At 34.2% G+C, this 72,089-nt stretch overlaps 2 protein-coding genes across 2 annotated transcripts; one reads left to right on the top strand and one right to left on the bottom strand.

Moving 5' to 3' along the window:
• Positions 1 to 5,706: 5,706 nt before the first annotated feature.
• On the bottom strand, positions 5,707 to 6,639 carry LOC139841450 (protein ALP1-like). Its single transcript, XM_071831666.1, has one exon. The coding sequence runs from the start codon at positions 6,637 to 6,639 to the stop codon at positions 5,707 to 5,709; it is 933 nt and encodes a 310-aa protein (XP_071687767.1).
• A 6,047-nt stretch (positions 6,640 to 12,686) lies between these two features.
• LOC139841448 (uncharacterized) lies at positions 12,687 to 66,588 on the top strand. The gene is made up of 6 exons (XM_071831665.1): positions 12,687 to 12,774; positions 12,872 to 12,943; positions 63,987 to 64,128; positions 64,284 to 64,335; positions 64,451 to 65,977; positions 66,523 to 66,588. The coding sequence occupies exons 1-6, from the start codon at positions 12,687 to 12,689 to the stop codon at positions 66,586 to 66,588; spliced, it is 1,947 nt and encodes a 648-aa protein (XP_071687766.1).
• The last annotated feature ends 5,501 nt before the right edge of the window (positions 66,589 to 72,089 follow it).

Genomic DNA, 72,089 nt, shown 5'->3' with positions numbered 1-72,089 from the left:
TCACTGAAAAAGAGATTTGGGATGCGGTATCTAGTTGTGGTAGTTCAAAGGCACCGGGCCCCGACGGTTTTAACTTGGGTTTCTACAAGAGATTTTGGTATATAATCAAAGACGATCTTGTTGATGCTATCAAATGGTTCTGGAGTAAAGGTGAGTTCTCTCATGGTTGTAATGCTTCGTTTGTCTCGTTGATCCCAAAGAAGTCGAACCCACTTTGTTTCGGTGACTATCGTCCAATCAGTCTCATTGGGAGCTATTACAAAATTATCGCTAAGATGCTCTCAAATCGCCTTCGGAAAGTGGTTCCTAACATAATTGGTGAGCAAAGTGCTTTTATGAGTGGTAGATACATCCTTGACGGTGTGTTGGTTGCAAACGAGACGGTGGATTTTATCAAAAGGAATAAAAGGCACGGTCTCATTTTTAAGGTTGATTTCGAAAAAGCTTTTGACTCTCTAAATTGGTCCTTTCTCTTTGAAGTTATGGAATGTATGGGTTTTGGCGCACGATGGAGATCTTGGATCAAATCTTGTCTATGCTCGGCTTCAATTTCTATATTGATCAATGGATCGCCTACTAGCGAGTTCCACCTTGGGAGAGGAGTTAGGCAAGGAGACCCGTTATCACCATTTCTCTTTATTATTGCAGCGGAAGGTTTAAATATACTATCTAAGGTAGCGGTTAGTAAAGGTCTATATAAAGGAGTGGAGGTAGGTGCCGAGAAAGTGGTGATCTCGCACCTTCAATATGCTGATGATACCATCTTCTTCGGGGAGTGGAGTCGAAGAAATGCGCGTAATCTCATGTACCTTTTAGAATGTTTTGAAAAGGCATCCGGCTTGAAGGTGAATTACAACAAAAGTCAACTCTACGGTATAGGTGTGAACTGCTCGGAGGTAGAAAATTTGGCCTCCTGGTGCAATTGTCAAGCCGGGTCTCTTCCGTTTATTTACCTCGGGCTTCCGGTTGGATCCAATATGAAGAAACTGGAGAGTTGGAATCCGGTTATTGATAAGTTCACTAAACGTTTAGCGGATTGGAGAGCTAGATCGGTCTCATTCGGTGGTCGACTTACGCTTGTTAAATCGGTTCTCTCAAGCTTGCCTCTTTACTACTTCTCGCTTTTTCGTGCCCCGCCTTGCGTGTTAAAAAAACTAGAGTGTGTGCGACGTTCATTTTTTTGGGGCGGGTCGGGTTCTAATAAAAAATTGTCTTGGGTGAAATGGGAAAAACTCCTTCTTCCTCACGAAGAAGGTGGTTTAAATATTAAATCTCTTTTTTGTAAAAATTTGGCTCTTCTTTGCAAGTGGTGGTGGAGGTTCATATCCGAAACCAACACTTTGTGGATTAATGTTATTCGGAGTATTTATGGCCATTATGGTGGGCTATCGGTTGGTGAAGGGTCATCCCGGATCCTAACCGGTGGCATTTGGTCTAACATTCGTGATGCAGGTTTCAAAACGGACGAACTCGGTATTCCATTCTCCAAGTCTTTCAAGAAAATTTTAGGCGATGGTTGTGACACGAGGTTCTGGACAGAAAATTGGTTGGGTAATATGGCGCTGAAGAACAAATTTAAAAGGTTATTTCGACTTGAAGCATCTCAAAGTGCTGCTGTCTCTGATCGGTTGCAGATTCAAAACGGGTCTGTGATGGGTAAATGGGCCTGGGTTCGCGATCCAGTGGGCCGTACACATGGAGAACTAATCGAGCTCAACAGTTTACTTGGTAACGTAACTTTTTCCATTGGTTCTAAAGATAGGTGGGTTTGGATCCTAGACACATGTAATCGTTTCACTGTAAAAAAACTTTGTAACTTAATTGATCTCAAGTACATTACGGTAGATCGTTCCGACGTCACAACACTCAGAAATCAGTTTGTTCCAAAAAAAATCGAGCTGTTTATTTGGCGGGCTAGACTTGGGAGGATTCCGGTAAGGGTTGAACAAGACAAACGTGGCATCGATCTCGACAACGTTCGATGTCCCATTTGCAACGGGGATATCGAATCAGTGATGCATATTTTGAAGACTTGCAATTTCGCAAATGATCTATGGAATCGGGTTTTTTCGTGGTGGAAACTTGATTCATCTTCTTTGAATTTAGACGACTTATTCTCCGGTAGCAACTCGACACTCAATTCGGATTGGAAGATTCATGTTTGGCAAGCGGTTTGTTGGATAGTGCTCTATAGGATTTGGAAATATAGAAATCAAAAGGTATTCAACAACAAGTGTATCACTATCCCAAGTGTTTTCAATGAGATTCAAGTAATATCGTATGATTGGATTTCGAGAAGGTGTAAGAAGGCTAATCTTGAATGGTTAATTTGGATATCTAACCCAAAGGAGTGTGGTTAGCCTATTGTTGCTCTCTCTGCAACACGTTGGTGGATTCCCTGTTTGGTTTTGTTTCGGTCCTATATGTAATTGTAATTATCAGTTGGTCGTGTTCGGGATAATTGTTAGTATGTAATTTTGTTGATCAATGAAAGTTTGCTTTTCAAAAAAAAAAAAAAAAAAGAAGAAGGTAAAAAGACGAAAATACACCTGGTAATATTCATAATGTTAATTGGTTCATAATTTCACCGCGGGATCATCTTTGGACACGCGAGCGCAAAGAATCTCGCTAACATCTTCAGTTTTTCCAACGTTATCAAGCTTAATAAAATTAAATACTTAATAATGTGTATTGACAGTTTTATTTAGTGCACAGAATGGAAACAACAAACATAAAGTATACCCTGGCCATTCCGATCTAAAATAACTGGGTAATAATTTCCCAAATACAGCGGAATATTGCCATAAGGGCGGATGATAAGATTAACATTTTTGCAAAGATTTAACAATTCTTCGTCATGAGCGTCCAGTTTAGTTCGCTCATTTACGCTAGCATCAAATTATGAAACCCACTTCAAGGTTTCTGGGAACGCTTTGACAATTGATTTATCTACAATAATGAAGGATTTTTTCCAAGAAGTGATTGACGTCTTTGGGGTTTTAATAAAACCAAAGCGTGAATTAAATGTAAACCACCCAATATCGCTGGATTGAATTTAATTGATATGGTGATATACGCTAAGTAGAGGCCGCTTATTATGCGCATTGCAGAACAACTCGAAAAGAATTATTTTAGCAACTACGTAGGGGTGAAATTGACCTAAACCTATGGTGTAAGATTTAAGGACCCCGAGAAAAATTCAGGATCTCGAAGATTGCCTTGGAACATAGCACTCTCATAAATCGCTACTTTACATGGTGGCGGTTTGTTTGCACGATCTAATGGAGATAGTGCCGATGAGGCAAAATCTCTAAGTTGTGGGTATAACTCGAGTAATTGGCGAATCTTCGCATCTGTGGTGTTCGACGAAACGTTTTTTTACTGTTTTGTCGCTTATGATTGTAGAAGGAGATGATGCAGCAGATGTTGATATGATTTAAGAAAGTTAAGTAACACAATTTTGAAAAAACAGAGGCGAAAGGGAAATTGGCCTTGGTTACTTTTTTAAAATCAGAGAAGATCGGTGATGAATTACAGGAGCAGTAAAGTTGTTAAATTGCGATAATTGAAGGAGAAAGAAAGCGTAGTTAAAATGTATGTATTTGATCAATATTTATACTAATTGTAGATGGAAAGAGAATCGATGAAAACAAACGGCTAATTTAACTCGTTTATGCAACAGTAGTCGTTGCACGCGTTGATGGTACGTCCCTAGTCATTCATCCGTTTGCGGGAAATGGGCAGTCATCATTTGGCACAGGTTTCCATGTAATTAATCCAATTCAAAACGAACTACATTTTCTTTTTAAGTTCATTGCGTTACAATATCTAAAAAAAAAAAATCTTTTGATAACCCAATGAACTGGGGGACTTGATGATATGCGTAGTTACGCATATAAATTGCGATAACATGTAGTGATTGCACAATAATTAAAAGCTACGCACAAGTAAATTAACGCATTCCCCGCAATAATTAAGAATTATAATGCGTGAACCGCAAAGAGTATGAAAACTATATATAAGGGTTTTGACCTATCATTTGTGGTTGTTGTTTTCACACCCTAAAAATAGTACATGATTATAAAACTGCATTTGAAGGAAAAATACAAGGAATCTTCATTACAAATCAAGGTAACATTAAAGATCAAGGCCGGACATGGTGATTGACCATTCGAAGTAACATCTTTGAATGGAAGACGGTCATAAGGTCCCTTAAACTTCAAAGAAAACTTCAAATCCCTTTGCACTCGATCTTTATTCAATTAGAATAATTGAATGAATTTAATTTAGATCCGATCAAAACCATCTGAGTCAATAGTCGCCATCTGAGTATCTGACCATGTGCTGATGAAGACAAATGGCTACGATTAGTGTCACTCAAAAGATAAATGGTCCTGAGTTTCAACCTTAACTTTACTACACGGGCAAAGATTCGAGGGGATATTAAGGCAAGTAGATAAAGAATCTAACTTGAATCGCCATTATAAAAATTTATCTTTTTTGGAATAGATTTTATCCATTTTGTACAGTAATTCCTCAATGGAAGGACCTGCTCATCTATGTTGGATCAAATGGAAGTAACAGAGAAGTTCCCGTCTGCAGATAAGATCCATTTTCAACTATCAGAATGATTCGATAGCATTGAGGATTAGTGGAGTTTTTTTAATTAATCTTATTGGATGCTTTTATAAGACTATTTGTAGTGGTGGTGTGGGTGGGTTGGGAGCGTGTGTTGCTTTTTGTACTTTATTGATGACTAGGACGTGTGGGTTAGAAGTGTGGAGTAGTGGTGGTGTGGGTTGGTGGTGTGGGTGGGTTAGTGGAATGCTGATGTGGCATTTAATTTTTAATTTTTGTGTTTTATTTAATTATTTTATATTATTTTTTGTATTTAATTAATATTTTAAAATTATCTTTTAATTACAACGACTATATTTTGAACCGATTTTTTTTTCTCTAACACAACGGCTATATTTTGAACCGTTTTTTTTTTCTTCCTCTAAAGCTAGATTCCTCCACTTCCTCCCCTATATATACAACCCCATTTCTCAAATCATAACACACACACACTTCATATCTTCTAAAATTCTCAATTCATAAACACACACACTTCAAAATGAGTCCGTTGAATGTTGTTGTTAAAGTTCACTACGGAGGTGAATTTGATAGCGAAATGAGGAATTATACCGAGTATGAAACACGAAATTATTACATGGATGTTCATAAGTGTCCAAGTTATATGTGTTTGCTTGAGTTGCTACAACGAGACATTGACTACCCCACTAGACAAATCTGGTTTTTCAAAAAACCCAACTCTCGTGCCGCGTTACTAGAAGAAGATCACGATTGGTTTGGTGCGATTGGGCGAGCCATAATATGTAAGCAACCAATTGACCTTTACACTGAATGGATTGATGAAAGCTACGCCATTTCTGCAAGTGAAGATGAAGCTGCTCCTGAATCTCCAGGGTTTCAGCAACACGATCCACGTGAATTTGATAGCGATTGATGAATGTGTTCGCAGAAAATAGCCGTTAGGAAATTATGTTGATGTTGTTTTTTTTCTTTTTGAAATAATATAAACGTTTAAGTAATATTGAAATAAACGGCTATATCTTTAAAATAGAAAACAATTCATTACATAATTATAAATTCATTAATCATAACATACAATAACTGAACTTACTTAAACGAAACATTACATAATTATAAATTCACTAAACGAAAATACTCATCGTTAGCAGTACGAAAGTAAGGGGATAAGTTCCAAACGTGCTCGTTTAAATCTGCTTCTAACTGTCTGTGAACTTGCCTATCTCTTATTTCCTTAACCCTTGCATCTCGATCCCTCAAATCCCTTTGTAACCGTCGTGGTAGGTTCCTTTCTATCATTCTTTCTTCTCTCCTACCTATAAAAAATCCGTTATTTTCTTGAATCATGTTATGTAATACGAGACATGCATACATATGTCTTCTAATTTTGTTGAAGTCCAAAGATCTTGCCGGTGTTTTCAACATTGCAAATCTACCCTGTAATACTCCAAATGCACGCTCAATATCTTTTCTGGCACTTTCTTGAAACCGTTTAAATTTTTTTCGCGGTTTGTCAATAGGAGAATGGGGTGCTTTGACCAACATAGCCCAATCAGGGTATATACCATCACCTAGGTAATACCCTCTATCGTAGTGATGTCCATTTACATCAAATGGTGAAGGAGGAGCGGTGCCGTCCTTTATACTGTTGAACAACGGTGAGGCATTTAAAACGTTAATGTCGTTGTTTGCACCTGCCATACCAAAGAAACCATGCCATATCCACAAATCTTGAGATGCGACTGCTTCAAGCATAATGGATGGTCCCTTTTTATCCCCTCTAGTATATTGTCCTTGCCACGCAACAGGACAATTCTTCCACTCCCAGTGCATACAATCAATACTACCAAGAATACCGGGTAAACCATGTTTTTGTGCGTGAAAATTATAAAGCCGAGCAATATCTTCGGTTGTTGGCTTTCTCAAATACTCTCTCGCAAACAAATGAAATACGCATTTGCAAAAATAATCTAAACATAAAGCAGCAGTTTTCTCACCAATTTTTATGTATTCGTCAAACATATCAGGTGTAGTTCCATACGCCATTTGACGTATGGCCGCGGTACACTTTTATAATATTGTCAAACTTTGACGACCAGCGGCATCGGGACGTTCTCTAAAATACATAAAATATTCGGGAATATCACTACAATTAAAGTTAGATATACCTTCGACTATTCGGAGAAATAATTGACGACTCATTCGAAAACGTCTTTTGAATTTCTTTTCCGGATACACTGGTGAATCCGTAAAATAATCATTGAATAATCTGTCAGCCGCACTTTCACGATCCCTTGGAATATAAATTCGGGTTCGAGGGACTCGCGAACTACTAGCTTCTCCCTCCACTTCTTCTTCGCCCATACTACTAACAAGGTTAACCATTTTTTATCATCCGAATCGTCATCAATTAAAAATTGGAGCATCTTGAACGTTTTCTCCATAATGTATAATGTTTAGAGTGATTAATTTGAAAAGAAAAAATAAGATTGAAAGAAAGAATGGGTGTAAAATGAGTTAAAATTAGGTATATAAATAGGATAAAAAATATAGGAATTTTTTTTTTATTTATTTGCCAACGGATACTATGAAAGTATCCAACCAAACAGTGCCACGTGTCCCAGCCACCCCAACAATGCCGTTGCCTTCCCCGTTGGATACCGCCCCACGCCCCTTTTTTTCTCTTCGGCAACGCCTTGATACTGCAGTGGGGGGCGGCGCCGGGTGCCAGCTCACCCTCCCACGCCGTTGTTGTACCTCCGATACAAGGGGTCTAAGATAATGGCGATGGTATTAGTGGAGTTTAGACAAATTCTATATTTTGCATTTTTTTTTTTTTTTTTTATGATTTCTTTCACTTTAATTTCAATTCTAAGCCATAAAAACAAGAAATTACCATAGTACTCTGTATATGAACTACCTGTAATTTATCTCATTATTTTGGAAGTTTGTAATTATCCATAGACAAAATTGCACCGTTGACTCCTTAACTTTGTATCAAAAAGCATGTAAAACATTTTTCTACTTTTTTAGCGTGGTCGACCTTCATCTATCCAAATCTTGCACCAATCACCTTTTGCAAACTTCTGTTAGTTTAGAGTCCGTTAAGTTGGGTTAGGTGTGACTCACGTGAGGGTAAATCGTCCGGTCACTAATAAACGAAAAGGTTTTTCATGTTTTTAATACAAAGTCAAAGGGCTATTATTACCCAATTTTGTCTTTTTATTACCCAAAACAAACTCGTGACTCTTGTCTCCTATCCTTACTATTATTAAAGACAGATCGAGACGATGATGACTAATAAACAAATTGATTCATGACTCTTGACCAGTTTCTTCATTTTTTATCTAGCTAGCTGGCAAATTCACCTATGTCTTGTCAGTTTTTAACATCCCTAAAATCTTCCCCAATATTATTTTATCTAATTTATTTATGCATTTGATTGGGTCAAGTTTCTGGGATGTGATTGTCTCATTAATCTAATAAATTAATTCTCTTCGTCATCTACCCAAAAATCTCGATATTTACAGGTATTTTTTTTTTCTTTTTTAATTTACTATTGTCTTGATCTAATTTCCGATTGATGCTTAATTTGTATAGGTTATCTGGGTTTTTGATCGAAATTTAATTTTGCTATCTGGGTTTTGATTGAAATTTAATTTTTCTATCTGGGTTTTGATCAAGATATGAGTTTTTGATCAACATTGATTTTGTTATATGAGTTTTGATCAAAGTTTGATTTTGGTTCGTTGGCTTTGATCAGAATTTGATTTTGTTTATGGGTTCTAATTAAGTCTGATTTTGTTCATGGGTTTAGATTATTCTGACAAATAGTCTGTTTCCATAGCTCAATTCCGGGTAGCCACCACATGAACATGGCTAATCAAGCACAAAAAACACCAAAAAGAACACCAATTTCAACATGTGAAAAGTCTTCGTCAGCTTTAATTGATTTGATAATTTTAGCTGCTGTAATTGGTGCTTGTGGTTTCTTATTTATCCTTGTGCAAAACTATTATTCTCTGAATCACTTGAATTTATCCAAGCAAACTTTTTTATACTTGTAGATGACAATTTTGCCCTCACGTGAGTCACATGGCAATGGATCGGATATGGAGCGGGTGATGCCGTATCCATATCCATATCCATTTAGTTTGTGTCCATCCATATCCATATCCGTTTAGTTTCAGGTCATCCATCAATATTCATATCCAGTGGATTAAGCGGGTTAATGGATATCCAATGGATATTAAAAAAATGTTATGATATTTTCTAATATGCGATTAAAATACAAACGTAGTATAGTAGAAATAAATATAACATGATATAATTAAATTATATCCATAAAAATGTGTAATCTTTGTCGAAGATATAACAAAATTTGTTAAATTTTACTATAAAACATGGATTATGAAAAATTAAATATAAAATTTGTAAGTTTATTTTATTAGATATGCATGTTTTATTGTAATATATTATAGTTATAGTTATTTCATTATAAGGTTGAAAGAAAAATATAAATCTGACGATAAATGAACTTGTAATAGTAAATATGTAAGCATATATCTATATTTATGTATTTGTATATGTATTTCGGGTGGTATTGGATATATCCATGGATGAAAATTTTCATCCATGTCCATGTCCATATCCATATCCATTTAGGTTCATCCATATCCTTATCCATATCCATTTAGGTTCATCCATATCCATCACGAAGCGGGTGGATCGGGTGGATATCCACCGGATCGGGTGGCCATTGCCATCCCTAGTCACACCTGACCCAACTTAACGGACTCTAAACTAACAGAAGTTAGCAGAAGGTCATCAGTGCAAGATTTGGATAGATGAAGGTCAACCACGCTAAAAAAATAGAAAAAGGTTTTACATGCTTTCTGATACAAAGTTAAGGCGCCAACGGTGCAATTTTGTATTATCCATATATAATAATCGACACCGAGTTTTTGGTCGTTTTTGCCCACCCCCACCCAATTTCTGGTCAAAACGATAAGAGGAGAAAAAGGGGAAAAAAACCAAATCGCCCCTTAAAAAATGTGCCAACTTACACCACAACCCTCAAATCAGGGGTATAAAGTGTAAAATTAATATTTTAATTAAAAATCTTAACCAAACTTCACCCATATTTTCAACGGGACATATCTTTCCGCTCGTCTCACGCTAAATTTTTGCGAACCCACCGTTCAACTCAAAAAAATCTAACGAACATAACGGGACTAACTATATGCGAAACGGACAATTCTAAAAAAAAACGCTAAATACATCGGACTATATTCAATACTCAACGGGACATATCTTCCCGCTCGCCTCGCGCTAATTTTTTTCGAACCCACCGTTCAACTCAAAAAATCTAACAAACTCAACGGGACTAACTATACGCGAAACGGACACTTCTAAAAAAACGCTAAATATCTCGAATTATATTCAATACATACACACATCTATAATAAACTCCACAAACTAACTACATCATATTGATAATTCTGTTTCCCTTTTTTTACACAATCTTCCTGCCGTTAAAAACGCATAGGCCATTAGTTTGCGGGCCCGTTTTACTAGTTATATCTAATGCTAAAATCTTCTTTATTTATAAATGACAAGTAAGAAATTTGTTTTTTTTCCCTCATTTTTTAATTATGTTTCTCTACATATATAGTCTATAGTGAAGACAAAAGAGGCTTCGACCCATCAAACATCAAATAGTTTTTTTTAATAACTAGAGTATAATGTTTAGACTATGTCTATCAGTGACCGCCCTCCACCCACCCTCTTATGGGCCCTCGAAGGCGCCGATATCGATATCATTCCCCGCGCCTCCCTCGCCCTCGAGCCCGTTTCACCTTCTCGCCTTGAATTGTGTCATGTGTGCGCGTAAATGAGGACGGAGAAAAAGCAAGTAAACGGCTATATAGCCTTTGCAAAGTATTTAACATTTGTTATTTTTATTATTAACTTGTTTTTCCCTATATATACTTTCATACCATACCATTTCATTTTACATCAAATGCATATCTATACTATAGATACTCGCACCAATTTATTTACATCAACTATACTAAAAAATGCCTAGAAAGGTTATTGAAAATCTTACTCAAGATGCAATAGCAATTGCGAGTTCCGATTTTAGCAATGTCACACTCGATATGTTTGATATTCTAAGTGATGAAAGTAATGAAGAAGTTGTCGAACCGATTCCAAGGGCGCCAAGAAGACTTATACCAAGAGATCGAGAGGGAACCGCTATGCATTTGTGGAATGATTATTTTTTCGATGATCCGACTTTCCCCGCAACCCTTAGAAGTGACACCCACCAACCAAATAATTACACGGTGGAGCAGTGTTTTGAAGTAAATCGTTAAATAAATCGGATTGATTAAGCACGTTGATGTCATTGTTTGAACTAGCGGGTCTAAAGTAAGTGTGTCAAATCCATAAATCATATGACGCGACTGCTTCTAACATGATTGTCGGGTATCCATGATCGTCAATTGTATAATGGACTTTTTAGCTGTATGGACAATATTTCCATGCCCAATGCATACAATCTAGACCACCTAACATTCCCGGGAAACCATGTATTTTCTGCATGCTTGGCCATTAAAAGTTGTACGTCGTTTGGAGTCGGTTTTTTCAAATACTTAAACGCAAACAAATGAAACACACTTTAAGAAAAATTATTTAAACAATAGTAAGATGTTTGTTGGCGCATATGTAAATACTCATCAAAAGCATCTGGGGTAGTACCCTATGCTAATTGTCGTATCGCCGATGTTCATTTTTGAAAACATTAAAACCCAATAACCCGATAGCATCTCGCCGTGGATGAAAATATAAAAAATAATCAGGAATTGGTTCATGAGAGTAAGACATTATACGTTGGCATATGCTAGGTCCTTGAGTGCATTACAGGATTGTTGGTGATGGTAATGACAATAGAATTATCACAATAGATTGAAGTCTTTGTGAGATGAATACCATAATTATTTTGCTGGCTTTGCGTCCACAATACTTGAGCAGTACAACTACCACCAGACATATTCTCCCTCAGCAGTAGATATTGAGATAGTATTCTACTTCTTCCTGGTCCAACTGACTAGCCTTTCACCCAGCAACTGGCAACCACCAGTTGTACTCTTCCTATCTATTTTACAACCTGCAAAGTCTGCATCTGAATAACCTATTAGAGTAAAATCTTGGTCTTTGGGATACCAGAGACCACGTTTGGGATTACCCTTTAGATACCTAAATATCCTTTTTACAGCTAACATGCGTGACTCCTTAAGACTAGCTTGATATCTAGCACAGTGACATGTGATAAAAGCTGGCCTGCTGGCTGTAAGATAAAGTAGGGATCAAATCATACTTCTATACTCGGTGATATTGGGCCAAATTTCTTTAACATATCATTGATATATTTATCTTGACTTATAAAAATGTCATCATCAAATTGTTTAATTTGTAATCCAAAAAAATATTGCAAATATCTTTGTAAACTCATTTCATATGTCTGTGACCTAAGGTTTGCAAATTCTTGACAATGTTTTTCATTCATTAAACCATAAATGATATTATTCACATAAATATGTACTAGAAAGAGCTCACCAACAATCTCTTTTGAGAAAAGAGCGGTGTCAATTTTTCTAACTTTGAAGTTTAAACTAGTGATATACACATTAAGTGTCTCATATCATGCTCTAGAGGCTTGTTTAAGACCATAAAGAGCTTTGTCTAATTTATAGACATGGTTTGAATATTTACTACTTATTAAACCTGGCGGCCGCTCAACATAAAGTTCTTCTTGCAACTTTCCATTCAGAAAAGCAGATTTTTCATCCATCTGGAAAACCTTGAAGTTCTTGAAAAGCAGCAAAGGCTAAGAATAATTTGATAGTCTTGATGATAAATTTTTTTATTTTCTAGAGATATAAATTTTATGAGACTGTGTTTCCTTTTATGTTGAAAACTACTGGAAAATTTTCAAAAAATACTAAAGTTAACTATGAATATTTGTCTTTCTTTGAGTCTTTTTAAAACCATCCTCTAATTTTCTAAGTTCCAATGATGAAAGGAGAGAAATGTCTGGACCTAATGAAGCTTGTGGCAGTGATCAACAAGTTGATACCACTAGTTCATCAAATGAAGCTAGTGGCAGCGATCATCAGAGTAATCACCAAAATGATACCACTAGTTCAAATGTTAATTCATTTATCCCTTAGAGCAATAATGAAAATCAATTTAATTTTTATGCAAACTAATACAGAAGATGACAACAATGTTGATCAAAGTGTTGTAAGAAGGTTCACAAGACCAAAAAGTATTCCAAAAAAGTTGAGTATGATGTTAATACCAAAGTTAAATACTCCATTCAAAATGTATATAATTTTTCAAAAATTACTTCTACATCTTATTTGTGTTTCTTATCTAATCTAGATAAGTCTATTGAACCTTAATATTATTATGAAGCTAAAAATTGAAGCGACCCGTCCTAATCCATAAGGACGAATACAATAACATATGGTTACATTGCGAGGTATTTGACCTCTATATGATATATTTTACAAATATTGCATTCATTTTTAAAAGATAAACTTTCTTTACATCGAAAGTTGACGGCATGCATACCATTTCATAATATATCCAACTATAATTGACTTAATAATAATCTTGATGAACTCAACGACTCGAATGCAACGTCTTTTGAAATATGTCATGAATGATTCCAAGTAATATCTCTAAAATGAGCAAATGCACAGCGGAAGATTTCTTTAACACCTGAGAATAAACATGCTTTAAAGTGTCAACCAAAAGGTTGGTGAGTTCATTAGTTTATCATAATCATTCATTTTCATCATTTTAATAGACCACAAGATTTCAGATATTTAATTGTACACGTAACCCGAGTACAAAATAGTACGCATAACCTGCGAATTAAAAATCATTCATATGGTGAACACTTGGTAACCGACATTAACAAATGCATCTAAAATATCCCCAATATACAGGTACACTCATCTGTATATAAAATCGAAGTACTAAAGCATCCATAACCTGGATGGGGTTCGTTAGGCCCATAGATCTATCTTCAGGATTCGCGTCAATTTGGGGGTCTGTTCCCAAATTCTTAGGCTACCAAGCTAAAAGGGTGATATCCGGTATAATAATTCAACCATAGAATGTAGTTTCAAGTACTTGTATCTATTTCGTAAAATAGTTATAAAAGCAGCGCATGTATTCTCAGTCCCAAAATATATATTGCAAAAGCATTTAAAAAGGGAGCAAATGAAACTCACTATACGATATTTTGTAGTAAAAATATGCATACGACTGAACAGAACAATGAAGGGTTGGCCTCGGATTCACGAACCTATATCATTTATATATATATATTAACACATATAATTGTATTCGAACAAATATATATATATATATATATACATATATATATATATATATACATATATATATATATTTATATATATATATATATATATATATATATTAGTGATAACACTTTTATATTAATAACTTATAGGTTTTATTATTTAATTATAGGTTTTATTATTTAATTAAGTATATTCATTTATCTATTTTAAATAAGTAAAGATATTAATATAGTTAAGTTATGGTTATTAAATATATTTTTTATATAAAGATCACTTATTTGTTAAGTTAATAATTGTAATAATACTAGATTAGAGATAATAATAGTAATGATAGTAATAATAGTAATAATAAAAATGTTAATTTTTAAAATGATAACTTTAATAATAACTTTAATAAAAATAATAATTTTACTAAAAATGATTCTTTTAATAATAATATAGTTGTAATAATAATAATGATACTAGTAGTAAAAATGATGATGATGATAATAATAATAATAATAATAATAATAATAATAATAATAATAATAATAATAATAATAATAATAATAATAATAATAATAATAATAATAACCTCTCAAGAAAAAGTTCCAAAAATAAATGCCTATGCCCGGACTCGAACCCAAGAACTCCTGCTTAACAACCACACCCCTTAACCATTAAACCCTCTTTTTCTTTCTGAAATATATTATGCCCGAAATTTATTTAACCCTCCGTTTCTCATTTCGGCCTAACACAAATAAATACTCATTGGCCCAATAATCAAAAGAAATTCCGCGGCCCAATTAGAAACAGAAGAGTAACGGCCCAACTAACAATAATAATTTGGCTCTCAGCCCGTCAGCTTATTCGAATTATGTTGGCCCAAGTGAAAATCTGGTAGCTCAATCCGTTTACGGTCTAAAAATTTTTTTAATGATAGCAGCAACCAACAATAAAATACTTCGGTTCCTCTTCAACGTCATAACCTAATTACAGTATCATCGTTTATTGTTATCATCACCTATAACAATCATCATGATCACCATCATTAAATCAATTCTCCATCATCAACACTGTATCACTCTTATCATCATCTTCGTTGTAACAGGAGCAATTACATTATTATTGTTTTCATTTAAACAGCAGCAGAAGGTGATCGAATGTTTGTGGTTGTGTGTGTGGTTCATCTGGCAACAGTAGCAGTAAAAGTAAGTTTGTGGGTGTGCATGTGGTTCATCGTCTTCTTCAGATCGAAATAGAAAAGAACTAGCCATTCGAATAGTTGCAGATAACAATAGCTCGTTAATCATCTTCTTCATTCATTATCTTACGAATTATTATTAATTACAGTCACCATTATCATAACATATTCACTCGAATGGCAGCAGTAGTTAGGGTGGTTTTTGGACATATGAACAACAAGTAGTAGCGTAACCATAGCAGCATAAGCTGTTCGAAATGGAAATAAAATATAAATAAAAAGCTTACTGTAACAGTAGCACTAGGTGATCGATGGAAGTTGCAACATGGTGACCGTAGGGGTTTGGCTTCTTACAGAAACAAAACGAGAAGAAAAATTGTGGAGAGGGTGGTTGATCAAAGGTGATTCTCGATGGGTTTTATATGTTATAACCGAACAGAATTGGGGGTCGTGTGGTTTGATTTTCGAACAAACAGAAAGAACAAAAGTGGTGTGGGTTTGATGATTGCCATAGTGACGGGTGTGGTGGTGGTTGGGTGATGAATGAGGTGAGGTGATGTAGGTGTTGGTTATCAACGAAATTTAGAGAGAGAGCGAGAGATGGAGATGATGGTTGATGGTGGTGTTGGATGGCCGGTGGCAGAGTGATTACCGGAGGTTGAAGGTGGCCCGTGGTTGTGATTTAAGAGCCGAAGAAGAAGGAGAAGTATGTTGTATTATATGTGTGTACATAAACCATATATGTATATATAACTATATCTATAACTTAACTATAATCTAATACTTAATACTTAATACTTAATAATAATATAAATATAATATAATTTAATAATAATCAAGTGGGATGAGTGAATTTGAAAACAATTTTTGTCGTGCAGAAGAAAAAGAGAGGAAAGTGATAGAGGTGATGTGGGGGTTTGTCTCTTGCAATACATGTATATGTATATTATATATAATAGAAAGAGTTTAGAATAAACTTCCACTTACAACTTTTAAAATCATTCAATTAATCACTCGTGAATTTTAATTGTATGTTTGCTACCGACACCATTTCTTGGAATGACTATATCGTGTCCATTGCTAAACAGTTAACGTACAAAAGTGTTCCTAAAAATCTCAAATTTTTAGTTTAAATATGTTTAATTATTTCAGTCATTAACTGTTTGGAACCTGATCAAAAAGGTTATATAATTATTTATTTTCTGTTCCAATTAATATGTACGGAGTACTAATATTTGAACTTAAAAAAGTAAAAATATATTTAACAAATCTAAAATCTTCGTAATCAATTTACAGTCCAACTTTTATTTCAATCCTTCATGAACATGTACTATATCTATATTAAAACTAACAAAACGTCAACCGAGTGTTACTGACGTTTACTAATTAAGCTCGAAATCATTTATTTTTAATATATATTCTCTTTCTATATATAAACAGTTTTAAAATAACAAGTTTAATTACTAAAACAAATATATTATATATTTTTAAACAATTAGATTTTAATATAATTTTATATTTTTTACAAATAATATATATATATATATATATATATATATATAATAGTTTTCATTACATCGCATATTATTTTACATATTTATTTTCAACAATTAAATCATATATTATAAATAATATTTCAAATTATTATATATATATATATATATATATATATATATATATATATATATATACAAATAGTTGTTCGTGAATCGTCGGGAATGGTCGAAGGTCAATTGAATATATGAATCAGTTCAAAATTTTTTGAGACTCAACATTACAGACTTTGCTTATCGTGTCGTAATCATTTAAAGATTAAGTTTAAATTTGGTCGGAAATTTCCAGGTCGTCACAGTACCTACCCGTTAAATAAATTTCATCCCCGAAATTTGATCGAGATCATCATGGATAGTAGTAAGAATGTTTTCCTGATGAATATGAGCTGATAAATAGAGTTTTATTACTGTTGAGTAATATGGATAAGATAATTCAATTACTCGAAGAGCACGAGTGATGCTATCACAAAAGAATGAAATGAGTAAATGCAAGTTCGTCTTAACCGATGACGTATTCACGGTTGATTTCCGGAATTTAAGGGATTTAGAGGAAATCTTCGTATTAAGATTTGGTTCTCCGGTAATTAAGGAAATTAGAATCTCATTTGATTAAATGCAATAATCTATTTCGATTGCTTTGTCGGATATTTTTACTATAAATCCACCCTCTTCATTTCCTTTATATTTTGGAGTTTCATACTTTTATTTTCTCTTCCCGACTTTCAATAAAGTAAGTAATGGTCCAGAATTCGTAGGTATGGTGTGGTGCCCCGTACAAAACCATCGTGTAAGGATCATCAACAACAGGATCATTACAAGGTTAAGTACTATATGCGTTTTCAAAAAGAGTTTGCATTCATAAATAAAGTGATGTCTAAACCAACATCGAATGTTTTACAATCCAAAAGCATGCTTCACTAAGTAGAAGCAAATAATAAATGTATGTGACCACAATGGTCGTTACAAGTCATAGTTCAAAAGTACTAAAGTTTGAATGCAAGGTAAAGTAGTTCATGCGATGACAACTCTAAGCAGCGGGTGTCTACAGCACGACTAGTACACATCGGAAGCTAACCTCAAGCACCCGAGAAAAACATGCTTAAAAAAGTCAACACAAAGGTTGTTGAGCTATAGTTTAAGTATAACAGTATGTAAGGTAGGCCATGAGATTTCAGTGCTACAAAGAGCGTTTCAAAACAGTATGATAAAGTATATGTTAACCGTGGGCACTTGATAACTAACTTAACGTTTATACCCCCTGAAAGTACACTTGGCAAGTGCGTATGTCTACGAAGTATTAAACACCCATTAAATGCTAGCGCTACTAGCCCGAGTGGGGATGTCAAACCCTATGGATCCATATCTAAGATTCGCGTTCACCGGTTCAAAAACCAATGACTAAACGTTACCGAGCTAAAGGGAATGTTTCTGCCGTTATATAACCCACACATATATAAGTTTAAGTACTCATGCCTAGTATGTAAAACATAAAATCCGCATGTATTCTCAGTTCCCAAAATAAGTTAAAGTAAAAAGGGAATGCTATAACTCACAATGATAATGTAGTCGTAAAGTCGGTTCGGAAAAAGTGTGCAAGTAATTGGTCTGAAGGTACTCAACCTAAGGAAAATAGTACTAAGTCAGTAAATTGTCTTAATAGGTTTAAAAGTATGTAAATAAGGTCTTAAGGGTCATCATCATTCATCATTTAACAAAAGGTGTAAAGTAGGTTTCGTTTAGGAAAGTAGTTTAAAACAAAGTCTGATTTCAGTCAGTCACCACGGCCTCTATACCTACTGAAATAAGGTGAGACCAGCGGCCATGGCTCTGTCTATGAGTCCTTTAAGTGTGGTAAAATTTACAGAAGCAAACTCATCTTCGTTTGACCGTGGCGATGGTCTAAGTGCGAGTAGGTCAGAAATTTCTGCATAACGTTAAAGGACATAGTGACGATCGGAGGGCCATAAATCCTAAACCGTAACTCGGATTAAGACGAGTCCTATATGAAAAGTTATCTAATCGAAAAGATCTATTTGAAAATCATAATTACAACAGCCCAGGTCTACTGGTCTGTTACAGAAACAGAAGAACAGTAGGCAGAGAACAGTAAGCAGAATAAAAATGGGTTCCTGTGAGTTTGGTGCTTGGTGTTCATCATGGTTCTCATCCTTGATGCCTATAGCTTCAAGTGTACAACTCATTGATGTGTTTACATCATCTTTACCAAGGTTGGACCATCATAACCCTTGTGCAAGTCTAAGACATGTAGCACAACTTCACTTAAGAGTTGTAAGTGTTTTGATGAACCAAAGTTACATCAAGGTCTTAGATCTAACACATACATGAACTTTAAAGCTAATAACAAGTTACAAACTTGAAAATAAACTAACTAATCAAGATCTTAAGATGTAGAACATAGTTCTTAGTTAGATCTTGAAGATCCAAGACTCAAAAGTCTAGATCAAGCATAAGTATACAAAGTTATATTTAAAGAAAACTTATTTACATGTTCTTGAACTTTTAAGTTAACTTTTAGTTCAAGAGAAATGAGATCAAGGTTAACTAGTAACACTTGACCAATAATAACATAAATCATGAAATTAAAGTGCAAGTAAATGAAGTAAATAGCTAAGTAAACAAGTAATTAAGTTCATGGTTTGCATACTTTAAAGATTCAAGCCTAAGCTTGATCTTTAAGGAAAGTAAACTTTAAAGTTTATTTCATGAATCACAAGTATGCTTTCAACACATGAACTTACAAACTTTTGAAACAATATATGTAGAACATAAACTAGTAAGTTTAGTTCTTGTGTTCTTGAAAATACAAGATAAAGAAGAATGAAACTAGTAAGTTGATTCTTGAAACTAGGTAAGTAATAACTATAAGTAAGTAACAACTACAACAAGTAACAAAACAATAATCAAAGAACAAGTGATGATGATGATTAAAGGGTGTTCTAGTTTCGGTTTTAAGCAAGAAGAAAAGAAGAAGAAGTTGTTCAAGTTACTTACAACAACTAGAGAAAAAAGAGAGGAAAAATGGAAGCAAGTCTTGTGTGTGTTTTTGAGAGAGCATACAAGTGTGAGAGTTATGAGAAAAAAAAATGAAATCAAACCCCTTATGGGTGTCCCCAAACCGACGGTTTGGTTGAGCAAAAAGGGGGAGGGATTTGTTTTTTGGGTCCTTGCATGTAAAGCCTTAAAAGTGTGGATAAAAGGTGTAGTTGCATGGGGATTAAGAGTTAACTAGATTCCAAATGAACCAACTAGCTAGTTATGTCACTAAATGATACTTACACTTTGAAAGACATGGGCTAAGTAGTTCACTTAAAAGGTAGGGTGGGCTTATAAGCCCAAAGTCACAAGTCCATAACACTAATAAAGCCCAAGTTCATTTAATTAACAAATAAACTCAATTAAAGCCCAAGTAATTAACTAATAGCTATAGTTAATCAAAATGATTAATAATCCTTAATCATGAATGCAAATAATATCTAAAAATATTATTCGTGAAGTTTCGTGTGTCACAAAGACGTTTCGGGCATTTAAAAGTCAAGTACGGGCAATCATGGCAACATGTAAATGTAATAACATACATTCATTTAATCACACGTATTAATAATAGTAATTATTAATAAATAAATGTTGAAAAATCCAGGGTCGTTACATTACCCACCTGTTAAAAAAAATTTCGTCCCGAAATTTTAAGTTGAGGTAGATGGAGGAGTCGGGAAAAGGTGAGGATACTTCGGCATCATTTGATCCTCTCGCTCCCAAGTAAACTTAGGTCCTCGTTTGGCATTCCATCGCACTCGGACGATCGGAATCTTGTTGCGTTTCAAAGTTTTGATCTCACGATCCATAATCTCAACAGGCTCTTCCACAAAGTGGAGTTTGTCATCAATCGTAAGTTCCTCAAGTGGTATGATAAGTTCAGGTGCAGCAAGACACTTCTTCAAGTTTGACACATGGAAGGTAGGATGAACTGAGCTCAATTGTGCTGGTAAATCCAAACGGTATGCAACGGGTCCAACACATTCCAAGATTTCAAAAGGACCAATGTATCGTGGGTTTAACTTTCCACGTTTTCTAAAACGGATCACACCTTTCCAAGGTGCAAGCTTTAACATTACATGATCACCAACGTTGAATTCAAAGTCTTTTCGTTTAAGATCGGCATAACTCTTTTGGCGATCACGGGCAGTCTTAAGTCTAGCTTGAATATGAGCAATCTTCTCTGTCGTTTCGTGGACTACCTCGGGTCCGGTGATTTGCTTTTCGCCTACTTTGGCCCAACAAATAGGAGATCGGCACTTACGGCCATACAATGCTTCAAAAGGTGCAGCATTAATGCTAGAGTGATAACTGTTGTTGTACGAGAATTCGGCTAGTGGCAAATACCTTTCCTAGGCCTTTCCAAAATCAATGACACATGCACGCAACATGTCTTCCAACGTCTGAATCGTTCGTTCACTTTGCCCGTCAGTCTGAGGATGATAAGCAGTACTCATGTCGAGATAAGTTCCCATGGCTTCTTGCAAAGAACGCCAAAATCTAGAAGCAAAACGGGGATCGCGATCGGAGATGATCGATAAAGGTACACCGTGACGAGATACAACCTCCTTGATGTATAATTGAGCAAGTCTTTCCATTGTATCAGTTTCCTTCATCGCTAAGAAATGTGCAGATTTGGTAAGGCGGTCAACAATAACCCAAATAGTATCGTATCCGCCCACCGTCTTTGGTAGCTTGGTGATGAAATCCATTGTTATCCATTCCCACTTCCATTGTGGGATTTCTGGCTGTTGAAGTAAGCCAGAAGGTCTCTGATGCTCGGCTTTAACCTTCGAGCAGGTCAAACACTTTCCAACATAAGTCGCAATGTCCTTCTTGAGATTCGGCCACCAATACCGTTCCTTAAGGTCGTGGTACATCTTGCCTACTCCAGGATGAATCGAATATCTCGATTTGTGTGCTTCATCAAGTATAAGGTTCCGTAGATCTCCATAAAGAGGTACCCATATTCTTCCAGTATCATATCGGAGTCCAGTATCCCTAACCTCGAATCGAGAGACAAGTATGTTCAAATGTTCGTGAGATATGTTCTCCTCCTTGAGAGCCTCATCTTGGGCTACTCTGATCTGGCTGTTGAGGTTCGAATGGATGGTGATGTTCAGAGCCCTAACACGAAGAGGTACCGTCCTCTCCTTTCGGCTTAAAGCGTCAGCTACAACATTGGCCTTGCCAGGGTGATAACGGAGTTCACAATCGTAGTCATTCAGCATCTCAATCCATCGACGCTGTCTCATATTCAGTTGCTTCTGATCAAAGATGTGCCGGAGACTCTTGTGATCGGTGAAGATAGTGATCTTAGTTCCATATAAATAATGTCTACACAATTTGAGTGCAAAGACAACGGCTCCAAGTTCAAGATCGTGAGTAGTGTAGTTCAGCTCATGAATCTTCAATTGGCGGGAGGCATAGGCAATAACCTTTGATCGTTGCATTAGTACACAACCAAAACCACTCTTCGAAGCATCGCAATAAACAATGAAATCGTCACTGCCTTCGGGAAGTGATAGGATAGGTGCGGTGGTTAACTTCTTCTTCAAAGTTTGGAATGCTGATTCGTGTGCGGGTTCCCAAATGAACTTCTTGCCCTTCTGAGTTAGCGCGGTCAAAGGACGCGCAATCAGAGAAAATCCTTCGATGAATCTTCGGTAGTAACCGGCGAGACCTAGGAATTGGCGAATATGCATTGGAGTAGTGGGGTCTCCCACTTGCTGATGGCTTCAATCTTGGCGGGATCAACTTTGATACCCTGGTCGCTCACAACATGACCCAGAAACTGGACTTCCTTCAACCAAAATTCACACTTTGAGAATTTGGCGTAAAGTTGCTCTTGTCTCAAGAGTTCAAGCACAAGTCGAAGGTGTTGCTCATGTTCTTCTTCGCTCTTAGAGTAGATGAGGATATCATCTATGAAGACGATAACAAACTTATCCAAGTACGGCTTGCAGACACGATTCATGAGGTCCATGAACATGGCAGGTGTATTTGTCAAACCGAATGGCATCACGAGGAACTCATAATGACCATAACGGGTCCTGAATGCAGTTTTCATCACGTCACTTTCCTTCACTCTCAGCTGGTGATATCCGGATCGCAAATCGATCTTTGAGTAGACACTCGATCCCTGTAGTTGATCAAAAATATCGTCAATTCGTGGAAGAGTATACCGATTCTTGATAGTCAATTTGTTGAGTTCACGGTATTCGATACACATACGGAAGGATCCATCCTTCTCCTTCACAAACAGAACAGGTGCGCCCCAAGGCGAGAAACTTGGTTGGATAAACCCTCGATCAAGCAGTTCTTGTAGTTGGCTCTGTAATTCTTGCATCTCGGAAGGTGCGAGTCTATAAGGTGCGTGAGCTACAGGTGCAGCTCCTGGAACTAAATCAATCTGAAACTCTACGGCTCTCTGCGGCGGCAATCCAGGCAATTCCTCTGGGAAGACATCGGAAAATTCATTCACAATTCGAACGTCGTTCACGCTCTTCACCTCAGTTTCTACCGGTTTCACATGTGCTAGGACAGCAAAACGTCCCTTCTTCATAATCTTTTGTGCTTTTACGCAACTAATGAGGTTCAACTTCAAGGTACATCTCTCTCCATAGATAACCAGTGGTTCGCCATCTCCTTGTGGTATGTGAAGTGCTTTATCTCCACATATAATATCGGCCTTTATCTTGCTCAACCAATCCATACCGACGATCACGTCAAAACTTCCCAGTTTGATTGGTATCAAATCAATTTCGAAATCTGCGCCAGCTGTAACATCCTCCCAATAGGGTCTGGAAGGAACATCACTATTATCAAAACATACCAACATATTATAATAAACGAGAATAATACTAAATGATGAATTTAACTTTAATGAGTACGCTGCGGAAAATGAAATGTCGTTACAATGACAAGAATAACAATATCGTAAATGTTCACATGCAGAAGTAATAAATGCGATATCTCTTGATCCTATGTCCAAGTAGCATCACATAAGCAGTAAGTATAAGAGCTTGAATCAAACAGCACCTGAGACAAAACATGCTAAAGTGTCAACCAAAAAGGTTGAGTGAAGTTCATAGGTTTAACAAAAAGTTTGTCGTTGTTTTAGACCACAAGATTTAGTTTGTAAAGTTGATCTCCCGCAGGATCAAAAAGTTATGCCAATGCGTGATATTTAGACTAAACGTTCAAGTTTGCCCCATGACAAGTTGTGTCTGTCCTTGTTGGTTTAATTTCATTATTAAGTAATACAATGACTTGGTCAAATGTATCGGGGACGTTACTCCCGATAGGCCTACCCCCAATAATTAAGTATGCCGCAGCAATTAAAAATATCACTGTAGGGACTTAGTCGGACATAGCCGGGTATAGCATAGTTTAACAGTTTGGTACTTGTGTCTAAAGTGTAATAAGTAAAAAAATCATGTGTCTCACCCCAAGTAAAAGTAAGTAAGTTTGCTAGTAATTAAAGAGGGGCTATGAATTCACCTTAGTAAGTAGAGAGAGTGTTATTCCTCGGAATAAAGAGTTGAACGAGTGAGCAGGAAAGTCAACCTATTGACATTTAAGAGTAGTTAAGTGTTTTGCCCATGTTTAAGTTTAAGTATAGTTTGTTTTACTAAGTTTCTATTCCTAGTAAGTTACTATTTTTATAAAGTTTCCATTTTTAGAAAGTTTCTTATTTTACTAAGTTTCTATGACTAGAGAGTTTCTACTTTTATCAGTGTTTTCCATTTTAGGATACTTGTCGTATTAGATAAGCTTCCAATCACCCCTTTCCCTTCGAATGGCTAATTTAGATCTAGGTGCTTGATCCATAGGACCCTTTAAATCGGAAATCCAAACCCTCTGCCTAGAATCTCATAGAAACCATTCGTCAAGAAAGTTCGAAGATCTATACATCTCTAATACATATCCCAAAATGTTTTTATATTACAATATAAGTAGTAGGTTATAGGTGCTAGTAATAGTAATAGTGTATACATGTTATTTATTTTATTTTTAATTGCATATAATTTATAACATTATTTACATATTTCGGTAAAAATAATAACCGAAGTAAAAAGTAAAAAGTAAAAAGTGAAAAGTAAAAAAAATAAAAAGTAAGAAAAGAATACTTACTAGTAGTAATTCTTCAAAGAGAGAATGAGAGAAATTTTGGTGTGAGTTTGAATGAGAAATGAGGGGTATTTATACTTGAAAAAATTACGTAAATAGAATAAAATAATTAAAAGAAAAAGAAATATTTAATTCTTAATGGGATTTTAAAATTAAAAAGTATTAAATGTTAGGTCATGGGATAATGCACAAAATAAAATAATAAAAGTAGTTTTTCCATTAAAATTTTTAATTAAAAAGTAATTTATTTATTTATTTATTTATTTATTTATTATTTATTTTAAGGATTTTTTTATGTAAATAAACAAATTTATTTAATGTTTTTCCAAGAATATTTGTCAATAATATTTTATTTTTATTTTTATTTATTTTTGTTTTATTTAATTAATAAATACAAATTTTGCATAAAAATAATAAATAATTCGGTATTTTGTATTTTTAATAATAATTATGATTTTAATTATTAAACTATAGTTTTAGTAAGTTTGTAAATATTATTACATTTATATATAATTGGATTTATTATATAGTTAAATATATAATACATTAACTAAATAATAAAAGTGATACAAAGTTTATATACTTAGTTAAATTATGTCAAATTATATAAATTAATAATATATTATTTATTTAAGCGTACATTGCTGACTAAAAATTACTATTCGGTCAATATTTAATTGTATATAACAACCCTTAATACATATAGTCAGACATATAACCCTAGGGTTAATTCAGTAATTTAGAAGTCGAAAAGTGAGGGTTGTTACAGTACCTCCCCGTTAATAAAAACTTCGTCCCGAAGTTTTAGGTAGACTTCTCGGATGCATCAGCGGTTGAGAAGAGATGGGGATATTTCTGTTTCATTTGGTCTTCACGTTCCCAGGTATGTTCGGGGCCTTGCGTGTTTTCCAAAGGATAGAATATTGTTTTGTTTCAAGCGTTTAAGTCATACAAACCATAATCTATATAGGTTCTTCTACGAAGTGCATTTTATCATTAATGCAGAGATCATTCAAAATGATGATGTTATGCAAGTCATTTCAGTAAATTGGATACATGAAATGTGTTATGAATAATATTGAGCTCATTTAAAACCTTGAGCGTTTATGCTGCAATATTAGGCAGACAAAACAGAGAGGAGTTCATGAAAATCATAGTCATGAAATTTGACAGAGATCGTCATTCTTTATAACAAGAATGATGAATTAGAGTTTTATCGACATTAAATAATATGGATAAAGTAATTCGATTATAGAAAGAGTATAAACGAAGCTTTCGTAAAAGAGTAAATGAGAAAATTAAATGTTTGCCTTAACTTTTGACGTAGTTACGATTGATTTCCGGATTTCAAGGAATTAAAGAAATCTTCGAAATCTTTATAAGATTTGATTTTCTGGTAATTACAAAAATTAGGATTTTCTTTAATTAAAGGCGGTGAATTACCTCGATTGCTGTGTCTGGAATTTTTGCTATAAATTAGCTTCTTCCGCTTCATTATCTTCACCACTTATATACTTTCTTTCTCAATTCATACTTTCAAAATTTTTGTTAATATGCTCAATCCAGTTCTTGTCTTTGACATTATATTGGTTATCGCCACAATCATCCTTCTTTTCCAACTCCCACAAGAGGAGTCTGTTTACTTCTACTATGCTCTAGGATTTATTGTGTTTTTAGTTCTCCCGTGTCTTTATATTACTATACGCATTGATATACACGGTTTGTAATTTTAGTGTTGTTATCGGGATTTATATTTTCCCTTATATGTCGAAGCTTCATACTTTTGTAAAGCAAGTAACGGTCCAGAATTCGTAGGTATGAAGTTTCGAATGATCACGATATTCAAAGCAGAAGGAAAGGTAATAGCACGATTTGATTTGTCATATTACCAGAATATTCGGAAAAGACCGAATTATCAAGAAAAATATTTTCTTGATATGTTTAGAGTTTAAATAGATAAGAGTCGTGTAACACGGCAAATGATGATTATAAAGTCTATGAATCATCATCTTCCATTAAAAATTTAGCATGACTTACTGTAATATAATCACGTTGGCCTGACGTCATTATATTATACTAACTCATGCTTCAATTCCCAACACTACTTCAAATCATTCATAATTTAAACTTGAACTTTACAGAATATAGAAACTAAAACAGTTTCCTTTATGATGTGATAAAGATATCGCAAAGAGATAATTAATTGCTGACAAGAATCGTTATAAAGATATCTTCAGAAATATAGAGGATATTTATAACGAAAGATACAGTGATATCTCAGAATTTCTAAGTTCCAATGACGAGGAAAATTCTTTTGTTTCCTCTGCATTTAATGCTACCATATCTGAATCATTGGTTATCAATCCGAGATGGTTTCAAGAAATTTTATTTTTTAGATGATTAAACGCTGATTGTAATCGTCAACGGATCTAATGGTTAACGAATAGGCGTTGTTGATGATAATTTCGGTGGTTTGATGTGATAATTCATCATAGAATACGAATGAATATAATTCATGAATGTAGTGATCTTTAGGATGATAACACCTGCTAAAGCTTTACTTGAATTCTGGTATGTTAATTTCAGAATGTGTAATTAAATTTGTATGAAAATGATTGTGTATCACAGTGAAGGCAGTGAGTATAATTAATGATTTATGAATCGAAATTGAAGAATGTACAGTGTATTTATGTGAGATGTAAATATTTCTCGGGTATTACCTACCTGTTAAAATATTTTCACAATTAACAGTTTTTACAATCTTTATGAAGATATACGTTCATATATGTATTCTTCAGATATAATCATGAATTTAATGAGTTAATATATATTAAACTCATTTGATTTGCGGTTTGGAACGAGAGTAAATAATCTCCAAAATCTTAGAGATTTTATAATTGTTGCGAAATATTTCGCTAATGAAGTTATGAATCAATACATTCATCGTTATACTTGATTTATTATGAAATGGAGTTTATTGTGCTGAAGCAGTGATTAACAATTGTTAAGTCATTAGCGAAGGGTGTACATCATAGCATAGTAGTGATATGAATTAACCAAGTAGTACATACTAGTTGAGATTCTCACGTAATTGCTTAGTACGACAAGATTTATTATTGTTCCAAATCATATATATATATAAGGTATACATATATAATTCTTCACGAAGAATGAGTCAATACATCTTAACTCTTTATTGCTAATATTCCTTGGTATCTATGGGGCGTATCATGTTGATGTTTGAGGTACTGAGTGTGTTGTTGAGGCGGGGGATGCGAATGTTGTTGTTGATGAAGCTGATGCTGTTAGTAGTGATGTTGATGGTACTGATGGTACTGGTGGTGATGCTGGTTATGCTGCTGGTGCTGCTGCTGGTGTTCGTAGGTTTCGCACCAGATTTTCCAGAGCCACTACTCGAGCGCGAAGCTTGTTGACTTCTTCTATTATTCTGGGATGATTGGTGGTTGGAACAAGGGGGTGAATAAGATCTAGAATCTTCGATATTATATATTCGTGACGGGATACCCTGGAAAGAAGAGAGAAAATGGTGTTTCGGACTTGTTCGTCGGTAAGCGCTTCAGGTTCTTCGCCAAGAGGTGAATTCGGTTGGTGGAAGGGATCACCTTCTTCTTGTCTCCATTGATTGAGTCAGCTACGAACCCATCCCCAATTCATCCAGAATAGATGATGGCTGATTGGTTCGTTTGTTCCGGTTACGCTGCCTTGGGAGCTTGAAGAGTTTGAGAAATTCATATTATATGTTTGGAATAGGGTTTGATATGAAATGGGTATTGAATACCGAATGATATATTCGTCTCCTTGAATACGTATTTATAGCAAAAAGATTTCCGTAATTTACGGAGGAAATTTAGGATAAGTGGTAGACAAAGTTTATAGTCATGATAATATATGATAAGATATGATGTGTCATCCATTTATGTAATAATGGTGGTATGACGTGTTGAGATTTGTAACCAGATATTGATTAAAGAATTTTAATTCGTATACTGTGATAACCCAATAATATTTTCCGGTTCGCAAACCGATGCATAAAGGCATAAGATACGTGAATGTTTGAAGTAGTAGCAGGAGCTTGTGGACGAACCGTTATCTTCAATAACATATAGAAGTTTGATAAACTTGATAGGTCATAAGTTTGAAAAAAAAAATTAAGTGGAATAAAGATGAATATGATATAAACGAAACACTTTATTTTATTAAGAACAAAGCTTTAAACAAGCCTTCTTATTACACAATTCGGGGATAGAAATAGTATAAGGCCTAGCCTTTGCATAGATAGAAAATAACTAGGAAATATTAAGATTGAAGTAGTCTTCATATTTCTTCTTCTCGTCCTCAACCTCCTTCATAAACTTCTCAAACTTGTCGTTCTTCTCCTTTTGTTCCTCATAGAGATACTCGATGTTATCATAAAGATTGGAAACATCATTGTTGATTACATGGTACTTGTGGTCCCTCATAGAAAGTTGATTATTCACGCGGTTTTCCTCCATCTTCAATCTAAAGTCAACATCTTCTCTTAGGTAGGAGAGATATTGCTTCCCCCGTCGGGCATTTCTTGTAAGGGTGCAAACCAAAGTCCACATCGGTCATAGGATAAAACAAATGTATATATATAATCTCTTTCTTTAGCTCAGCATTTTCCTCCATGAGCTTATTGATTGCTAGGTCTTTTTCCTTCATTTGAGCATCGATCCTTGCAATATGGCGAATTAGGCCATCGGTAGTTTTTCGCAGATTCATGAGCTCATACTTGGCATCAACTTCATCGTAGGAAGGCGATCGGGATCTTTTCTTTGACAGCCCATTTTCTTCAAGACATTTCCTCTTGTCTTTATTCCTCGGGGTTGGATAGTATTCAGGAGACCCATGTGAATCAAGATTAGTATTTGGGCTATAATTTGGTGATGGAGGACCACCAAAGCCATAAGGTGGGCTTTGGACTGGTCTTTCAGTGGAAGATCTATCAGTATCTTTTTCGGTTGGCTCGAAAAGATTCATTTTGTTCGCTTGATGAGAATTAGACATCCTAATATTAGGAAAGAGATTTTGATTAGAATCTTTAAGTCAAGTATATTAAAGCATAATCGTTAAGATTATGGAGCAATTCTAAGTGCTTTAATTCTAAGGCAGGAAAAGTTATAGTTTCCTAGATTGCTAAGGCACCCTAGCTAACAAGTAAGGCACACATAAAAATGCAATCCTGGTTCTCTATAACAGCCTGGTTATGCTCTGATACCAATCTGTAACATCCTCCCAATAGGGTCTGGAAGGAACGTCACTATTATCAAAACATACCAACATATTATAATAAACGAGAACAATACTAAATGATGAATTTAACTTCAATGAGTAAGTAATGGAAAATGAAATGTCGTTACAATGACAGGAATAACAATATCGTAAATGTTCAAATGCAGAAGTAATAAATGCGATATCTCTTGATCCTATGTCCAAGTAGCATCACATAAGCAGTAAGTATAAGAGCTTGAATCAAACAGCACCTGAGACAAAACATGCTAAAGTGTCAACCAAAAAGGTTGAGTGAAGTTCATAGGTTTAACAAAAAGTTTGTCGTTGTTTTAGACCACAAGATTTAGTTTGTAAAGTTGATCTCCCGCAGGATCAAAAAGTTATGCCAATGCGTGATATTTAGACTAAACGTTCAAGTTTGCCCCATGACAAGTTGTGTCTGTCCTTGTCGGTTTAATTTCATTATTAAGTAATACAATGACTTGGTCAAATGTATCGGGGACGTTACTCCCGATAGGCCTACCCCCAATAATTAAGCATGCCGCAGCAATTAAAAATATCACTGTAGGGACTTAGTCGGACATAGCCGGGTATAGCATAGTTTAACAGTTTGGTACTTGTGTCTAAAGTGTAATAAGTAAAAACAGCATGTGTCTCACCCCAAGTAAAAGTAAGTAAGTTTGCTAGCAATTAAAGAGGGGCTATGAATTCACCTTAGTAAGTAGAGAGAGTGTTATTCCTCGGAATAAAGAGTTGAAAGAGTGAGCAGGAAAGTCAACCTATTGACATTTAAGAGTAGTTAAGTGTTTTGCCCATGTTTAAGTTTAAGTATGTGTTTAAGTATAGTTTGTTTTACTAAGTTTCTATTCCTGGTAAGTTACTATTTTTATAAAGCTTCCATTTTTAGAAAGTTTCTTATTTTACTAAGTTTCTATGACTAGAGAGTTTCTACTTTTATCAGTGTTTTCCATTTTATGATACTTGTCGTATTAGATAAGCTTCCAATCACCCCTTTCCCTTCGAATGGCTAATTTAGATCTAGGGGCTTGAGCCATAGGACCCTTTAAATCGGAAATCCAAACCCTCTGCCTAGAATCTCATAGAAACCATTCGTCAAGAAAGTTCGAAGATCTATACATCTCTAATACATATCCCAAAATGTTTTTATGTTACAATATAAGTAGTAGGTTATAGGTGCTAGTAATAGTAATAGTGTATACATGTTATTTATTTTATTTTTAATTGCATATAATTTATAACATTATTTACATATTTCGGTAAAAATAATAATCGAAGTAAAAAGTAAAAAGTAAAAAGTAAAAAGTGAAAAGTAAAAAAAATAAAAAGTAAGAAAAGAATACTTACTAGTAGTAATTCTTCAAAGAGAGAATGAGAGAAATTTTGGTGTGAGTTTGAATGAGAAATGAGGGATATTTATACTTGAAAAAATTAGGTAAAAAGAATAAAATAATTAAAAAAAAAAGAAATATTTAATTCTTAATGGGATTTTAAAATTAAAAAGTATTAAATGTTAGGTCATGGGATAATGCACAAAATAAAATAATAAAAGTAGTTTTTCCATTAAAATTTTTAATTAAAAAGTAATTTATTATTTATTTATTTATTTTTTATTTATTTTAAGGTTTTTTTTTATGTAAATAAACAAATTTATTTAATGTTTTTCCAAGAATATTTGTCAATAATATTTTATTTTTATTTTTTTTTATTTTAGTTTTATTTAATTAATAAATACAAATTTTGTATAAAAATAATAAATAATTTGGTATTTTGTATTTTTAATAATAATTATGATTTTAATTATTAAACTATAGTTTTAGTAAGTTTGTAAATATTATTACATTTATATATAATTGGATTTATTATATAGTTAAATATATAATACATTAACTAAATAATAAAAGTGATACAAAGTTTATATACTTAGTTAAATTATGTCAAATTATATAAATTAATAATATATTATTTATTTAAGCGTACATTGTTGACTAAAAATTACTATTCGGTCAATATTTAATTGTATATAACAACCCTTAATACATATAGTCAGACATATAACCCTAGGGTTAATTCAGTAATTTAGAAGTCGAAAAGTGAGGGTTGTTACACCAGCTATGTTGATAATAGCTCCACGACTAATATGGTCAACCTTTTCAAGTTTTCCATTGGCGACCTCGACAAGCATACTTTCTTTTAACGGTACTAATGACCAATTAATCTTATCGCAAAAATGTCTACATACATAAATTCTATCCGCACCAGTATCAAACAAGACAGAAGCTAAAAGATTGTTGATTTTGAATATACCTATCACCAAGTCGGGGTTATCGCGTGCATCCCTTGCATTAACATTAAAAGCTCGTCCACGGGGTGGTCCTCCGTCTTTTTGCTTGTTTGGGCACGCATTTCTGAAATGGCCCGTCTGCCCGCATTCGTAACACTTCTTCGGCCCTGTGGGGTTCGGCTTCCCATTCAAGGTGGTGACCTTGTAGTCTTTTCCGATATGCCCAGACCGTTGGCACTTCTCGCAGACAACATTGCAATACCCAGTATGGTGCTTGTATCACCGCTTGCATTGTGGTAAGGTTCCTTTGTAGTTCGGGTTGGAGTTGGTGTTGTTGTTGGGGTTGGGGTTTCCACCGTTGTTGTGCCTTTTGGCGGGGGTCTGGTCATAGGTTCTCCCCCTGTTGTTGTTGTTGTGGTTGTTGTGGTTGCTGTGGATGTTGTCCCATTTCCTCTTTTCGCTACTACCAGCCTCAAACTTAGCCTTCTCCGACTCATCAATAAGAATCTGATTCATGAGGGTATGCGCCATGCGCATTGCTTCGGGAACATTCGGTGGTTTGGACGATGTGACGTTTCCTTTGATGGACTTAGGGAGTCCCCAGAAGTATCTCTCCATACGCTTGAATTCCGGGGTGACCATTGTCAGACACATAAGAGCTAGTTCCAAGAATCTCCTGTTGTAACCGTCAAGGTTGTTCCCAACGGCCTTTAACTGCATGAATTCCATCTCCATCTTCTGGATTTCGGTTCTCGGACAATACTCATCAATCATAGCCGCTTTGAATTCTTCCCATGGCGTGGCATACGCCTCATCGATACCTTTCGCTTGAGCTAACGTGTTCCACCACGTTAGTGCACCGTCAGATAGCGTGCACGAAGCAAACTTGGTTTTATTATCCTCCGAACAGTTGCTAACTCGAAATACTGATTCAAGTTTCTCGAACCATCTGGTGAGACCAACCGGTCCCTCGGTTCCACTGATGTTATGCGGTTTGCAGCTCTGGAATTCCTTGTAAGTACACCCATTTCGAACGGGTGGGATAACTGGTGGTGGTGGCGGTGGAGCTTAGAGATTTCTTTCTGCTAGGGCTGCGGCTACACGTTCTTGGATCATCTCTTCAATTTGAGCAGCAGTAGTGTAAGACCCAAATATTTATTGTACATAATGTATTTATGGTGTACGATGCGTGTATGAAGTGTACGTGTTGCTTGCTCGAACGTCGAAGGAAACTGGACGTTGTCCGAAGTGACAAGGTGTGTACGTATCTTTTCAACCCCAAATAAAGTTTGAGTTGATGTTTCAAAGCCTTACCATTGGATAGAATATCTTATTATGTTTCCAACGATATTTGATTCATCGAAAACAGAGCTACGGTCAAAAAGTTATGGCCAAAACAAGTTTCTGAAATCTGACCTGCATGTTGGAGCGGCGCCCCACCATTTGGCGCGGCGCGCCGAAAGTGTCTGATGCGTTTTTTTAGCATTTTTAAGTGCTTAAATGAGGGGTACTTTGGTCTTTTCACTTGAGGTCGATTTGGGGTCATCAAAACTGATCCAAAACCTTATCCTAACTCATTTCTCCTTCACCCACACACTTCAAACCCTTGAGAGAGAAAAAGTTCTAGTGGGATAAAGCTCCAATTGAAGAGGAAGAAGAAGAATTCGGGTCAAGGCATAGGAAGCAAAGTTGTTCACCTCGTTCACGGCTACGAGTAGATAGTAGTGGTAAGTCTTAACTCCGAAATTCGTTTTCAAGTTTATGTTCATAATTAGGGCTTTTGATTGTATGTTCTTGAACAAAACCCACTAGTTGTTAAATGGAAGATTTAAACTAGTAATTGATAAGGAAGACCATTTTGGTGGGTTTAGGGTTGGATGATAAAATTGGTTAGTTCATGAGCATGTTCAAGTGTTTAAATCACTAGCTAACTTAGGTTATAAGTGATTAGAAGTGTAAGTTCACAAATTTGGTGTTTTGACTAGTTTTTAGATCAAAATGGGTTTTGTGTAAATGTTAATCTAAAATGCGTTTAAAGCCTAAAAGAGGTGTATTTAGGTATTTCGGGAACGTGGGAAGTGGTCTCGTTAGTTTTGGATTTTCGAGTATCGTTTTATGCATAAAATGGTGTAAAACACACTTAGGGACCAAATGGGCGGGTCGTGTGTTTAAACGAGTGATCGATTGGCCAAGCCATGTTTAAATGATATTGTTGAGGCATAATCACAAGTCATTTGTGATTATGAAGGTTTTCGAGAGAAAAATGGTCATTGGTCAAAGTTGGTCAAAGTTGGTCAAGTAGGATGTTCTTGAAGAACATAAGTGTTGTTTAGGTCGAATAAGCATAGTGAGTAGCTTATTTGCATTTATACTTTGCGTAGGTGATTTGCTTGAAGTCGGCGGAGGAAGTTAAGATCGCGGAATACGTTCTTCAAGTATTCGAGGAGAGTGGAATAATTATATGCGTATGTATATAATGTATCTATTTGTTGTAGCGTGAAACGTGTAGTGTCGAGGTGCTAAGACACCATGTTTCACGTGAAGAGTGTAGCATCGAGGTGTTAAGATGCCACTCGGGTGTCGCATCGAGGTGTTAAGATGCCACCTAGGAGTGTAGTGTCGAGGTGTTAAGACACTACTCCGTAAAATAATGAGTGATGCATCGAGGTGTTAAGATGCCACTCGGGGTGATGTGCCGAGGTGTTAAGGTGCCACCCTAGGGGTTAGTGGTGCGAGGTGTTAAGTGGCCTAACGGATGTTATGAACACCGATGGCGTTTTCGCGAGCGCCGTTCCCTTGTACTATTGGTTAACCATGGTTATTTGTGTTGTAAGCGTATTATATTATTCGAGTTATATTCATATACGGTTGTTATGCTAGCTTGTGGTATTGGAGATTTATAGCTTGTTATTGTGACGATAAGCTAAATGTGTATGCTAGCGTGTTTGCGGTTTGGTGTGTAAGTGTATGCAAGTAGGTATAATTATATATGTATTCGTATAATTATTGCATTCACTAAGCTTTGCTTACCCTCTCGTTGTTTACCATTTTATAGGTTCGGTTTTGGACAAGGGTAAGGGCATCGTTTTGGACTAGAGATCCCGCTTGATGCTAGGGAACGCTTTTGGCTTTAGTATCTCTTGGAGTTTGACCGATAGCTGGGTAGTTTAATCCCAAACGCCATGCTCATTGTGTAGTTTGGAACTTAAAATTTTTTGGTGGTCGAAACTCGTAAATTGTATTAAACTCGTAAAACGGCCGATGTGGGCCCCACTTGTAAAACGTTGATTTTATATTTGAAACAGGTTAGTTTTACATATTTGGATGTATGGTAAAAAGCATTTCGCCTAAAAGTGTCGGGAACTAGTCAATCTTTTTCGCATTTTGAGACTTTCCGGACAGACCCGAATGGCGCGCCGCGCGGCCATCCTGGCGCGCCGTGCCAGTTCACTGTGCAGCAATTTTTTTTTTATTTTGTATTTTCACGTTGTTTGTTCGCGGGTTGGTTTGGGTTGTTACAAGTAGGTGTGGATCGACCGTTAGCCATGGTATTCTAAACAAAAGTTTTGACTTAAGTCAAAATTCAGCATTCAATATATAATAATATAGTGTATAACAACCAACATGTAAACAGCACAACACATGTTAATTAAGTAACGCAAGTTGATACAAGTACCGCAAAATACCATGCAGTAACGTAAATAGAACATCGTGCAAAGATTAAATAATGCAAAGTTCCATCAATAATAATAATAAGTTTCATACATCCGAATAAGTCCGTACACTACATGAGTAATACAATAAACTACAACTAGATTACATAACGAAATCTAAATACAAAAGTTCTACGGTGAAGTTGGGTGAAGGATGTCTAAAACCTGAGCCAACTGCTCCTCGAGCTCAGTAACCCGAGCTCGGAGGATTCCCACCTCCCTTGTCAATTCCTCGACAGTGGGAGTGGGTGGGGCAAGCGGTGCTGGTGGTGCAGGTGGGGCCGGTGGAGCGGATGGTGCTGGTGGAGCGGGTGGTGCAGACCGCACAAAACGGGGTGCAGATGTCTCGGCTCCAGAAATAGTCAGCACGTAACGAGGTGCCTTACGTATGAGTGGGTCGGCAGGGTACTGCACAAGCCGCTTACGGGCAGTAACCCTCCGACGCCGACCAAAAGCGTCAGTGAAAGCACGACCTCCAGTCACCCCTGGAATGACGGTACCATCAGGACGGTACCGCTTCTTCGGCGGGGTAGAGGGTGGCTGAATAGGTATATCAGCAGGGTCCTCGTCGTCACTGGAGTCTGATGAAGAATCATCTGATGAAGAATCGGCGGATGATGAGTCATCCGAATCATGTGGTGGTGACACGGGTGGCTGAACTGGCAGTCCGAAGGCGGCCAACATCTCTCTGTGTCTGCTTGGCAGAATCGGCACTAAACGTCCATCTGGAGTGCGTCGGCACGACATGCGCATATGGTTACGGAATGGCCCTTCCCCGAACTCCGCGGGGATCACAACTCCACCGATGCGGGGCTGTGACTCCGAGGGTCCGGGAGCAGACGGACCTGGAATCTCCGTAGGGCCCACGTGTCCATTAGAAGTAGCCACTGGTGCAGGCGGCTGGCTGCTAGTCCCGGAAGATGAAGCGCCGGGGTCACTCGTGCGTACCGGGATCGGTGGATCGGCAACAGTGGTAGGTGGAGTAGCTGAAGAGTCTAAACTGCCCAAAATGCTAGCCGGTGGTACATCCGACATCTGAACAAGGAAAAATAAATTTTCCATGTCAGTAAGTCATAAGAAAGCACGTATTAGGCCAACAGTTTAAATCATGTATAACAATAAGTAGCATGGCAATAACCGCAAATCGTACGAAGTTAGCATGCAATCGAAAGCAAGTAATATCATACAGCAGTGAAATCATGTAGTAGCATACGGCATATATCAGTAAAAGCAAGCAGAAGCATGCAGTAAGTTCAGCGGAAACACGTAAACTAGCAAGTTGTAGATTAGTCCTATTAGTGAATCCTACTCGGGTCGGTCTTAGACTCACTAATGTAACCTAATTCCCTACAACTAATGCTCTGATACCAAATGTGATGCCCCGTACAAAACCATCGTGTACGAATCATCAACAACAGGATCATTACAAGGTTAAGTACTATATGCGTTTTCAAAAAGAGTTTGCATTCATAAATAAAGTGATGTCTAAACCAACATCGAATGTTTTACAATCCAAAAGCATGCTTCACTAAGTAGAAGCAAATAATAAATGTATGTGACCACAATGGTCATTACAAGTCATAGTTCAAAAGTACTAAAGTTTGAATGCAAGGTAAAGTAGTTCATGCGACGACAACTCTAAGCAGCGGGTGTCTACAGCACGACTAGTACACAGCGGAAGCTAACCTCAAGCACCTGAGAAAAACATGCTTAAAAACGTCAACACAAAGGTTGGTGAGCTATAGTTTAAGTATAACAGTATGTAAGGTAGGCCACGAGATTTCAGTGCTACAAAGAGCGTTTCAAAACAGTATGATAAAGTATATGTTAACCGTGGGCACTTGGTAACTAACTTAACGTTTATACCCCCAGAAAGTACACTTGGCAAGTGCGTATGTCTACGAAGTATTAAACACCCGTTAAATGCTAGCGCTACTAGCCCAAGTGGGGATGTCAAACCCTATGGATCCATATCTAAGATTCGCGTTCACCGGTTCAAAAACCAATGACTAAACGTTACCGAGCTAAAGGGAATGTTTCTGTCGTTATATAACCCACACATATATAAGTTTAAGTACTCGTGCCTAGTATGTAAAACATAAAATCCGCATGTATTCTCAGTTCCCAAAATAAGTTAAAGTAAAAAGGGAATGCTATAACTCACAATGATAATGTAGTCGTAAAGTCGGTTCGGAAAAGGTGTGCAAGTAATCGGTCCGAAGGTCCTCAACCTAAGGCAAATAGTACTAAGTCAGTAAATTGTCTTAATAGGTTTAAAAGTATGTAAATAAGGTCTTAAGGGTCATCACCATTCATCATTTAACAAAAGGTGTAAAGTAGGTTTCGTTTAGGAAAGTAGTTTAAAACAAAGTCTGACTTCAGTCAGTCACCACGGCCTCTATACCTACTGAAATAAGGTGAGACTAGTGGCCATGGCTCCATCTATGAGTCCTTTAAGTGTGGTAAAATTTACAGAAGCAAAATCGTCTTCGTTTGACCGTGGCGACGGTCTAAGTGAGAGTAGGTCAGAAATTTCTGCACAACGTTAAAGGACATAGTGACGATCGGAGGGCCATAAATCCTAAACCGTAACTCGGATTAAGACGGGTCCTATATGAAAAGTTATCTACCCGAAAAGATCTATTTTAAAATCATAATTACAACAGCCCAGGTCTACTGGTCTTTTACAGAAACAGCAGAACAGTAGGCAGAGAACAGTAAGCAGAATAAAAATGGGTTCCGGTGAGTTTGGTGCTTGATGTTCATCATGGTTCTCATCCTTGATGCCTATAGCTTCAAGTGTACAACTCATTGATGTGTTTACATCATCTTTACCAAGGTTGGACCATCATAACCCTTGTGCAAGTCTAAGACATGTAGCACAACTTCACTTAAGAGTTGTAAGTGTTTTGATGAATCAAAGTTACATCAAGGTCTTAGATCTAACACATACATGAACTTTAAAGCTAATAACAAGTTACAAACTTGAAAATAAACTAACTAATCAAGATCTTAAGATGTAGAACATAGTTCTTAGTTAGATCTTGAAGATCCAAGACTCAAAAGTCTAGATCAAGCATAAGTATACAAAGTTATATTTAAAGAAAACTTATTTACATGTTCTTGAACTTTTAAGTTAACTTTTAGTTCAAGAGAAATGAGATCAAGGTTAACTAGTAACATTTGACCAATAATAACATAAATCATGAAATTAAAGTGCAAGTAAATGAAGTAAATAGCTAAGTAAACAAGTAATTAAGTTCATGATTTGCATACTTTAAAGATTCAAGCCTAAGCTTGATCTTTAAGGAAAGTAAACTTTAAAGTTTATTTCATGAATCACAAGTATGCTTTCAACACATGAACTTACAAACTTTTGAAACAATATATGTAGAACATAAACTAGTAAGTTTAGTTCTTGTGTTCTTGAAAATACAAGATAAAGAAGAATGAAACTAGTAAGTTGATTCTTGAAACTAGGTAAGTAATAACTATAAGTAAGTAACAACTACAACAAGTAACAAAACAATAATCAAAGAACAAGTGATGATGATGATTAAAGGGTGTTCTAGTTTCGGTTTTAAGCAAGAAGAAAAGAAGAAGAAGTTGTTCAAGTTACTTACAACAACTAGAGAAAAAAGAGAGGAAAAATGGAAGCAAGTCTTGTGTGTGTTTTTGAGAGAGCATACAAGTGTGAGAGTTATGAGAAAAAAAAATGAAATCAAACCCCTTATGGGTGTCCCCAAACCGACGGTTTGGTTGAGCAAAAAGGGGGAGGGATTTGTTCTTTGGGTCCTTGCATGTAAAGCCTTAAAAGTGTGGATAAAAGGTGTAGTTGCATGGGGATTAATAGTTAACTAGATTCCAAATGAACCAACTAGCTAGTTATGTCACTAAATGATACTTACACTTTGAAAGACATGGGCTAAGTAGTTCACTTAAAAGGTAGGGTGGGCTTATAAGCCCAAAGTCACAAGTCCATAACACTAATAAAGCCCAAGTTCACTTAATTAACAAATAAACCCAATTAAAGCCCAAGTATTTAACTAATAGCCATAGTTAATCAAAATGATTAATAATCCTTAATCATAAATGCAAATAATATCTAAAAATATTATTCGTGAAGTTTCGTGTGTCACAAAGACGTTTCGGGCATTTAAAAGTCAAGTACGGGCAATCATGGCAACATGTAAATGTAATAACATACATTCGTTTAATCACACGTATTAATAATAGTAATTATTAATAAATAAATGTTGGAAAATCCAGGGTCGTTACATATGGAGTTGCTAATGTTTTAAGAAATCGTAATAATACGATCTTGATTGGTTAAATTACCAGAAGTTACGGGAAAAGATAGAACTATCAAGAAAATATGTTCTTGATATGTTTAGAGATTAGGTAGATTGTAAGAGTCGTGTAACATGGCACATGATGACGTTATGATCCGTGAATCATCACGTTCCATTAGAAACTCAGCATGACTTAGTGTAATATAATCACGTTGATCAAATGTCATTATATTATACTAACTCATGCATCAATTTCCAAAACTACTTCAAGACATTCATAATTCAAACTCGAATTTTTCAGAAATTTTGAAACTAAAATAGTTTTCTTTCTGATGTAACACTGATATCGCGAAGAGATAAATGATTTCGGATAAGAATAGTTATGAAAATATCTTCAGAAATATCGAGGATATTTATAATGAAAGATATGATAATATCTTAGAATTTTAGAATCAAATTGTGATGAAGAAATTCATTCACGATGATTTAGAGCGGTTAAGGAGCAAGGTTTTCGCTAAAGATTTCATCAGAAACATAATCATCTGGATTCTTTATGTACAAGTTTAGTCCTTGTGATTTGTTCAGAGTCTCCTTCATGGTTAGCTTAATTCGTTTTTCAGTATCAAAATTTCTGAGCTTTTTCAACACTCCATTCTTTATCATCAAACTTTTGACATTTAGGCTGTCTACCGTTTTTGCTGCTTCATTCAGGTTTTTCAAAACTCAGAGAGTTGATTCGTAGACTGGTTGCTTTTCAGGATTTCAGAATTGAAGTACATAATTCTAGGGGATAAACGTTATATGTATATATATAACTGTTGAAGTGGAAACGCTGCGAGATTCGAGATTGATGATTGATGATTCTCAGTAATTGGTATGACAATTCTTGTTATAAAATGTGGATGAGTATATGATAAGGTTTTTATGAACAAATATAATGGTTTTTCGGAGAGACTTAAGTCAATGAGTAATGAAGTTGCTGGTAAGTTTACTGCTAATGTGGTGAGAAATAAACGGTTCCCCGGTAATGATGACGAAAGACAAACTTATATATCAAGGTTATAATAAGGCTAATCCGAATGAAAGTCGAAGTTCATTTGCTGGAGCTGTGACAAAATTGGCTAATTTGGAAAGAGATTGCAAGGCTATTTTTGGTGATAACAACGCCAATGGAGCTAGCTCAGATACGTGTTAAACATTTACTCAGGTTCCGGGTGTTTTCAGGTGCATAACTATATGCATCAATCTTTTCTTCCGTAGATGAGGTGCGGTTGGTTCATCCTTTCAATTGAGGTGTTTTCAAGAATCATGAAAGGTTTGAACACAGATTGTAATCGTCAAGATACAAATGAGGTTTAAGATGAAATCAAGTGGCAAACTTGAAGAATTGTTTAGTTTTATATGTTATAATCAATATTTTAATTCATTTTAATTGTCCAATATTGATAGTCCACAGTTAGTAATTCAATAATTCATATATAATATTCGAATTAATTAATACGTATCGTGACCCATTGTATGCATGTCTGATGTCAAAGCTAAGGGGTATAAAATACTATTAAATTTTAGCAGGAAATACTATTAAATACGATACATTTTTACACAAGATATTTATTTATTTAGAGAATAGATATACTTAAACCTTGCTACAACACTTATAGGCAGTGTACCTAATCGTACAGTAGTGTAGTTTTTAGTAAGTCCGGTTCGTTCCACAGGGAATCTTTTTAAACAAAGCTTAACGCTATATTTGTTTACTTTTATAGAAATACATATATATATATATAAGTAATATTATTATTATAAAGGGGGGTTTTTACCGTTTAATGACCGGTTTGTCGATTTTAAAACTTTAGTCGCAGTTAAAACCTAATGTAAAATATTAAATAAATAAAAGACTTAATTTAAAGCGTAAAATAAATAACGATAATGAAATTGCAATAAATAAAAGTGCGATAAAATAAAATTGCGATAATTAAAAAGTACGATAATTAAAAGTGCGATTAAATAACAATAAATAAAAGTGCGATAATTAGAAGTGCAATTAAATATAAAATAAAGGAAATTAAATATGAAATAAAAGAATTATGCTTATTTAAACTTCCGTAATCATGATGTTTGACGTGTTGATTTTAGTTTTATGCCCATGGGTTAATTGTCCTTTGTCCTGGATTATTTAATATGTCCATACGGATTTGTCCATAATAGTCCATCAGTCATAAATATAAAGAGCGAAAGCCTTCGTCAAATTATTCTTATTCCCGAAGTCAAATATTCCAACTAATCGGGGATTCGAATTGTAACAAGGTTTTAATACTTTGTTTAATGAATACACCAGGTTATCGACTGCGTGTAAACCAAGGTTTTACTACTTTGTTAACAATTACACCAATTACCCTTGAATGTAATTCACCCCTGTTTCAACAAGTTTATTAACTATTAATCCAGTTCCGTATCCGGTAAAATGAATAATTATTGGTATTTATAGATATCCCGCCCACCGTACCCAGTCAAGCGTATGTGGTTATATATAAATACGTCAAATTATAAGTTTGTATATTAAATTAACAAGGTATTGTTTAGTTAATATAAAACCCATTAATAGCCCATAGTCTAATTTCCACAAGTGTCGTTCTTTTGTCCAAACCCCAATTATGGTACAAAGCCAAATTACCCAATTTTAGTAATTAGCCCAACATCATGATTACTTCGGATTAAATAAGCATAATAATAACTTAGCTACGAGACATTAATATAAAAAGGTTAAACATAACTTACAATGATTAAAAATAGCGTAGCGTTACATGGACAGAATTTCGACTTACACCCTTATAACATTCGCTAACATACCCTTATTATTAGGATTAAAATTAAAATTAAAATTAAAATTAAAATATAAATATAAATATATACGATATAGATAGAGAGATGGATGGATTTTTGGTGATTTTTGCGATCAGAATTCGTTTGCTTTTATAGGGATTTTCGACTTTTGGGGCTCCGCGACTCGCGGCATTTTTGCCTTCAAACTCCGCGAGTCGCGGAGTTTGAAATTACAGCTCAGTCCCTTTTGGAGTCTTTCTTGCCGACGGTTTATAATATATATATAATATATATATAATTAATATAATTAATTATATATTATATTATATTTATATACGTAGTTAACTTGTAATTTTTAGTCCGTTGCGTCGAGCGTTGAGAGTTGACTCTGGTCCCGGTTCCGGATTTTCGAACGTCCTTGCGTACAATTTTATATTTTGTACTTTGCGTTTTGAATCTTGTACTCTTGTAATTTCGAGTCGTTTCTTATCAATAATTGGAACCTCTTTGATTGTCTTTTGTACTTTTGAGCTTTTTGGTCGTTTGCGTCTTCAATTCGTCGAATCTGTCTTTTGTCTTCACCTTTTATTATTTAAACGAATATCACTTTTAAATAGAACAATTGCAACTAAAAGCTTGTCTTTCTTGAGGAATAATGCTATGAAATATATGTTCGTTTTTAGCATTATCAAATATTCCCACACTTGAGCGTTGCTTGTCCTCAAGAAATATCGTCTTGAAATACTAGAATCACTTCTTTATTCTTCACACTTTGTACATCAGTGATTTCTATACGGTGGTATGAACAATGGTAGTAACGATATGGTTTACAGTCCCACATGACTATAAAAATTTAGATCCATTAAGGAAATTGGATCTTTATGAAAACATTTGATCTTTTGAAAATTAAATCTAGTTTTTACCCTAGATAAGTTTTCCGGGATAACCCTTTACCGGTGTTTGCAAAATATTTTTGTGGGTTTGGTGGGTTTTAGATTTGAAAATTTTAGCTCAAAACTTATGGTTTTGTGTCACCCACTTGCTAACCTTGTATTTGGAAAGCAACATGTCCAGTTTACTTGTCCCGTATATTACTTTTCGGTAAACTACCGTCCGGTTATAAAGGAAAGCGTTGAACAAGCAACTGTTAAGGCAATGTCCCCTGACATGCTTTTAATTATGGTCTATAACGTGTCGGACGCAATTACTATCCTTGGTAGGAGCAATAGTAACGCTCACCCTTATGATTTTTTCGATCTGGCACAAGGTCCTGTCTTTGACCATGCTATGCAACCACCGTTCTTACGGTTGACACCCGATTTACTTCAGGTGACCTAATGAATTCCAGGTGAATTCCTAGGATTTTACGTTCAATGGTAATGAACGCATTGAAAATAGGGTTTTCAGAAAACAAATCGGTTTGTAATTTTGATCAAAATATTTTCTCGTTCAAGCTCGAGTTTAGATATCATTGAATTCCATGAGTTTGTAATTCTCAATCTTTAAGGTCAATCTCAAGGATTGAGTAATATCAGGCTTAAAAGCTGATTTTTGATCTTTTAAGGAGATTATCCTTTCTGGGGATCTGATTCATTAGTCTTATCAAGCTAATTTGCATGGTGCCCCCCCATTGTACGAGATAAATCCTTCTCATGGTTAGGATAAATCTGACCACTTGGCGACCCTGTTTAATGCTGAGTTCCGTGGATTTCCTGCTGATTTTAGTGATGACTTTTCTAGATTTTTCGTCAACCTACAGCTGGTCTGGACGACAACTTCATGACCTAAATCAAGAAGCGCGTGTCTTTTTCGGAAGACTTTACTTCCTTTTAATGATGGAATTGATTCATCGTGTAGATCCATCTTTTCTTTTCTTTCATCGGGTAAAACAGTTTAGTTTAGTCCAAAGCAAAAGTATTTTCAGTTATTTGTTACAGAAATATGTGATATATGTTTTGAATAACTTGGAGAATTTTCCCACACTTGGCTTTTATTTTTCTTTTTATCGTCATCTATTCTATTTTAAATGAATTTTAACATTTTGGTTTGTTTCTCAATTTATGTCCTTTCCGAGGTTACAATAATTTCGGTGTTAAAACCTAGTTTTATCGTTCATAAATATGTATAAACATGATTTTGAGTTCATTTAATTGAAAATTTTGAAAAATTTTACTAGAATTGGGTAGTCAGTATATAAGACTAGGGCTGTTCTTTATTATCAGAGAGCACTAGATTCTAATACAACTACTGCTTTACTAGTATTTTTAATGGTAACCAAGTGTTTAAGATAAAAATTTTAAAATCCGAAAGAATTTAACCCCTTCCCACACTTAAGATCTTGCAATGCCCTCATTTGCAAGAAATCAGTAACAATTTAAATTATTGAGGGTGATTTGTGTGAAAATGATTAAATTTTAACCAAAGTTTCCAAATATATTGGCGTTTGTTTGCTGAATGATAAATGGTGCACATCATTTGTTCATTCCGTCTTGTTGTTATTTCACATATATTTTGCATCTTGTCGTCAAAATTAGTTGCTTTTGCTGAACTTAATGCCAGTCTTTGAAAATGCGTTGTTTTACCCTGTTGTGTACATAAGATAAACTGCAAACATATATGCATATTTTTGAAGTTTGGTATATTACCCCACATTCAAAAATTATTAAAATCTAGGAATAAAAGTTAGAAAATTATAAAAACTATTACAATATTAACATAAGTATTAAATGTATCAATATTACAAATTACAAAATAAATAAAACTAAGTATACTAGGGATGATACTGGTACCAATAGGGGTTCCAAGCATAACCATAGGTGCTATAGAATGCTTCGGCAGGGTTATACGTAGGATACGGTGGTTGCATCTCTATAGACCAGGGAGGGAAGATGGGTTTTGGTGTAGGAATATAGTTTCGACCTATATGTTGGCAATGAGCTATGATTTGGTTCTGATGAACTTGCCAATCTTCAAATGCTCTCTGTCTAGCATTTTCGTACTCCTGAGAAGCTATAAACCTTTGCATTTCTTGCATCTCATTCCCCCCTCCTACATTACCTTGCTGTTGGTTTCTCTCAACCTGTGGATGTCTACCATGGTATGGTACTGCGGCGTTATTTCGGCTCTTCAAAACTTTCGCACCATGGTATACATTTAAACCTATAGTATCGCGGGGTTCTGGTTCTTCCACTAATAATCCCCCCGACTTATATCCACACCGAGATATTCAGCAATCAAAGTAATAAAAATACCACCTCCTATTATGCTATGCGGTCTCATCCCCCGAATCATAGCTGATAAATAATAACCCACACAATACGGTATACTTACAGCGCTTTGTGGGTCTCGAATACACATATGGTAAAACAAATCCTGTTCATTTACTTTTTCCTTGTTCTTACCCCTTTGTGTAATCGAATTAGCTAAAAACCTATGAATTACTCTTAATTCAGCTCTATCTATGTCCAAATAAGAGTAATTTCCCCCTTTGAAACGGTGATAGCTTGTCATTTGACTCCACACATCGTGTGTATCAAAATTTTCATCTATCTTTCTACCGTTTAGTATCAACCCTCTACAATCAGCAGATGCTAACTCCTCAGGCGTATATATACGTAAAGCCTGAGCCATGTCTAGTAAAGACATGTGGCGCATCGAACCGCCTAACAAAAATCTAATAAAAGAACGATCTGTTAAACTAGCTACCCGATCATTCAACTCTATACTACACAACAATTCTTCACACCATACTTTATATACAGGTCTACGCATGGTGAATAGACGTACCCAGTCATTAAAAGTAGAATTACCATACCTCTGTACAAGTAATTCCCTAATTGGCCCGGCCAATTCTACAGCTTCTAAGGGTCCCCATTCTATGACCCTTGGTAGCTCAACAACCTTAGAATGAAGAGTATGCAAACCCCTTTGATATTTTGGATAATCTATCCAAAGTCTGTCAAATCTCAGGTTCGGGTGCAACTCTTCCAAGTGCATATCAGAAAAGGTCATGACTGGATGAGGTATATCCTGCTTATAGTAGTTATCCACCTCCTGTTGTTCCGCATTCTCAGCAGGAGCATTGCGAGCTTGGGATGAAGATTCACCCCTTTCAGTCTGCAAAACACATCAAACACAATTTTTGTGCATTCAAATATGCATTAGTGTCAGCAAAATCATCAATCAAAATAATTACAATGACATGATCAATTTATATCAAACTTAAGCTCATTTTCATATTTTCATCAAATCTACACTTTTTCAAATAAGCATATACGAAAATGTTCGCCAAGTTCATAAGCATTCAACTCAAATAACATGTCAAAATAATCATTACTAGCAATTAAACAAGTCTCAAATGGCATTATCTTTCAAAAATCAAGTTCATGAATTTTTAGACTTGAAAAAGTCCACTTTAATTCTCAAAATCATGTTTAGGCTCAAAGTTTGGATCATTTAACTACCTAAACATGTTACACTACTTAATTTAGCAACAATTCATGACAAAAATCGGCCATAACCTGTTTATATCAAAAAGCCCCAAATTTGCTCAAGAACACAAACCCTAGATTACTCAAAATTTGAAGTTTAAGGCTTCTAATCTTGTTAAACAGCATCAATCTAGGTTATACAAGCATAATACATAAACAATTTAAGCCTAATTACACTAAAAAGCATCAAAATCAAATTGGGGAAAAAATTGCTCAAGAACACTAATTTCGGATTAAATGGTGTTTAGTTGTAGAAATTTACCGTTTTTCTTGAGTAATTCCTTGATGGCATCCTTCTCAACATGATTTTAGTAAAAGATTTGGTGATTAACGGTTAAAAATTGTGATTTTGGGGGTTTTTTCTCGGGTTTTTTCGTGCAGTTTTTCGCAGTATGTTTTTGTTTTGGGTTGGGACTGATCTGTTATGCGTTTATATTTTTTTTATGTATTTTGGTCCCTCCGCGACTCGTGGAGATATCCCCTTCAAACTCCGCGAGTCGCGGAGTTTGGTATTTTTTTTTTTTAATAGTCTTTAACTTATTAAAACAATTAATTAATTAATTTTAAAATTTTGTTTCCTTTGTTATTTAGGACGAGGTCGTTTCAGATCGATGTCCTAGTCCGTCCTTCGACAAAACTTTAAAATTTTTCTTTTTGTAGCGATTGTTTTAAAAGCTAAGATTTTTGGATTTTTTTTAATGTTTTTGGCATACTTTAATTCAATAAGATTAAAAATAATGATAATAAAAGTTCTCGTCCCTCCCTCGGGTAAAGCAATTTCGGTTCAAAGACCTAGTCTTCAACTTACAACGAATTTTAAAAATCATATTTTTAACTTAATGAGATAGAGTAAATTTTTGTTTTTAAATTCACACAATTTAAATATAAAATTCAAAATTAATATTAAAAATTCACACCAAACTTAAAATTTGAAATGCATAAAATTAAAATTTCATATTTTAAAAATTAAAAATTCACACCAAACTTAATTTAAAAATTTATAAATTCATACCAAACTTATATTAATTTTTCAAATATTTACAATTTTAAATATATTGTTTTTACAAAGTTTACAATATTAATTTAAGATTTAAATATTAATTTTAAAAACTTGGTAAAAATAAAATTAAAAATCTTTTTGGCTTTTTATCCTACTTTAATCAATCAAATATTATCAAAAATATGCGCCCCTCTTTTCGGTAAAGTAATTTCGGTTCCAAGACCTAATTTAACTCATGACGAATTTTTGAAATATTTTGGGTTGATTGTTTAAAGATATTTATACCTTAAGAATAAACGTTAAATTTCGCAGTGATGTAATAAATTTTTGTATGATATCAATAATTTCGGTCGCCAAACCTAATTTTATTCAATACCAATTTAATACTTTTTAGCGAACAAATTAGCGTTTATTATCAAAAGGTTAAAAATAAAAATAAAAATAAAAACTGTACAGACATACCTGTGAAATAGATTTCTTAGTTATATGATCTATCCCATTTATAAGATAGTCAGTTTAATTGGTTTTCCATGGCTACATAGGCGTAACCTCGAGCATTTAGTGTCTTTTCTTCTAAACATATGAATGGTCCGTCTCTGCATAAAGTAACAAATTCGGTGTTTGAATAGGTTTGATTATTTGAACATTTACCTCCATGTGACCATTTTCCGCATTTGTGACATCTTTCTAGGTGTCGTGCTCTTCTTTTCGCTGCGGATTTTGATTTTCCTTTACCAAATTGTAACTTATTATCTTCGCATCTGGATTCTTTTCTAACTCCGTCCATTCTTTCTCTGATTACTAATACTAATTCACTCGGTAGTATGTCATTATTTCGTTTAGTGATCAAAGCGTGTAGCATTAGACCATGGTTTAGTTCACAGGCAGTCTTCATTTTGTAAAAACCTAAAAAAAATAAAAATTCAGAATGGGGGGAGAAGACTAGTTCTTTAGGGTCTGCTAGGGAAAGACCATTCGGGTTCCATTTTCGAGAACTACACGAAAACAGACAATCTAACTCTAACAGAAATACATAAACCCCTTTGATTCTCCCCACACTTAGTTGGCTGTGGTATCGAAATTGTGATTAACATTATTTTCAATTGAATCATCAACAACTTGTATATCTTTGACTTTTACTTCAATCCATTTGTTGATTTCCTCCGTAACTTTCACAAATTCAACTAACATTGCCTTTTCTTTTGACGATAAATTGGATATTAATCGGTTATATAACTTAAAGTTTCCTTTAATCTTAGCATCGTGAATCCGTTTATAAAGTTTCTTCGTTGAACTGTTAAAAATGGATTCATCTAATTTCGTATCATCAACGGCATTCTTTGTGATTGGATCATCATTAAGTGTTTCTTCATCTTCCCCACACTTATGCATTTTTATTGGTCTAACAGTTTTGGTTTGTGGAGATCTAAACTTTCGGTTCACAAAGGTGATCGGTGTATCACCATTCCTAAGTGTTATTCTACCTTCTCTTACATCAATGAATGCCTCGGTGGTTGCTAAAAATGAGCGACCTAGAATTAGAGGAATATCAAGGTTTTCCTCCATATTAATCACTATGAAGTTTGTAACAAAGGTCAAACTTCCCACGTTAACAAGTAAATTATTTGCTATTCCAACCGGGTGTTTAATGGTTTGGTCAAATGATTGAACACCTATTTTGGTTGGTTTTAATTTACCCATGCCTAATCTTTTGTATAAGGAAAGAGGCATAATATTTTCACTTGCTCCTAAATCTGCGAGTCCATTATATACAGCACCATCATTAAGTAAGCAAGAAATGATAAATTCACCCGGGACTCCTGCTTTAGTAAGTCGAGTTGGTTTGTAAACCTTTTTCGGGTGTTCTTTCCTTGGTTCTTTCATTTCTATTTGAATTTCTTGTTCACATTTTTCTTCGTTTCTTGGAATGGGAGGTTTGTATAGGAATTCTTCTTCATCACTCAAATTTGAATCATCCCTATATTCCAGTTTTGATTTTTCATATGTTGTTGATAACATATAACATATTTATGTTTTCATTTTGAAGGTTTTCTTGGGTGGTGAAATTATGATTAACTTCATTGTCAACTTCCATCGGACCATGTATGTAATGTTTAACTCTGTGACCATTAACTTTAAATTCAATCCCATTTGAATTTATCAATTCTATCGTTCCGTATGGGAAAACTCTTTTGACTATGAATGGTCCAGACCATCTTGATTTCAAATTTCCAGGAAATAGCTTGAATCGTGAATTGAAAAGAAGAACTCTGTCTCCTTCCTTAAATTCTTTTGAACTTCTGATTCTTTTATCATGCCATTTCTTCGTTCTTTCTTTATAGATTAACGAATTATCGTATGCTTCATGTCTTAATTCTTCTAATTCGTTTAGTTGACTTAATCGTAGACGTTCGGCTTCATGTAAATCAAGATTACATGTCTTCAAAGCCCAAAATGCTTTGTGTTCAATTTCTACTGGAAGATGACATGCTTTTCCATAAACAAGTCTAAAAGGTGTGGTTCCAATTAGAGTTTTGTAGGCTGTTCTAAAAGCCCAGAGTGCATCCTCCAATTTAATGGACCATTCCTTCGGATTTGATCCTATGGTTTTCTATAGAATACGTTTTAAAGCTCGGTTGGTATTTTCAACTTGTCCACTTGTTTGTGGATGATATGCGGTGGAGATTTTATGAGTTACTCCATATCTTTTAAGAACTTTCTCAAGTTGATTATTACAGAAATGAGTACCCCGATCACTTATTAAAGCTTTCGGTGTTCCAAACCTTGCAAAAAGATGTTTTAAAAAGTTGACTATAACTCGTGCATCGTTAGTTGGGAGAGCTTGTGCTTCCGCCCATTTAGATACATAATCAATGGCTACGAGTATATATAGATTATTATGAGATTTTGGAAATGGACCCATAAAGTCAATACCCCAAATGTCAAATACTTCACATACTTGGATGACATTTTGTGGCATTTCATCACGTTGACTTATTTTTCCGGCCCTTTGACAAGCATCACAGGATTTGCAAAGTAAGTGTGCGTCTTTGTAAATTGTAGGCCAATAGAATCCATCATCATAAACTTTTCTTGCTGTTAGTTGAGGCCCATAATGCCCTCCTGTTGGTCCTGTGTGGAAATGGTTTAATATTTTACTAGCTTCATCTCCAAATACACATCGGCGTATTATTCCATCGGGACAACTTTTAAACAGATGTGGATCTTCCCAAAAATAGTGTTTTATATCACTGAAGAATTTCTTTCGTTTTTGGTACGATAATCCTTTCTCAAGGAATCCACAAACTAAGTAGTTTGCATAGTCTGCAAACCATGAGATTTCATTATAATCTATCTTCAATAGATATTCATCAGGAAAGTTGTCTTGTATGGCCGATTCATTTAGAACTTCTAACTCAGGATTTTCAAGACGAGAAAGATGATCAGCGGCGAGATTTTCTGCTCCTCTTTTATCTCGGATTTCAATATCAAACTCTTGTAAGAGTAAGATCCAACGGATTAATCTTGGTTTAGCATCTTGTTTTGAAAATAAGTATCTATGAGCAGAATGGTCGGTATAGACCACCGTTTTTGCTAGAACGAGATATGATCGAAATTTGTCAAAAGCAAAGACAATAGCAAGGAGTTCTTTTTCAGTAGTTGTATAGTTTGTTTGTGCTCCTTGTAACGTCTTACTAGCATAATATATAGGTTGAAATCGTTTTTCAATCCTTTGTCCTAAAACGGCTCCCATTGCAAAATCACTTGCATCGCACATTAGTTCAAATGGTAGATTCCAATTTGGTGTTATCATGATCGGCGCATTAGTGAGTTTCTCTTTAAGAATATTAAAAGATTTGATACACTCATCTGAAAAGATGAATGGAGCATCCTTTTCTAGGAGTTTATTCATAGGAGTGGCAATTTTAGAAAAATCTTTTATGAAACGTCGGTAAAAACCGGCATGCCCTAGAAAACTCCTAACTCCTCTAACATTGGTGGGATGTGGAAGTTTAGCAATTACATCTACTTTAGCTCTATCCACTTCAATTCCTTCTTTTGAAATTTTATGTCCAAGAACGATGCCTTCTTTAACCATGAAATGGCATTTCTCCCAATTAAGAACTAGATTTGATTGTTCGCATCTAATTAACATTCGTTCCAGATTAACTAGACATGATTTAAATGTATCACCGAAGACTGAAAAGTCATCCATGAATACTTCCATGCATTCTTCTATCATGTCGTGAAAAATCGCCATCATACATCTTTGAAAGGTTGCAGGGGCGTTACAAAGTCCAAATGGCATGCGTTTGTAAGCAAAAGTACCATAAGGGCACGTGAATGTGGTTTTCTCTTGATCTTCGGGTGCTATTGGAATTTGAAAATATCCGGAAAATCCATCTAGGAAACAATAGTAACTATTTCCGGCTAATCTTTCCAACATTTGATCAATGAAAGGTAAGGGAAAGTGATCTTTTCTGGTAGCGTCATTTAATTTTCTATAATCAATACACACACGCCATCCTGTTACCGTCCTAGTAGGAATAAGCTCATTTTTCTCATTTGTAATGACAGTCATGCCACCCTTCTTAGGCACGCATTGAACTGGGCTTACCCATGGACTATCAGAGATTGGATAAATTAGACCTGCGTCTAGCAGTTTAATAATCTCTTTCTTAACTACATCTTGCATATTAGGATTTAGTCTTCGTTGGCGTTGCACATACGTTTTATGACCTTCTTCCATAAGGATTTTATGTGTGCAATACGAAGGACTTATTCCTTTAATATCATGAATCTTCCATGCAATGGCTGGTTTATGAGCTTTCAACACAGAAATGAGTTGTGATTTCTCATTTTCAGTAAGAGAAGACGATATTATTACAGGTAATTCAGATTCACCATGTAAATAAGCGTATTCCAAATGGTTTGGAAGTAGCTTTAACTCTAATTTCGGAGGTTCTTCTATCGATGATTTGTATCGATATCTGTCTTCTTCTTTTAGCATTTGAATTTCTTCTGTTGTTGGTTCATATCCATTAGCTATTAGTGTAGCTAACATTTCAGCTTCATCAATTGGTTCATTACCTTCTCCTAAAGAACATTCTCCTGTTCCTTGTAATTCTGGAAATTCTTCTAATAATTCTGCATGTGCATCTATAGTTTGAATATAATAACATGTATCATCTGCAGATTGTGGTTGTTGCATTGCTCTATCAACTGAAAAGGTAACACTCTCATCCTCTATACTTAGGGTCAATTTCTTACCGAACACGTCTATCATTGCTTTAGCCGTGTTTAAGAATGGTCTTCCTAATATGAGAGGAACTTGAGAATCTTCTTCCATGTCCAAAACAACAAAATCTACTGGAAATACTAAAGTACCAACTTTAACTAGCATGTTCTCCATTATCCCTCTAGGATATTTTATTGATCTATCGGCTAGTTGTATGCTTATTCTGGTTGGTTTCAATTCTCCAAGGTCTAGTTTAGCGTATAGTGAATACAACATTAGATTTATACTAGCACCTAAGTCTGCCAATGCTTCTATTGAACTAAGACTACCCAGAAAACATGGAATTGTGAAACTTCCTGGATCAGATAATTTTTCTGGTATCTTATTCAACAGCACTGCTGAACAATTAGCATTCATAGTAACAGCCGAGAGTTCTTCCATTTTCTTTCTATTTGAGATTAGATCTTTCAAGAATTTAGCATATCTAGGCATTCCTGAAATCACATCAATGAAAGGAAGATTTACATTTATCTGTTTAAACATATCCAAGAATTTGGATTGCTCGGCTTCAAGTTTCTCTTTCTTCATTTTACTCGGGTAAGGAAGTGGTGGTTGGTATGGTTTAACATAAGGTTTAGCCTTAACTGTGTTATCTTCATTAACCTTTTCAACTACCGGTTCTTTTTCCTTATCTTGATCAGGTTGTGGTTCTTGTGGAGTAGGAATAGCTTCATCAGAAGTTACAGGTATTTCCGGTGGTTTAAGCGTTGTACCACTTCTTTTGGTAATAGCTTTAGTTGTTTCATTCCGGGGGTTAGCATTTGTATCACTAGGTAAACTTCCCGGTTTTCTTTCACCTATTAACCTTGCTAGGTTACTTACTTCTTGTTCCAGATTTTGAATAGAAGCTTGTTGATTTCTAAATGCTTGAGCATTTTGTTCATTGGTTTGTTTCTGAGATGTGAAAAACTGCGTTTGAGTTTCAACTAGCTTCGTCATCATATCTTCTAAATTCGGCTTTTTATCATCGGTTTGTTGTGGTGGCTTGTTTTGAAAATTAGGTCTTTGCTGATTGTAAGTATTATTGGATACTTGTTGATTGCTAGGACCTTGTTGGTTGTTGTATGGAATATTTCGGTTATAATTCTGGTTTTGATTGTAAATTGGTCTTGGCGGTTGATAACTATTCTAATAATTATTTCCAGGCCTTTGGTTTATGTATGAAATATTCTCTCTTTGTTCCATTGTTAATTCAATACTGAGACAATCTTTTGTCAAATGTGGTCCTCCACACTGCTCACAACTAATTCGTATTGAGTGAATATCTTTAGTCATCTTTTCCATTCGTCTTTCCACAGCATCTATCTTTGCAGAAATGGAATCTAAGTCATGGCTAGAATCGGCTCTAGCTGCTTTAGATGATCTAACGATATCTTTTTCTTGGTGCCACTCATGTGAGTGGGAAGCAGTGTTATCAATAATTTTATAAGCATCAGTTTCAGTTTTCTTCATAATAGAACCACCAGCTGCTATATCTATGTTTTTTCTTGTAGTGATGTCGCATCCTTGGTAGAATATTTGTACTATTTGACAGGTGTCTAAACCATGTTGCGGACATCCTCTTAACAACTTTCCATATCTAGTCCATGCCTCATATAGAGTTTCATTCGGTTTCTGTGTGAACGTAACAATTTCTGCTTGAAGTCTTACGGCTTTAGATGCAGGAAAGAATTGTTTAAGAAATTTTTCAACTAAAACGTCCCATGTATCGATCGCCCCTTCAGGTAACGATTCCAACCAATCTTTGGCTTCTCCCTTTAAAGTCCAGGGAAATAACATGAGATATATCTGTTCATCCTCCACTTCTCTTATTTTAAATAGTGTGCAGATCCTATTAAAGGTACGTAAATGTTCATTTGGATCTTCCTTCGGCGCACCACTAAATTGGCATTGATTTGTCACCATGTGTAGAATTTGTCCTTTGATTTCATAATCTGGCGCATTAATGTCTGGATGAGTAATTGCGTGACCTTGGCCAGTGCGTTTAGCTCTCATTCGGTCTTCCATACTTAAAGGTTCCAGATTCTCCATAATTGAATTTGTTGAATCGAAATCACTAGAGGATTCTGATTTAATGGTTCGTTCCTCAACAATCTCTGTTTGAATGATTGGTGGTTCCGGAGGAAAGTTTAGTGGTTCAGGATCTACGAATCGTTCCTGAATATTCTCCGGATTCTCAATTGTGAGGTCGGGTTCAAAAAATGGATTATCGGAAATTTGAACTGAAGTACTTGGTCGACTGGATGACGATTCTAAAGAAAAATCAACGGCAGTAATGTTTGCTAAATGTCTTGATCTAGTTACAGGTGGTGAACGTACAGAAGGTAGTGAACGTCTTGCTCGGTGCATTCACTGAATATCCTATTAGTTTTTTTTTTTTTTAAAAGGAAAGAAAAATTATAATAAGTTATCCAATCAATAGACTTTTCTGATTTTGCCCACGTTTCGAATAGCCAAAAGATGCAGCAGAGGGGCAGGATTCGTTTGGTCTCAATATAATTGAGGACTGTTTGGCTCCAATAACTCGGTCCACGTACAAATCCAACTATTACTACGAACCAGAAAATTTTTATGTCTATCAATTTAACCATTTAAAATAAATTTTCGTAATTTTAAGAAATTTAGATAAGAAGTAGAATAAAAATTTATGTCCTAAAAACTAGAATAGCGAGAAATAAGAAAGAAAAAGAGTTCGTCGGAAAAAGATTGAAAAAGAAAAATGGTTGAAAAATAAAAGGTGACGGAAAAATAAAAGAAACTAATAAAACTTAAAAATACTTGACTAACCTAACCTTATTACTACAACTAACTTAAAATTATAATCGTAAATTGAGATTACTAATTGGAATGATAATTGATACATAGGTAAAAGTCGTCTAAAAATATTAAAGCTTACAAGTAAAACTATATCCCAAATGGAAATAACTTAAAAAGAAACTAAAACTTAAAAAGGCGTCGCAAAATTCTAAAGTACCTAAATCTTAGTCTAAAGAAAAAGCACTTAAGGAATTCTACGGCAAAGACTAAAAATCTAGGAGTAAAAATAACTATGGCAAAATCTAAGTTTAAAACTAAATATGAGCTAAAAATACAAATATTACGCTAAAACAATTAAAAAGGGACAAAATATAAAAATATACAAAAAGTTGTAAAAATTACAATTTTTATAAAAATATTATTTTTATATTATTTATTTTATAAAACTATTAATTTTATAATTTAATTAAACTAATTTACTAAATAAAACAAATTAAATAAAAAGTAAAACTTAAAATAAAACAAATTATAATAATAATAATAATTAGGGTTAAATAATAATAATAATAATTAATTACCCGTAATTAATGTAGAATTAGGGTTCTGTCGCGTGTCAGGTACCCTCCGCGAGTTGCGATATTCAAGGCTTCAAACCCCGCGAGTCGCGGGGTTTCAGTTTTCAACTGATAGGTTATTTAAATTCGACGCGTTTTTCTTTATTTATTTATTATTTTTTTTTATTTTCTGTTTTTAATTTTTCTGTTTAAAAAAAAAATATGTGTATAAAAACTTATATTTAAAACTTAAATAGATAGAATTACTTTATAATTTTATAAATAAAAATCTTAAAACTAGATTTATATATATATTTTTTTATATGTTTTTAAATAAAAATAAAATACTTAAATAAAACTTATATAAAAATAAAGAAACTTTATAAAACTTAAATATTTAACAAAATCTTAAAAATACTTATATTTTTGTTTTTCTTTTTATATTTTCGAATAATAAAAAAAAACGTAAATTTTTTTTTTATATTAGCGTTGCGCTTCCGGCGTTTAAGATTCCCCGGCAGCGGCGCCAAAAATAACTTGATGTCAAAGCTAAGGGGTATAAAATACTATTAAATTTTAGCAGGAAATACTATTAAATACGATACATTTTTACACAAGATATTTATTTATTTAGAGAACGGATATACTTAAACCTTGCTACAACACTTATAGGCAGTGTACCTAATCGTACAGTAGTGTAGTTTTTAGTAAGTCCGGTTCGTTCCACAGGGAATCTTTTTAAACAAAGCTTAACGCTATATTAGTTTACTTTTATAGAAATACATATATATATATATAAAAGTAATATTATTATTATAAAGGGGGGTTTTTACCGTTTAATGACCGGTTTGTCGATTTTAAAACTTTAGTCGCAGTTAAAACCTAATGTAAAATATTAAATAAATAAAAGACTTAATTTAAAGCGTAAAATAAATAACGATAATGAAATTGCAATAAATAAAAGTGCGATAAAATAAAATTGCGATAATTAAAAAGTACGATAATTAAAAGTGCGATTAAATAACAATAAATAAAAGTGCGATAATTAGAAGTGCAATTAAATATAAAATAAAGGAAATTAAATATGAAATAAAAGAATTATGCTTATTTAAACTTCCGTAATCATGATGTTTGACGTGTTGATTTTAGTTTTAATCCAGTTCCGTATCCGGTAAAATGAATAATTATTGGTATTTATAGATATCCCTCCCACCGTACCCAGTCAAGCGTATGTGGTTATATATAAATACGTCAAATTATAAGTTTGTATATTAAATTAACAAGGTATTGTTTAGTTAATATAAAACCCATTAATAGCCCATAGTCTAATTTCCACAAGTGTCGTTCTTTTGTCCAAACCCCAATTATGGTACAAAGCCAAATTACCCAATTTTAGTAATTACCCCAACAACATGATTACTTCAGATTAAATAAGCATAATAATAACTTAGCTACGAGACATTAATATAAAAAGGTTGAACATAACTTACAATGATTAAAAATAGCGTAGCGTTACACGGACAGAATTTTGACTTACACCCTTATAACATTCGCTAACATACCCTTATTATTAGGATTAAAATTAAAATTAAAATTAAAATATAAATATAAATATATACGATATAGATAGAGAGATGGATGGATTTTTGGTGATTTTTGCGATCAGAATTTGTTTGCTTTTATAGGGATTTTCGACTTTTGGGGCTCCGTGACTCGCGGCATTTTTGCCTTCAAACTCCGCGAGTCGCGGAGTTTGAAATTACAGCTCAGTCCCTTTTGGAGTCTTTCTTGCCGACGGTTTATAATATATATATAATATATATATAATTAATATAATTAATTATATATTATATTATATTTATATACATAGTTAACTTGTAATTTTTAGTCCGTTGCATCGAGCGTTGAGAGTTGACTCTGGTCCCGGTTCCGGATTTTCGAACGTCCTTGCGTACAATTTTATATTTTGTACTTTGCGTTTTGAATCTTATACTCTTGTAATTTCGAGACGTTTCTTATCAATAATTGGAACCTCTTTGATTGTCTTTTGTACTTTTGAGCTTTTTGGTCGTTTGCGTCTTCAATTCGTCGAATCTGTCTTTTGTCTTCACCTTTTATTATTTAAACGAATATAACTTTTAAATAGAACAATTGCAACTAAAAGCTTGTCTTTCTTGAGGAATAATGCTATGAAATATATGTTCGTTTTTAGAATTATCAATGTCTCAAACTCGATCACAACTCAAAGTATATATATTATTGTAGAATCAACCTCAACCCTGTATAGCTAACTCTAGCATTACCGCATATAGAGTGTCTATGGTTATTCCAAATAATATATATAGATGCGTCGATATGATATGTCAAAACCTTGTATACGTGTCCCGATATTTAAAGTGCGTAAAATAAATAACAGAAATTAAATTACAATAAATAAAATTGCTAGAATTAAAATTGCGATAATAAATTGCGATAAATAAAATGTAATCAGTTAGCTAGGAACAGTTAGTTAGGATTTTGTTAGCATGGATTCTTAACAAAGTTTCTCATAGTTAATTTGTTTATTTCTAACAAATTTTATTTTGTCAAATGTTTTCTTCATTATGCCACATGTTGGATTCTGATAGATCAAAATCCAAATATGAAATTGAATGAAAATGATTATTCTGTGGTGAACGGATACGTATATCGGTGGATGTAAGTAAGATAGTAAATGACTGTTGAATCAGATTTGAAGAATGTACAGTGTAACTTATTAATGTGAAATCTAAACATTTCTCGGGTATTACCTACCCGTTAAAATATTTTCACCATTAACAGTTTGTACAAAAGAATTTTCAATTACATTCTTTATGAAAACATATATACATACATATTTTCTTCCGATGTAATCATGGATTTAATGAGTCAATATGATATTAAACTCATTTGATTTACCGTTAGGTCAAGAATATATAATCTCTAAAACATTAGAGATTACATAATCGTTATGTCGAACGAAGATAATCGATGTAGAACATCATGTAGAATGATGATTATACTCGAGGTACAGAATGAAATGTTGAGGCATGGATTGTTGATGGTACTGGTGCTGTTTATTGATGGTACTGTTGGTGTCGATGATGTTGCTGAAGCTGGTAAATTTTGCACCATATTCTCCAAATTGATTATTCGAGCGCAAAGTTCATTGACTTCTTATATTATTCCAGGATGATTGTCGGTCGGAACGAGCGAATGAATAAGGTTTAGAATTTTAGATAGAATATAATCGTGGCGAGATACTCTAAAAATGAGTGTGAAAATGGTGTTTCGAATTGGTTTGCCGGTGAGTGCTTCAGGTTCTTCACCAATAGGTGAATTCGGTTGGTGGAAAGGATCGTTTTCTTCTAGTATCCATTGATTAATTTGACTACGAACTCATCAGATGAATTGGGGATGGCTGATCTGGTGAAGCTGCTTCCGGAGTTGTGACGACCCGGAAATTTCCTACCAAATGTAAACCAAATCTTAATATGATTTCGATACGATAAACAAAGTCGGTAATGTTGAGTCTCAATAATTTTAAAACTATGTTAATGTATTCATTTAATCTTTGACTAATTCCGAAGATTCACGAACATTTATGTGTAAATAAATATGTAAACATTTATATATATATAAATATAAGTGTATATATAATACCTTGAATTAATAACAATACACTTTAATCAATTTGAAATTAAAAATGTAATTCATGTGATTGGTTATACTAGTGTTATTATTATTATTATTATTATTAGAAAATAATACAATTGTTATCATTATTAATATCATTATAATTAGTAGTAAATTATGATCATTTCTATGACTTTTATTGTTATTACTAAAAGTTATCATTTTCAAGTAAGATTCTTATTATCATTATATTTATTATTTTTATCATTACTTCTATTATTATAAGTACCTTTACTTTTAGTAATATTATGAAATTAAAAGAATTTTATTATTAGCATAACCTTATATTCTTTATAATTATTATTATAAATAATATCATTATTAACATTATTATTAATAATTATTATTATTATTATCATTAATATTATTATTGTAATTATAATAATAATTATTATTAGTATTAACAAGTAGTATTGTTATCATTATTATCAATAGATTCTTTATCAATAATTATTATTAATATTAATATTATTAATATATTTATATTAAGTACTAATATTTATTTTATGAGAAAGAATAAAAAAAAATCTATTACAGGTTCCTATCAACCTTTATTTGATTCCATTTTCCTGTCCCAAAAATTGTACCATTTGATCTCAAATCTCTAATGAAAACAAATTCTATTGAGAGTCTTTATCTATTCTCCATTCTTTTTTATTTCTTTCTCCTGGAATGATTTTATCTATTGATTACTTATTTATATATATAACCAGCGAATATTTTTGAGTTATTGGTAAAAGCTCATTCACTTCTTTCATCATCAAAGTCATTTACCAATTATAAATCACTGTATTGTGAGGAATTAATCAAAAAATTTAGTAAACTGCACGACATACCTCTGTTCTTCAACATTTTTAGTCAAATTTCGAATTCGTGTTTTATATCAAAATCTATAAATGCAAAGTTTTTAGGAACGATCTAACTAAACTATCTGTAAGTTTTCAAGCTCCAATTCTTCCTTTTAAATTCCAATTTTGGAATCAAAGTTTTGTTCCAAAAAGTCAACTGAAGTGTACTTGGTAAAATTCGGATTTCCTGTTATGTTTTAAGTTAAATTGAAGATTCAAATAGTTTTTAGTAATCATTTAAAACTTAGTTCATGTTGTAGTCGTGAGCTATAATAGTCTCAAATTCATGATCAACTTTTAATTTATGCGTTCTTGAACTCAAATATTCAAAAGCTCGATTTCTTATCATTCCTCAAAATCTATAAATGTAATTTTGTTAGGAATCACCCACTTAAACTTTCTGCAAAATTATACATTCCAATTCCTAAAAACGAGTTCGAATTTACGAGTCAAAGTTTTGTTTTTAAAAAAGTCAACTAATGTTCTTCAATCAAATTCGTGTTATATGTTATGATTTCAGTTAAATTGACAATTTAGAAAGTTTTTAGGAGTGAATTGAAACATAAATCGTGTTGAAAGTTTTATCTAAAACATCCTCATTTGTTCGATCAATTTTTTTTCCTTGATGTTAACAGCGTCGAGCTTGCAGCTGTGGATTTTTTTTTTCTTTTTCTTTCGATTTTCTTATTTAATCAAGAGGCCAACTATATTTTTACTGATTATTTATAATTCTTAAAATCATAATCAATGTTTGAGTCTACCTTGTTCTTCGCTAGTCTACATCAACGTTTTTAACTATATATATATATATATATGTATTTTTTTTTTGTTAATTCAAGATAAACATTTGATCATTCTAAACAAGTCCCAAGTCTTAAATTAAGATTGTCAAGGTTTGGTTTGAACTCTGTTCGATTCGGTTTTGGAAAGGAGGATGAAGAAAAGGTCTCAGTTAGAAAAGGGTTAAATAAAAACGGGTGGAGGAATAATCAGAAAAATTAAATTGGCAGAATGGTTTAGAGGAGGAGCGGGTGAGTGAGAGGTCGTGGGTTCAAGTCTCGCTTGAGACATTTTTTTTCTATAAAAAGCTTATTGAAGGTAGATTTCTTTTGTTATGTTATATTTATTATTATTATTAATTATTATTATTATTATTATTATTATTATTAATTTTCATTGTTGATATTAATTATTGTTATCACTACAAGTATTAAAATAATTATTGTTATTATTGTTACTAAAATAGGTATATCTATAAAAGTTATCATTTATTATCATTATTATAATATTAGATACAATTATGAATATTATTAGTAATATTATGAAAATAATAAAATTATTGTTTTTCATTAATATTGATATTAGAATCATTTCTATTAGTATAGTAACATATTTAAAATTTGTAATATCATTATTACCATTATTATTGATATAAATACTATCTTAATATTATTATTATTATTATTATTATTATTATTATTATTATTATTATTATTAAGATTATTATTATCAGTGCTATTGTTATTATTAAAGTTTATTATCATTACTAACAATATCATTTAAAACAAAAAGTAGTATGATTATTAATAATATCAATATCATTATTATCAAAAGTATTATGAAGATAAAGATAAAAGTTTTAAAAATATTATTACAAATATATATTAACTATATTAACAAATTATTTTAGAAATACCCATATATAACAATTTAGGTATTTTTTTTTTTTTTTTTTTTTTTTTTTTTTTTTTCTCTCTCTCTGACTTGCTCCACCCCAAAAAAAGCAAACAACCACCTCATACATTTGAACACATTTTGCTCTTAGATCCGATCGAATTGGAAGTCGAAATCGTCATCATTATACTCGCAGCAATTTTCCGAACCTGAGAGTACAACTTTCGCCGACAAACCTCTCTCCACGCGCCGCCACGCGCTGCCTGTCAGGTCGCCGGAATAGTACTCCGGTCACTTTTTTTTTTTTTTTTTTTTTTTTTTTTTTTCAGGTTTTTTTTGCAGGGAATATTACCGAGCTTGGAGCAAAAGTCCTTGCGAACCAGAAACCTCGCTAATTTGCTATCTGCTCTGCTACCTCTGTGCCGCCGGTAGCCGCCGGTTGCCGGAACTCCCTTGTTCTTACAAGGCCGTGTTTGTTTTCTCTGACCCTTAACTTTTCTGTTCTACTACCTTTTTTGCACCTAACGGTGCTGTTTACACTTCTATTTGATTCTTCATTACATATAACTACTTATTATTTTTAGTTACATTTTTTTCCCATATACCTACTGTTTTTCAACCTGTAGCTTTGATTTTCAACCTGTAGGAATCCTGTTATTCCTGTTACTACTTATTACGGTATTTGTTTTTTTTTTTTTTTTTTTTTTTTGCACTCTTGCTATCGTTAGCGTTTTTGCTAGTTGTTTCTACTGTGTCTTTAGCAACTCTTTTCTACTTAGTGCGCTGTTTATAGGGTAAGATAAACTCGTCACATACGCATGGTTACTTGAGGTCATGTCCTATTAGTTTAGGGGCGGGTAGGTCTAGAGGGAGTAGAGATACTCGCGTTAGGATTAGAGTAGGTAGTTGGAATGTAGGAACTTTGACTAGCAAAGCCCATGAACTTGTAAATACGCTACGTAAGAGTAAAGTGGACATATTGTGTGTTCAAGAGACCAGATGGAGGGGTGAAGAGGCGGTTGACGTGGACGACTACAGGTTGTGGTTCTCGGGTTCTAGAGTAGCTAGAAACGGGGTAGGGATCCTTATAGGACCCCTTTATAAGGATAATATTGTGGGTGTGGATAGGTGTAGCGATAGGATTATGTCGGTTAGGGTAGTTATCCAGGAGGAGACTTACATGGTCATTTGCGCTTACGCACCCCATGCTGGTTTAGGAGATGATGAAAAAGTTCGCTTTTGGGAAGCGTTAGATGAAGTTGTGAGGAGTTGCCCCGCCGACCATCGATTGGTTATTGGGGGAGACCTTAATGGTCATATAGGAACGATCTCGGACGGATATACGGGTGTCCATGGGGGCTTTGGGTACGGAGTTCGGAATGAAGAAGGACGATCTATTCTCGAATTCGCTGTTGCCCACGAACTGGTTGTTGCAAACTCCTTCTTTAGGAAGACGGAAGCACAACTAGCTACTTTCCACAGTGGGGGACATAGTACCCAGATTGACTATTTGCTGCTTCGCAAAGGGGACCTTAGAGCTTGCAGAGACTGTAGAGCCCTGACTACCTGGACTTGTTCCACCCAACACAGATTATTGGTCATGGACTTGGTTCTGCAGAGGCGGGTTACTAAAAGAGTGAGACCCGTCCAACCTAGGATCCTTTGGAAGAATCTGATTGAAGGGAAAGCCGAAACTTTTAAAACTTCAGTGTTGGAAAGAGTAGAGGCAGGAATGGATACCGTTACTCAAATGGACGCAGATCAGATGTGGAATAGGATGGCATCTGCTATTAGGGATGTTGCCAAGGAAACCTTAGGTGTGGCAGTAGGGACATCGAGAGGACATAAGTCTAATAGAGAATCATGGTGGATTAGTGATGAGGTTCAAACCAAAGTCGCACTTAAGCAACAGAGGTTTAAGGAGCTCATTACATGCCGGGACGGGACACGTGAAGATAGAACTAGGGCAGAAGAGAGGTATAAAGAAGCCAACAGAGAAGCTAAGAAGGCCGTTGCCCGTGCAAAAGATAAAGCGTATGAAGACTTGTATAGGAAACTAGACTCCAAAGAAGGAGCAAATGATATTTACAGGATTGCAAAAGCTAGGGAGCGTAGGAGGAGGGATATAGATAACATCAAGTTTATCAAGGATGAAGCCGGTCAAACCTTAGTGAAGGAAGAAGAAATTAGGAAAAGATGGGAAGGGTATTTCTCAACTCTTTTCGTGGGTGAAGGACCTGGGCGCCAAGAAGTTCCGCAGGACTTGGGAATAGGACAATTCCGGAACAACAGTTTCTGTAGGAGAATCAGGAAGGAAGAAGTAAGTTCGGCACTACGAAAGATGGGTAGAAACAAAGCTGTAGGACCTGACCAGATCCCAATAGAGGCGTGGCGGTGCCTGGGCGAGGATGGTGTCAGGTGGTTGACGTGTCTTTTCAATAAGACGCTTAGAAGTTATAAAATGCCTACGGAATGGAGACTCAGCGAGATTATCCCTATTTACAAAAATAAAGGGGATGCCCAAATCTGCGGTAATTATAGAGGCATAAAATTACTTAGTCATACTATGAAGCTTTGGGAGAGAGTGATTGAGACTAGACTTCGACGCGAGACTACGGTTTCAGAAAACCAATTTGGTTTCATGCCAGGGCGCTCTTCGATGGAGGCAATTCATATTCTAAGAAGCGTTATGGAGAAGTATAGGGAGAAACAAAAGGGCCTAGAGATGGTCTTCTTAGACTTAGAAAAGGCCTATGATAGCGTACCGCGAAAGCTGATTTGGAAGACACTTAATGTTAGGGGTATCCCAAGTAGATATATTAGAGCTATTATGGATATGTATGATGGGGCGAAGTCCTGTGTCAGGACGCCTGTGGGAAACACAGAGTATTTCCCGATAGAAGTAGGCTTGCACCAGGGATCGACCCTTAGTCCTTTCCTTTTCGCTTTGATTCTAGACGAGCTGTCTCGAGGAATACAAGAGAACATCCCTTGGTGTCTGATTTTTGCTGATGATATCGTGCTTGTATCAGAATCAAATGAGGAGCTTAACAGAAGACTAGAACAATGGAGGGAGGCCTTAGAACAAAATGGGTTACGGATCAGCAGACAAAAGACAGAATATCTTAGGTGCGAATTCAGTAGGAGTGAGGATGAACTAAATGGTGGAGGGATTATCAACATTGGGGACCAGATCTTGCACCCACAAGAGTCGTTTAGATATCTAGGTTCGGTCCTCCACAAATCGGGGAGGATAGACGAAGACGTGACTCATCGTATTAAGGTAGGTTGGTTGAAGTGGAGAGCGGCGAAAGGGGTCTTGTGCGACAAGAAGATCCCACTCAAATTAAAAGGGAAATTCTTTAAAGTAGCTATTAGACCTGCCATGTTGTACGGATCAGAATGTTGGCCAATGACGAAGGCCCAAGAGAGAAGGATGGAAGTAGCAGAAATGAGGATGCTTAGGTGGACGTGTGGTAAAACCATGTTAGATAGGATCCCAAATGGTGTGTTTAGGGAAAACCTTGGAGTCTGTAGCATCATCGACAAGCTAAGGGAAGAACGGCTTCGATGGTTTGGGCATGTGATGAGGCGACCTCGTATTGCCCCGGTAAGGAGAGTCGAGGCACTCACGGTCGATGGCGTAAGGAGAAGGGGTAGACCTACACGTAGGTGGATGGATAGACTTAGGCTCGACATGAGGGAGCTTTCGCTGACTGAGGACATGACTTCTGATAGGGGTGCGTGGAGGGCTAGAATTAGAATAGTCGAGTAGGGTTACGTCCTTTTATGTTATTTTTTTATTTTTAATAGTATTTCTCATTAGGTTTCTTACTTTTGCTTTTTTTTGCTTTTTATTACTTTATTATTATTATTATTACTTTATTTATTATTATTATTATCTCTATATTATTATTGTTAGTTTTTATTATTATTACTATTTTTATTATTATTATTTTTATTATTACTATTATTTTTATTATTATTATTATTATTATTATTATTATTACTATTATTATTATTATCATTACTATTACTATTAGTATTATTTTTATTATTGTTACTACTACTATAATACTCTTGGTATTACTAGTACTGGTACTATTACGACTACTACTATTACTTTTATTATTATTATTTTTATTATTATTATTATTATTATTATTATTATTATTATTATTATTATTATTATTATTATTATTACTATTATTGTATTATGGGTGTGTTAATATTAATTATTAATATTATTTGTGGTATTAATATTATTACTATTGCTTTTAACTATTTTTTACTAACACTAGTACTAGTATTAGTATTTTTATTTTTTAGCCGCTTAGAGCCTAAATTGATTTTCAGGGAGACTTTTAAACCCATGAAATTTTGATCCTATCATTTTCATGGCGTCTCAATATATATATATATATATATATATATATATATATATATTTTTTTTTTTTTTTTTTTTTTTTTTTTTTTACTATTTTTATAAATAAATAAAAAAAAAGGCCGGAGGTCCACTCGGAAGCAATCTCTTTATCCGCCGAATAAAGAGAGGGATGACTTTCTCTACTTTTCTGGGTGGAGAAATGACTTGTTTTTATTCTCGGATAAGGGAAGGATTGTCTACATCTCACCTCCCCCATACACCACTCAAGTGGTATTGGGTACTGTTGTTGTTGTTGTTGTACTAAACAGATATACATATATATATAACTATAAAAAATATTAATCATTTTGAATGTGTACACAAATTAAAAATATATGTTACTAATATAAAATGGTGTAACTAATAAATTCATATATATATATATATATATATATATATATATATATATATATATATATATATATATATATATATATATATATATATATATATATATATATTCACTCGACTACAATTATGTATATTAATAACTATACAAATGATATAGGTTCGTGAATCCGAGGCCAACCCTACACGTGTTCAATGCCGTCATATGTGTTTTTACTACAAAATACAATATAGTGAGTTTCATTACTCCATTTTTAAATGCTTTTGCAATATATATTTTTGGGACTGAGAATACATGCACTTTTATAAATGTTTTACGAAATAGACACAAGTAATCGAAACTACATTATATGGTTGAATGATCGAAGTTGAATATGCCCCTTTTGCTTGGTAACCTAAGAATTAGTAAACCGATCTACTAATTGACGCGAATCCTAAAGATAGATCTATTGGGCCTAACGAACCCCATCCAAAGTACCGGATGCTTTAGTACTTCGATGTTGTTTTATCATGTCCGAAGAATTTCCCGGAATGATAGGGGATATTCTTATATGCATCTTGTTAATGTCGGTTACCAGGTGTTCACCATATGAATGATATTTTTGTCTCTATACATGGGACGTATATTTATGAGAACTGAAAATGAAATCTTGTGGTCTATTAAAATGATGAAAATGATTGATTATGATAAACTAATGAACTCACCAACCTTTTGGTTGACACTTTAAAGCATGTTTATTCTCAGGTATGAAAGAAATCTTCCGCTGTGTATTTGCTCATATTAGAGATATTACATGGAGTCATTCATGACATATTTCAAAAGACGTTGTATTCGAGTTGTCGAGTTCATCAAGATTATTATTAAGTCAATTATAGTTGGATATATTATGAAATGGTATGCATGCCGCCAACTTTCGATGTAATGAAAATTTGTCTTTTAAAAACGAATGCAATGTTTATAAAATGTATCATATAGAGGTCAAGTACCTCGCGATGTAACCAAATGTAATGTATTCGTCCAGATAGATTAGGACGGGTCGTCTCATGTGGTATCAGAGCAGTGGTCTTAGCGAACCAGGTCTTGCATTAGTGTGTCTAACTGATAGTTGTTTAGATGCATTAGTGAGTCTGGACTTCGACCGTGTCTGCATGTGATAATGCTAAAAACGAACATATATTTCATAGCATTATTCCTCAAGAAAGACAAGCTTTTAGTTGCAATTGTTTTATTTACAAGTGATATTCGTTTAAATAATAAAAGGTGAAGACAAAAGACAGATTCGACGAATTAAAGACGCAAATGACCAAAAAGCTCAAAAGAAAAAATTACAATCAAAGAGGTTCCAATTATTGATAAGAAACGTCTCGAAATTACAAGAGTACAAGATTCAAAATGCAAAGTACAAGATATTAAATTGTACGCAAGGACGTTCGAAAATCTGGAACCGGGAGCAGAGTCAACTCTCAACGCTCGACGCAACGGACTAAAAATTTCAAGTCAACAATGCACATGAATATAATATAATATATAATTAATTCTTAAAATTAATATATATTATATTATATTTAAAAACCGTCGGCATAAAAAAACAAAGACTTTTGAGTCTCCCCAGCTGGCCATGCGATCGCATGGCCTGGAGGAAGAAACTCCGTGCGATCGCATGAGCATATTTTCCAGCCCACAGGCCTATAAATTCGCAGTTTGGTGAACGTAAAAACACATCTTTTTCTTCATCACTCAAACGTAGTATATGTATATATAATTTATATTTTAATTTTAATTTTAAATCCTAATAATAAGGGTGTGTTAGCGAATGTTGTAAGGGTGTAAGTCGAAATTCTGTCCGGGTAACGCTACGCTATTTTTAATCATTGTAAGTTATGTTCAACCTTTTTAATTTAATGTCTCGTAGCTAAGTTATTATTATTCTTATTTAAAACGAAGTAATCATGATGTTCGGCTAATTACTAAAATTGAGTAATTGGGCTTTGTACCATAATTGGGGTTTGGACAAAAGAACGACACTTGTGGAAATTAGACTATGGGCTATTAATGTGATTTATATTTGTTTAACTAAATGATAGTTTGTTAATTTTAATATAAAGATTTACAATTGGACGTCCCTATAAATAACCATATACACTCAATCGGACACGATAGGCGGGATATTTATATGTACGAATAATCGTTCATTTAATCGGACACGAGAATGGATTAATAGCCACTAGAATTATTAAAACAGGGGTGAAGTTATGTACAAGGACACTTGGGATAATTGATAACAAAGTATTAAAACCTTGGGTTACACTCAGTCGACATCCTGGTGTAATTATTAAACAAAGTATTAAAATCTTGTTACAGTTTAAGTCCCCAATTAGTTGGAATATTTAACTTCGGGTATAAGGATAATTTGACGAGGACACTCGCACTTTATATTTATGACTGATGGACTGTTATGGACAAAAACCAGACGGACATATTAAATAATCCAGGACAAAGGACAATTAACCCATGGGCATAAAACTAAAATCAACACGTCAAACATCATGATTACGAAAGTTTAAATAAGCATAATTCTTTTATTTCATATTTAATTTCCTTTATTTTATATTTAATTGCACTTCTAATTATCGCACTTTTATTTTTTGTTATTGTATTTAATTGCACTTTTAATTATTGTACTTTTTAATTATCGCAAGTTTATTTTATCGCACTTTTATTTATCGCAATTTCATTATTTACTTTACGCTTTAAATTAAGTTTTTTATTTATTCAATATTTTACATTTTGTTTTAACTGCGACTAAAGTTTTTAAAATCGACAAACCCGTCATTAAACGGTAAAAACCCCCCTTTATAATAATAATATTACTTATATATATATTTGTATTTTTATAAAATAAAACTAATATAGCGTTAAGCTTTGATTAAAAGATTCCCTGTGGAACGAACCTGACTTACTAAAAACTACACTACTGTACGATTAGGTACACTGCCTATAAGTGTTGTAGCAAGGTTTAAGTATATCCATTCTCTAAATAAATAAATATCTTGTGTAAAATTGTATCGTATTTAATAGTATTTTCTTGTAAAATTTAATAGTATTTTATACCCCTTAGCTTTAACATCAAGTATTTTTGGCGCCGCTGCCGGGGAATTTTTCTTGCTTAAAAGCCGGAAGCGCAACGCTAAAAAAAAAAGATTTTTATTTTTAGTTTACTTTTATTAAAATACGCTTTTGTAAAAATACGTTTTAATATATTCAAAAATATAAAAAGAAAAACAAAAATATAAATATTTTTAAGAGTTTGTTAAATATTTAAGTTCTATAAAAGTTTCTTTATATTTATTTTATAAGAATATAAGTTTTATTTAATTTATAAAAATATATTATATAAATATTTAAAACAGAAAAAATAAACACAGCAAAAAAAAAAAAAAATAAACTCTCGGGCCTGCTACTGTAGCAGCCCGTAACCTGGCCCAAAATCCTGGCTCATGCGATCGCATGAGCCCGAAGGCATAAACTCATGCGATCGCATGAGAGTGTCTGACACGCCAACAGGAAACCCTAACTGCATTAATTACGGTGTATTATTATTATTATTTAATAAACCCTAATTAGGTTTTAATATTTTATTATTTAGTTTAATTTTAG

The sequence above is a fragment of the Rutidosis leptorrhynchoides genome, chromosome 4 (assembly GCF_046630445.1).
Source record: "Rutidosis leptorrhynchoides isolate AG116_Rl617_1_P2 chromosome 4, CSIRO_AGI_Rlap_v1, whole genome shotgun sequence".
Classification (NCBI taxonomy): domain Eukaryota; kingdom Viridiplantae; phylum Streptophyta; class Magnoliopsida; order Asterales; family Asteraceae; genus Rutidosis; species Rutidosis leptorrhynchoides.
The sequence above is the reverse complement of the archived record's forward strand: the minus strand, read 5'-3'. Positions and strand labels throughout refer to the sequence as shown.

Bases quoted from the DNA above. Each gene is read 5' to 3' on its own strand.
- LOC139841450 (XM_071831666.1), bottom strand. From the start codon at position 6,639: ATGGCGTATGGAACTACACCTGATATGTTTGACGAATACATAAAAATT.
- LOC139841448 (XM_071831665.1), top strand. From the start codon at position 12,687: ATGTCTGGACCTAATGAAGCTTGTGGCAGTGATCAACAAGTTGATACC. The intron at 12,944-63,986 runs GTATGATGTTAA...TTTTTTTTTCAG, and splicing joins AAGTATTCCAAAAAAGTTGA to GTTTTTTTTGCAGGGAATAT. The intron at 65,978-66,522 runs GTAAGTTCGGCA...GTCCTGTGTCAG, and splicing joins GGAGAATCAGGAAGGAAGAA to GACGCCTGTGGGAAACACAG.